Here is a 72,089-nt window from a genome sequence, read left to right on the forward strand (position 1 = left end):
AAGTTGAGGACGGGCGACGACGGTGGGGCGGTCCGGCAACGGGGAGGGGCTCCGCGCGACGGCGACGTCGAGGCAGAGGAGCTCCGGTGGGGTTGCCCCGACGAACGGCGACGGTGTTGCTGGAGATCCGACGAAGGTGCGACAACGGCCGTAGGGGAGGGGACGACGTGGGCGTCTTGGCGGTGGCGGAGTCCGGCGACGGGGTCGGGGCGCTGACGATGTGGGGTGATGGGGTCGGGGCGCTTGCTCGATCCAGATGGGGAGGAAAGGGGGATCGTGGGGGTGGGGTGCGAGTGGGGAGGTGTAGCAGTTAGGGTTTGCTGGGAGGGGGTCTAGTAGGCCAGGGGCGCGCGGGGGTGGGCCGTCAGGCCGCTCGGCCACACGGCCAACTGGGCCAAGGCCCAGTCGGGGGGGGGGGGGTTGTTTTTCTATCTTAGTTTCTGTTTTTATTTAATTTCTTTTTCCTGTTTTCTTTTACATACCAGTTTGCTTTTGTTTTATATAAAATACAAAGGTTCTACCTAATTTAGTATTAGTAGTTAATGCCACTGCCACAAATATTTTGGCACATTAAATAAAGTACTTGTATTTGTTTATTATTTTAAGAGCATTAAAAAAATAGTTTTGTCGTTGTTTTACATACTATAGTGCACTTAAATACTTTACAGAAGTGTGGTTTCATCACCAATATTTAGTATGGATTATTTGCCACAAATCAAACATTTTAGTTTTAATATTTGAAAACTTTTATTGTTTGCTTGATTTTGAATTTTGAATTCGAACCGGGTTCGAACTAACGCGGGTTTATCAACAGTAACCGAGGTGATGTGGCATCATTAGCAGGGAATTACTGTAGTCTAATTATCCGGGCGTCACAATTCTCCTCCACTACAAGAAATCTCGTCCCGAGATTTAGGAGGTAGAGAGGGGGGAGGTCTAGTTACGAAATTCTAACGGATCTTCTCGGCCTTGGTTGCCATTCTCGAAGAGATCGATCCATTACATTGACGTCTTCATTTCTTTGCTTCAGGTCATCATGATGATGTCGGCATCCTTTCTTCGGGAACTCCATCGTACTTACGAATAGGAAAGGGGCAGCCTGACAATGTTAGAACGCTACCAGGGGTAATCATCGAAGGTTATCCCACGAATGAACATTTGAGTATCTCTCGAGTTGAACGAATAAAACATGCCGAGAGCAAAATAATATGGTACAATAAGAAGTTTCAAACGGGTAGAAACGGGTAGACAATTGTTCGATGACTGACACAAGGTGTGAAAGGGGTACAGAGTAACGAGAATAAGTATTACGTCTGATACCATAATAGATCACTAGGAAGGTGGTTCACGAATTACACACGAAGCCTAGCATGAGGAATAACCTTGGAAACAGGGGGTGTACACGAGGGTCAGGTTTCGATCCTGGGAACTGTGGGTTATGGGCCCACCATGTGGTAAAAAGTAGGAAGGTCGGTGACATCTTGTACGATCATGTAAGCCAGGCATGTCAGAGGATAGTCTGTCGGTTATGTCGGCAACAACATCGGTACCAAGGGCGAGGGACGAAGAGAACCATTTTCCTGCTCGTTAAACGAGGCGGACCAATAGGCAAAGTTCTCGTCCATCGGTGGTTACCGAAATGCCATCAACAAATGCAACAGGGTCTTATTGACACGGTTGTACACCAAGGTGTTTACATAAGCAGGAGAAAATTGCTGCTTAGATCATATAGATCACCAGAAAGGTTAAACAAGACAACGAAAAGGAAAATGTGGTTATCAGATTAAACAGGACAATGGAAAGGAAAATGTGTATAAACACATATTTCAAGGATATATCCTTCCCAAGGACAAGCAGAGAATGATATCCTTGGCAGGATATAACGTATAAAACTCTTTAGGTAAGGTGAGAGAAATTTCATGACTTTACCCATACAACGGTGTTTGGATAGTTGAGCAGGAAACATTTAGCATTGGGCTTCAAATGTTCCGGTTGAAAATCGGATTACCATAGACATGTTTCGAGATAGCGTTGACATGGTCAACAGGTGAAGATCATACCTTGGGAACAAAAAGGATCCATCAAGAACAACTTATAACATAAGTCTTACAATTTCGTCACGAAGGAATGGATAACCTTGCTAAAAGGAAACTATAACAATAGGTCCTCCGGCCAGGTGTGATGGGCATGACATCACCTTACCGGGTCATATAAAGACCAATCTTATAACTCTGAAAATATGATCCAACCATCATATCTGACCGATATTCAGATCTGATTGGTGTCAGGATACCTCAGACTCAGGATGTCTGAGAAGAAAAGGTGCAACAAAAATTGACGGGATGACATTATTGACACAAAAGATGGTAATAATCCAAGGTAAAGAAGAACAATTGTTGGATAGCATGGATCTCAAGGTATAACACAAAACACTAACAAGTTTGTGTTGAACGGAAGGCAATAAAGTGGTCGATGATAACACAATCATCGAGGGGCAAGGATGGTATTTCCCATCATGAATTCGATTCAGACATGGAAGAAGGCATATCATTCTTGGTGATGATCACGACACATTTGTCGAGAGTTTTCCTGAAGATGTAATTGATCGACGATGACATCAAGTCAAATGAATGATGGAGCGAAAGGTTATTGGAACCACGGTTACAACACAAACTCGAAATCAAGCTTGTTGTTTAAGGTGAAAGGGTATGACGAGGAAGATCGACGTAAGCTTAGCTATCGTCCCAAATTGTGCTCCCGGAAGAAGGACCAGATAGTACAGTTAAAATTAGCACTATCATGATATAGCCGACCAGGCTAGGAATGACGTGATCGAGTTCAAACTCGTAAGTAAAGAAGATTACTAATAGTTGTTTAATCACGATGCGGACTCGATTCAGTTACCGATGTCCTTGAGTGTTTAATAACTCAGGGCCTGTGAAAAATTGGAATCAGTGAGAATGTAGCACTTGATGGAGAACTCATAAGAAGTTATGCAGTTCCATGATAATCTCGAGATACCAGGGGGGTAATACTCGACGACAGATCAAAGTAGAGGTTGGACTAGGGTAATGCTCTGCAGAAGACAAGTGCTTAAACTTGCACGAGAAATGGTATTTAAAAGAGAACATGTGCGGAATCCACGATCATAAAGGATCGAACCACGGATACAAGATGTACTTATAATCAAGGGGGTAATTGTTTTTACGAGCAGCTTCCATGATAAGTTATACATCGTGTCCATGGGCATGAACGCAAGGTTCAAGGTCGACTCCCACTTCTTCAATGTATAACCTTCCATTCACTTTTCGCTTTGATAAAGGCATTAGTGCTGAAAGTTTTAGCTGGTGAAATACCAGATGAGTATGACTCGTGAAAACTTCCGAGTTCACACATATAAAGGAAGGCATAGGTTCAACCTGTCAGGGTATTGTGGAAACATATACCACAAGCTTCAATAGTAAATACCACCAGCACAAAAGCAGAGCATGGTTGGCCAAGCAGATGATACAATTTACCAAAGGCATTATGTATCAGGTAAATAACTCACAAGAATTTTGGTTGTGAAGGACATTGTCGGATAATAACCCGGCAATGGGTATGGCGGTCCACAACGGGGCTGATGTGAATATCGGTACTCAATCAAAGGAAGAAGGAATGCCAAGGCATCGGATTATAGAAACAACTGACTAATTCAAAGCTTAATGCAAAGAAATTTTATGATTTCCAAATCAAGGGATCAGAAGCAATCGTTCTGATCGAAATTGAATAAGTTCAATAGACTTAGAAGCACAACTGACCAAGGCATTGATTGGTCAAGAACCAGCTCATACCCAAATGACGTCTGAGTCGGAAGGATAATCCTAGGATTTGGCTGATGATTGTGAAAATTCGCAACGTATTGAATCAATAGACTCAAAAATGATAGTGACAAAGGATGCCAATAAGATTATTATACTTATAGGATTAACCATAATGCAAGCAAGTAAGAATTTCAAGAACAACAGGCTGTTGAGGATTTCCGCTAGATTAAATAGTATTTCGAAGGCTTTGGTGAAATACATGAATCAACTAGGATGAGCGGATACTCGATAAGTGCGAGGAATTATCCGAAGGGGGGGTATTCATTAGGCAAGAACTTCAGGGCAGTAAGCTCAAAGGATTCTCGGAACAACGGAGAGCAGTTCAGGGCATCTTGTAATAACAAGATCAATGGGATTAATGTAGGCAAGTGTGTTCAGTTATCCATACAGATAATAGTGGTAGGGATTTGCAAAAGCGGTCGGCACAAGCGTCTCGCGAAAACAATAAATAGCATCTACGGAACCTTCTGGTGCAGCAGGCGATCATTGTAATAAGGGGCTCTCCGGGAGGAAGTAGTTACGAGAACCTAGAGTCAGATTTAGTAAAATCATTTAACCCGAATAGAAGAAAGATCAGAGTCCCAGAGTATAGGTTGAGGAATAAAAGATCCTAATACCACCCGATGGCGACGTGGGCCCAGGGGTCGCACAGCCAAGTTAGTAAAACAATTTTCATCGACTAGACTCAACTTCGGCCAAGGAGCGTGGAAGGGGGATTCCTACAGGAAGTCGGCTCTGATACCAACTTGTGACGCCCCGATTCGGTCGTACACTAATCATACATGCAAACGTGTACGATCAAGATCAGGGACTCACGGGAAGATATCACAACACAACTCTACAAATAAAATAAGTCATACAAGCATCATATTACAAGCCAGGGGCCTCGAGGGCTCGAATACAAGAGCTCGATCATAGACGAGTCAGCGGAAGCAACAATATCTGAGTACAGACATAAGTTAAACAAGTCTTTCTTAAGAAGGCTAGCACAAACTAAGATACAGATCGAAAGAGGCGCATGCCTCCTGCCTGGGATCGACCTAAACTACTCCTGGTCGTTGTCAGCGGGCTGCACGTAGTAGTAGGCACCTCCCGAGTAGTAGTAGTCGTCGTCGACGGTGGCGTCTGGCTCCTGGGCTCCAACGTCTGGTCGCAGCAATCGGGTATAGGAAAGGGGAAAAGGGGGAGAAAAGCAATCGTGAGTACACATCCAAAGTACTCGCAAGCAAGGAGCTACACTACAATTGTATGCATTGGTATCAAATGGAAAAGGGGGTATCATATGTGGACTGAACTGCAGAATGCCGGATAAGAGGGGAATAGCTAGTCCTGTCGAAGACTACGCTTCTGGTAACCTCCATCTTGCAGCAGGAGAAGAGAATAGACTGAAGTCCTTCAAGTAGCATCACATAGCATAATCCTACCCGGCGATCCTCTCCTCGTCGCCCTGTGAGAGAGTGATCACCGGTTGTATCTGGCACTTGGAAGGGTGTGTTTTATTAAGTATCCGGTTCTAGTTGTCATAAGGTCAAGGTACAACTCCAAGTCGTCTTGTTACCGAAGATCACGACTATTCGAATAGATTAACTTCCCTGCAGGGGTGCACCACATAACCCAACACGCTCGATCCCATTTGGCCGGACACACTTTCCTGGGTCATGCCCGGCCTCGGAAGATCAACACGTTGCAGCCCTACCTAGGCACAACAGAGAGGTCAGCACGCCGGTCTAAATCCTATGGCGCAGGGGTCTGGGCCCATCGCCCATTGCACACCTGCACGTTGCAAACGCGGCCGGAAGCAGACCTAGACTAGCAGGCGTTCCAGTCCAATCCGGCGCGCGCCGCTCAGTCGCTGACGTCACGAAGGCTTCGGCTGATACCACAACGTCGAGTGCCCATAACTGTCCCCGCGTAGATGGTTAGTGCGCATAGGCCAGTAGCCAGACTCAGATCAAATACCAAGATCTCGTTAAACATGTTATCTTGAAATAACCGCGAACGCCGACCAGGGCCAGGCCCACCTCTCTCCTAGGTGATCTCAACCTACCCTGTCGCTTCGCCACAAAGATCCACTCAGAGGGCCGTCGGGACAAACGTCCTTTCGGACCCAATCCGTGAATCACTCGCGGGTACTCCTACGAGCCGACCCGTCTTTAGTCACCACAAGTATCATATATTATGTATAGGTATATACCCGTGATCAACTCCCGAGTGATCACGGCCCGATAGTATAGCATGGCAGACGGACAAGAATTTATGGTCATTGATGATAAACTAGCATCCTATACTAAGAATTAGGATTGCAGGTAAAGGTAACAACAGTAGTAGCAAGGACAGGCTATGCATCAGGATAGGATTAACGGAAAGCAGCAACATGCTACACTACTCTAATGCAAGCAGTATAGAGAGTAGAGTAGGCGATATCTGGTGATCAAGGGGGGGGGGCTTGCCTGGTTGCTCTGGCAAGAGAGAGGGGTCGTCAACACCGTAGTCATACTGGGTAGCAGCGGCGTCGGTCTCGATGTCTAGCGAGAGAAGAGGGGGGAGAAACAATAAATATAATGCAAACAAATGCATGACGATGCATGACATGACAAAGCGTGATGCTAGGCGTGCCCTAACGTGGTACGAGGTGGTACCAGTGAAGGGGGAAAACATCCGGGGAGTATCCCCGGTGTTTCGCGTTTTCGGGCAGAGGAGCCGAAGGGGGAAAGTTTTGTGTTCGCTATGCTAGGGATGCGTGGCGGACGAATGGGCTGCGTATCCGAGTTCGTCTCGTCGTTCTGAGCAACTTTCATGTACAAAGTTTTTCCATCTGAGTTACGGTTTATTTTATATTAAGTTTAAAAGATTTAAATCATTTTTAGGATTTATTTAATTATTTAAATCAACATTATCCATAATAGTAAATGATGACGTCGGCATGACATCATGCTGACGTCAGCAGTCAACTGTGCAGTTGACTGGGTCAACTACGTGTGGGTCCCGCATGTCATACACTGATTAGTTTAATTATGGTTTAGCTAATCTAATTACTGTTTAATTAAACTAACTAATTAATTAGATTAATTAAACATGATTAATTAGCTTAATTAACTAAATTAATTAATTAATTTCATTATTTATTTATTTATTTATATTTATTATTATTATTCTTTTTTTCATTTTCGTTCACAGGGGGGCCCATTCGTCTGTGGCCCAGAGGCCTATCGGGCGCAGGCTATCGGGCGCGGGCTATCGGGCGCGGGCACTGGCGAAGCCGCAACCCGATGTGGCGCAGCGGCCGCCCGCACGCTGCTTCAGGCGCGGCCAGCGGGGGGGAGGGGAGCCACGGCAAGCCGGGGCGCACGCTCACCGGCGGGCGGTGGTGGCCAGAGGAGCAGCGGTGCGCGGGGCAGAGCGGGCCGACGCGAGCGGCGGCTATGCCTAGAACAGGTGAAGCGGGACGCGGGGGTGGGGAGGCGGCGAGCAGGAGCAGCAGGGCGCGCGAGCGGCAAAGGGACGCATCGGCGCGACGCGACGCAGGCGGGACAAGCACTACAAGCGCGGGGCAACGGGGGCGTGGGCGCGGCCTCAAGTGGGTGAGCGTGTGCGGGCGCGAGTCCAACGGCGCGAGGGGCAGGGCCGTCGCAGGTGCGACGAGCTACGGCGCGGACCGAGCGGCGAGAGCGGGGTCGACGTGTGGTGACTGGACGGGAGGAAAGAAGGGTCAGAGGAGGGCCTCACATGCGGCGTCGATGCACGGGCGGAGAGGCTCGTAGGAGCCGAGTCGAGGGGGAAGTTGAGGACGGGCGACGACGGTGGGGCGGTCCGGCAACGGGGAGGGGCTCCGCGCGATGGCGGCGTCGAGGCAGAGGAGCTCCGGTGGGGTTGCCCCGACGAACGGCGACGGTGTTGCTGGAGATCCGACGAAGGTGCGACAGCGGCCGCAGGGGAGGGGACGACGCGGGCGTCTTGGCGGTGGCGGAGTCCGACGACGGGGTCGAGGCGCTAGTGATGTGGGGCGATGGGGTCAAGGCGCTTGCTCGATCCAGATGGGGAGGAAAGGGGAGATCGTGGGGGTGGGGTGCGAGTGGGGAGGTGTAGCAGTTAGGGTTTGCTGGGAGGGGGGTCTAGTAGGTAAGGCGCGCGGGGGTGGGCCATCAGGCCGCTCGGCCACACGGCCAACTGGGCCAAGGCCCAGTCGGGGTGGGGGGAGTTGTTTTTCTATCTTAGCTTGTGTTTTTATTTAATTTCTTTTTCTTGTTTTCTTTTACATACCAGTTTACTTTTGTTTTATATAAAATACAAAGGTTCTACCTAATTTAGTATTAGTAGTTAATGCCACTGCCACAAATATTTTGGCACATTAAATAAATTAGTTTATATTTGTTTATTATTTTAAGAGCATTAAAAAAATAGTTTTGTCGTTATTTTACATACTATAGTGCACTTAAATACTTTACAGAAGTGTGGTTTCATCACCAATATTTAGTATGGATTATTTGCCACAAATCAAACATTTTAGTTTTAATATTTTTGCTTGATTTTGAATTTTGAATTCGAACCGGGTTCGAACTAACGCGGGTTTATCAACAGTAACCGAGGTGACATGGCATCATTAGCAGGGAATTATTGTAGTCTAATTATCCGGGCGTCACACTCGGCCCTGGATCGGGGCGCCCCTCTGATCTGGCGGCCGGTGGGTCGGAGTTTGCCGGATCCGCCCGGATCTGGCCGGCTGGCCCTGCCTTGTCCTGACTGGCTTGGGACGCGGTGTGGCGATCCCTGGTGGTGGCGGTGTGGGTCTTTCTCCATGCTTCGACAGGATGTGTGCGGTGGGTGGATGCCGGGGCAGCGGCCTCGGGTGGTGTGGACGGCGTTGCCTCTGCGGGCGACGGCCGTGGGTGCTGGTGAAGGAAATATGCCCTAGAGGCAATAATAAAGTTATTATTTATTTCTTTATATCATGATAAATGTTTATTATCCATGCTAGAATTGTATTATCCAGAAACATAATACTTGTGTGAATACATAGACAAACTAAACGTCACTAGTGTGCCTCTACTTGACTAGCTCGTTAATCAAAGATGGTTATGTTTCCTAACCATATACATGTGTTGTCATTTGATTAACGGGATCACATAATTAGGAGAATGATGTGATTGACATGACCCATTCCATTAGCTTAGCACCCGATCGTTTAGTATGTTGCTATTGCTTTCTTCATGACTTATACATGTTCCTATGACTATGACATTATGCAACTCCCGTTTGCCGGAGGAACACTTTGTGTGCTACCAAACGTCACAACGTAAGTGGGTGATTATAAAGGAGCTCTATAGGTGTATCCAAAGGTACATGTTGGGTTGGCGTATTTCGAGATTAGGATTTGTCACTCCGATTGTCGGAGCGGTATCTCTGGGCCCTCTTGGTAATGCACATCACATAAGCCTTGCAAGCATTGAAACTAATGAGTTAGTTGCGAGATGATGTATTACGAAACGAGTAAAGAGACTTGCCGGTAACGAGATTGAACTAGGTATTGAGATACCGATGATCGAATCTCGCACAAGTAACATACCGATGACAAAGGGAACAAAGTATGTTGTTATGCGGTCTGACCGATAAAAGATCTTCGTAGAATATGTGGGAGCCAATATGAGCATCCAGGTTCCGCTATTGGTTATTGACCGGAGACATGTCTCGGTCATGTCTACATTGTTCTCGAACCCGTAGGGTCCACACGCTTAACGTTACGATGACAGTTTCATTATGAGTTTATATATTTTGATGTACCGAAGTTTGTTCGGAGTCCCGGATGTGATCACAGACATGACGAGGAGTCTCGAAATGGTCGAGACATAAAGATTGATATATTGGACGGCTATATTCGGACACCGGAAGTGTTCCGGGTGATTTCGGAGAAAACTAGAGTCCCGGAGGGTTACCGGAACCCCCCCCCCCCGGGAGAAGTAATGGGCTTTATGGGCCCTAGTGGAGAGAGAGAGGGGCGGCCAGGGTGGGCCGCGCGCCCCCTCCCCCTCTGGTCCGAATTGGACTAGGAGAGGGGGGGCGGCGCCCCCTTTCCTTCTCCCTCTCCCCCTTCCTTTCCCCCTCCTAGTAGGAGTAGGAAAGAGGGGAGTCCTACTCCTACTAGGAGGAGGACTCCTCCTCCTTGGCGCGCCCCAAGGGCCGGCCGGCCTCCCCCTTGCTCCTTTATATACGGGGGCAAGGGGGCACCTCTAGACACACAAGTTGATCTTCAAGATTGTTTTCTTAGCCGTGTGCGGTGCCCCCCTCCACCATAGTCCTCGATAATATTGTAGTGGTGCTTAGGCGAAGCCCTGCGATAGTAGAACATCAAGATCGTCACCACGCCGTCGTGCTGACGGAACTCTTCCCCGACACTTTGCTGGATCGGAGTCCGGGGATCGTCATCGAGCTGAACGTGTGCTAGAACTCGGAGGTGTCGTAGTTTCGGTGCTTGATCGGTTGGGCCGTGAAGACGTACGACTACATCAACCGCGTTGTCATAACACTTCCGCTGTCGGTCTATGAGGGTACGTAGACTACACTCTCCGCTCTCGTTGCTATGCATCACCATGATCTTGTGTGTGCGTAGGAAAATTTTGAAATTACTACGTTCCCCATCAGTGGCATCCGAGCCTGGTTTTATGCGTTGATGTTGTGCACGAGTAGAACACAAGTGAGTTGTGGGCGATATAAGTCATACTGCTTACCAGCATGTCATACTTTGGTTCGGCGGTATTGTTGGATGAAGCGGCCCGGACCGACATTATGCGTACGCTTACGCGAGACTGGTTCTACCGACATGCTTTGCACACAGGTGGCTGGCGGGTGTCAGTTTCTCCAACTTTAGTTGAACCGAGTGTGGCTACGCCCGATCCTTGCGAAGGTTAAAACAACACCAACTTGACAAACTATCGTTGTGGTTTCTGATGCGTAGGTAAGATTGGTTCTTGCTTAAGCCCGTAGCAGCCACGTAAAACTTACAACAAACAAAGTAGAGGACGTCTAACTTGTTTTTGCAGGGCATGTTGTGATGTGATATGGTCAAGACATGATGCTAAATTTTATTGTATGAGATGATCATATTTTGTAACCGAGTTATCGGCAACTGGCAGGAGCCATATGGTTGTCGCATTATTGTATGCAATGCAATCGCCCTACAATGCTTTACTTTATCACTAAGCGGTATCAATAGTCATAGAAGCATAAGATTGGCGAGACGACAATGATGCTACGATGGAGATCAAGGTGTCGTGCCGGTAACGATGGTGATCATGACGGTGCTTCGAAGATGGAGATCGCAAGCACAAGATGACGATGGCCATATCATATCACTTATATTGATTGCATGTGATGTTTATCTTTTATGAATCTTATCTTGCTTTGATTGACGATAGCATTTTAAGATGATCTCTCACTAATTATCAAGAAGTGTTCTCCCTGAGTATGCACCGTTGCGAAAGTTCTTCGTGCTGAGACACCACATGATGATCGGGTGTGATAGGCTCTACGTTCAAATACAACGGGTGCAAAACAGTTGCACACGTGGAATACTCAGGTTATACTTGACGAGCCAAGCATATACAGACCTCGGAACACGGAGACCGAAAGGTCGAGCGTGAATCATATAGTAGATATGATCAACATAGTGATGTTCACCAATGAAACTACTCCATCTCACGTGATGATCGGACATGGTTTAGTTGATTTGGATCACGTGATCACTTAGAGGATTAGAGGGATGTCTATCTAAGTGGGAGTTCTTTAGTAATATGATTAATTGAACTTAAATTTATCATGAACTTAGTACCTGATAGTATCTTGCTTGTTTATGTTTGATTGTAGATAGATGGCCCGTGCTGTTGTTCCGTTGAATTTTAATGTGTTCCTTGAGAAAGCAAAGTTGAAATATGATGGTAGCAATTACACGGATTGGGTCCGTAACGTGAGGATTATCCTCATTGCTGCACAGAAGAATTACGTCCTGGAAGCACCGCTGGGTGCCAGGCCTGCTGCTGGAGCAACACCAGATGTTATGAACGTCTGGCAGAGCAAAGCTGATGACTACTCAATAGTTCAGTGTGCCATGCTTTACGACTTAGAATCGGGACTTCAACGACGTTTTGAACGTCATAGAGCATATGAGATGTTCCAGGAGTTGAAGTTAATATTTCAAGCAAATGCCGGAATTGAGAGATATGAAGTCTCCAATAAGTTCTATAGCTGCAAGATGGAGGAGAATAGTTCTGTCAGTGAGCATATACTCAAAATGTATAATAATCACTTGATTCAATTGGGAGTTAATCTTCGAGATGATTGCGTCATTGACAGAATTCTCCAATCACTTCCACCTAGCTACAAGAGCTTCGTGATGAACTATAATATGCAAGGGATGGTTAAGACAATTCCCGAGCTCTTCGCAATGCTGAAAGCTGCGGAGGTAGAAATCAAGAAGGAGCATCAAGTGTTGATGGTCAACAAGACCACTAGTTTCAAGAAAAAGGGCAAAGGGAAGAAGAGGGGAACTTCAAAAGGAACAGCAAGCAAGTTGTTGCGCAGGAGAAGAAACCCAAATCTGGACCTAAGCCTGAAACTGAGTGCTTCTACTGCAAGCAGACTGGTCACTGGAAGCGGAACTGCCCCAAGTATTTGGCGGATAAGAAGGATGGCAAGGTGAACAAAGGTATATATGATATACATGTTATTGATGTGTGCCTTACTAATGCTCGCAGTAGCACCTGGGTATTTGATACTGGTTTTGTTGCTAATATTTGCAACTCGAAACAGGGACTACGGATTAAGCGAAGATTGGCTAAGGACGAGGTGACGATGCGCGTGGGAAATGGTTCCAAAGTCGATGTGATCGCGGTCGGCACGCTACGTCTACATCTACCTTCGGGATTAGTATTAGACCTAAATAATTGTTATTTGGTGTCAGCGTTGAGCATGAACATTATATCTGGATCTTGTTTAATGCGAGACGGTTATTCATTTAAATCAGAGAATAATGGTTGTTCTATTTATATGAGTAATATCTTTTATGGTCATGCACCCTTGTAGAGTGGTCTATTCTTATTAAATCTCGATAGTAGTGACACACATATTCATAATGTTGAAGCCAAAAGATGCAGAGATGATAATGATAGTGCAACTTATTTGTGGCACTGCCGTTTAGGTCATATCGGTGTAAAGCGCATGAAGTAACTCCATACTGATGGACTTTTGGAACCACTTGATTATGAATCACTTGGTACTTGCGAACCGTGCCTTATGGGCAATATGACCAAAACACCGTTCTCCGGTACTATGGAGAGAGCAACAGATTTGTTGGAAATCATACATACAGATGTATGTGGTCCGATGAATGTTGAGGCTCGTGGCGGATATCGTTATTTTCTCACCTTCACAGATGACTTAAGCAGATATGGGTATATCTACTTAATGAAACATAAGTCTGAAACATTTGAAAAGTTCAAAGAATTTCAGAGTGAAGTTGAAAATCATCGTAACAAGAAAATAAAATTCCTACGATCTGATCATGGAGGAGAATATTTGAGTTACGAGTTTGGTGTACATTTGAAACAATGCGGAATAGTTTCGCAACTCATGCCACCCGGAACACCACAGCATAATGGTGTGTCTGAACGTCGTAATCGTACTTTACTAGATATGGTGCGATCTATGATGTCTCTTACTGATTTACCGCTATCGTTTTGGGGTTATGCTTTAGAGACGGCCGCATTCACATTAAATAGGGCACCATCAAAATCCGTTGAGACGACGCCTTATGAACTGTGGTTTGGCAAGAAACCAAAGTTGTCATTTCTGAAAGTTTGGGGCTGCGATGCTTATGTGAAAAAGCTTCAACCTGATAAGCTCGAACCCAAATCAGAGAAATGTGTCTTCATAGGATATCCAAAAGAAACTATTGGATACACCTTCTATCACAGATCCGAAGGCAAGACTTTTGTTGCTAAATTCAGAAACTTTCTAGAGAAGGAGTTTCTCTCGAAAGAAATGAGTGGGAGGAAAGTAGAACTTGATGAGGTAACTGTACCTGCTCCCTTATTGGAAAGTAGTACATCACAGAAACCGATTTCTGTGACACCTACACCAATTAGTGAGGAAGCTAATGATGATGATCATGAAACTTCAGAACAAGTTACTACTGAACCTCGTAGATCAACCAGAGTAAGATCCGCACCAGAGTGGTACGGTAATCCTGTTCTGGAAGTCATGCTACTAGATCATGATGAACCTACGAACTATGAAGAAGCGATGGTGAGCCCAGATTCCGCAAAATGGCTTGAAGACATGAAATCTGAGATGGGATCCATGTATGAGAACAAAGTATGGACTTTGGTTGACTTGCCCAAAGATCGGCAAGCAATTGAGAATAAATGGATCTTCAAGAAGAAGACTGACGCTGACGGTAATGTTACTGTCTACAAAGCTCGACTTGTCGCAAAAGGTTTTCGACAAGTTCAAGGGATTGACTACGATGAGACCTTCTCACTCGTAGCGATGCTTAAGTCTGTCTGAATCATGTTAGCAATTGCCGCATTTTATGATTATGAAATTGGGCAGATGGATGTCAAAACTGCATTCCTGAATGGATTTCTAGAAGAAGAGTTGTATATGATGTAGCCGGAAGGTTTTGTCGATCCAAAGGGAGCTAACAAAGTGTGCAAGCTCCAGCGATCCATTTATGGACTGGTGCAAGCCTCTCGGAGTTGGAATAAACGCTTTGATAATGTGATCAAAGCATTTGGTTTTGTACAGACTTTTGGATAAGCCTGTATTTACAAAAAGGCGAGTGGGAGCTCTGTAGCATTTCTGATATTATATGTAGATGACATATTACTAATCGGAAATGATATAGAATTTCTGGATAGCATAAAGAGATATTTGAATAAGAGTTTTTCAATGAAAGACCTCGGTGAAGCTGCTTACATATTGGGCATTAAGATCTATAGAGATAGATCAAGACGCTTAATTGGACTTTCACAAAGCACATACCTTGACAAAATTTTGAAGAAGTTCAAAATGGATCAAGCAAAGAAAGGATTCTTGCCTGTGTTACAAGGTGTGAAATTGAGTAAGACTCAATGCCCGACCACTGCAGAAGATAGAGAGAAAATGAAAGATGTTCCCTATGCTTCAGCCATAGGCTCTATCATGTATGCAATGTTGTGTACCAGACCTGATGTATGTCTTGCTATAAGTCTAGCAGGGAGGTACCAAAGTAATCCAGGAGTGGATCACTGGACAGCGGTCAAGAACATCCTGAAATACCTGAAAAGGACTAAGGATATGTTTCTCGTATATGGAGGTGACAAAGAGCTCATCGTAAATGGTTACGTTGATGCAAGCTTTGACACTGATCCAGACGATTCTAAATCGCAAACCGGATACGTGTTTACATTAAACGGTGGAGCTGTCAGTTGGTGCAGTTCTAAACAAAGCGTTGTGGCGGGATCTACATGTGAAGCGGAGTACATAGCTGCTTCGGAAGCAGCAAACGAAGGAGTCTGGATGAAGGAGTTCATATCCGATCTAGGTGTCATACCTAGTGCATCGGGTCCAATGAAAATCTTTTGTGACAATACTGGTGCAATTGCCTTGGCAAAGGAATCCAGATTTCACAAGAGAACCAAACACATCAAGAGACGCTTCAATTCCATCCAGGATCTAGTCCAGGTGGGAGACATAGAGATTTGCAAGATACATACGGATCTGAATGTAGCAGACCCGTTGACTAAGCCTCTTCCACAAGCAAAACAGGATCAACACCAAAGCTCCATGGGTGTTAGAATCATTACTGTGTAAATCTAGATTATTGACTCTAGTGCAAGTGGGAGACTGAAGGAAATATGCCCTAGAGGCAATAATAAAGTTATTATTTATTTCCTTATATCATGATAAATGTTTATTATTCATGCTAGAATTGTATTATCCGAAACATAATACTTGTGTGAATACATAGACAAACTAAACGTCACTAGTGTGCCTCTAGTTGACTAGCTCGTTAATCAAAGATGGTTATGTTTCCTAACCATAGACATGTGTTGTCATTTGATTAACGGGATCACATCATTAGGAGAATGATGTGATTGACATGACCCATTCCATTAGCTTAGCACCCGATCGTTTAGTATGTTGCTATTGCTTTCTTCATGACTTATACATGTTCCTATGACTATGAGATTATGCAACTCCCGTTTGCCGAAGGAACACTTTGTGTGCTACCAAACGTCACAACGTAACTGGGTGATTATAAAGGAGCTCTACAGGTGTCTCCAAAGGTACATGTTGGGTTGGCGTATTTCGAGATTAGGATTTGTCACTCCGATTGTCGGAGAGGTATCTCTGGGCCCTCTCAGTAATGGACATCACATAAGACTTGCAAGAATTGCAACTAATGAGTTAGTTGCGAGATGATGTATTACGAAACGAGTAAAGAGACTTGCCGGTAACGAGATTGAACTAGGTATTGAGATACCGACGATCGAATCTCGGGCAAGTAACATACTGACAAAGAGAACAAAGTATGTTGTTATGCGGTCTGACTGATAAAAGATCTTCGTAGAATATGTGGGAGCCAATATGAGCATCCAGGTTCCGCTATTGGTTATTGACCGGAGACATGTCTCGGTCATGTCTACATTGTTCTCGAACCCGTAGGGTCCGCACGCTTAACGTTACGATGACAGTTTCATTATGAGTTTATATATTTTGATGTACCGAAGTTTGTTCAGAGTCCCGGATGTGATCACGGACATGACGAGGAGTCTCCAAATGGTCGAGACATAAAGATTGATATATTGGACGGCTATATTCGGACACCGGAAGTGTTCCGGGTGATTTCGGAGAAAACCGGAGTGCCGGAGGGTTACCGAAACCCCCCCGGGAGAAGTAATGGGCTTTATGGGCCCTAGTGGAGAGAGAGAGGGGTGGCCAGGGTGGTCCGCACGCCCCCTCCCCCTCTGGTCCGAATTGGACTAGGAGAGGGGAGGCGGCGCCCCCTTTCCTTCTCCCTCTCCCCCTTCCTTTCCCCCTCCTAGTAGGAGTAGGAAAGAGGGGAGTCCTACTCCTACTAGGAGGAGGACTCCTCCTCCTTGGCGCGCCCCAAGGGCCGGCCGGCCTGCCCCCTTGCTCCTCTATATACGGGGGCAGGGGGGCACCTCTAGACACACAAGTTGATCTTCAAGATCGTTTTCTTAGCCGTGTGCGGTGCCCCCCTCCACCATTGTCCTCGATAATATTGTAGTGGTGCTTAGGCGAAGCCCTGCGACAGTAGAACATCAAGATCGTCACCACGCCGTCGTGCTGACGGAACTCTTCCCCGACACTTTGCTGGATCGGAGTTCGGGGATCGTCATCGAGCTGAACGTGTGCTAGAACTCGGAGGTGCTGTAGTTTCGGTGCTTGATCGGTCGGGCCGTGAAGACGTACGACTACATCAACCGCGTTGTCATAACGCTTCCGCTGTCGGTCTACGAGGGTACATAGACTACACTCTCCCCTCTCGTTGCTATGCATCACCATGATCTTGTGTGTGCGTAGGAAAATTTTGAAATTACTACGTTCCCCAACAATCATTAGCAGGGAATTACTGTAGTCTAATTATTCAGTCGTCACACTCGGCCCTGGATTGGGGCGCCCCTCCGATCTGGCGGCCGGTGGGTAGGAGTTCGCTGGGTTCGCCCGGATCTGGTCGGCGTGGCCCTGCCTCGTCCTGACCGGCTTGGGACGTGGTGTGGCGATCCCTGGTGGTGGCGGTGTGGGTCTTTCTCCATGCTTCGACGGGATGTGTGCGGTGGGTGGATGCCGGGGTAGCGGCCTCGGGTGGTGTGGACGGTGTTGCCTCTGCGGGCAATGACCGTGGGTGCTGGTGGTCCGCGACTTCGGCCGCGCGGGCGGCGAGGTCTCGGTGGACGTCTACTACAGTGGGTCGGGGTGCCCCTGTTGGGTTCCGTAGTAATTTCAAAAAATTTCCTACGCACACACAAGATCATGGTGATGCATAGCAACGAGAGGGGAGAGTGCTATCTACGTACCCACGCAGACCGACTACGAAAGCGTTGACACAACGTAGAGGAAGTAGTCGTACGTCTTCACGATCCAACCGATCAAGCACCGAAACTACGGCACCTCCGAGTTCGAGCACACGTTCAGCTCGATGACGATCCCTGGACTCCGATCCAGCAAAGTGTCGGGGAAGAGTTCCGTCAGCACGACGGTGTGGTGATGATCTTGATGTACTACAGCAGCAGGGCTTCGCCTAAACTCCGCTACAGTATTATCGAGGAATATGGTGGCTGGGGGCACCGCACACGGCTAAGGAATAGATCACGTGGATCAACTTGTGTGTTCTAGGGTGCCTCTGCCTCAGTATCTAAAGGACTAGAGGGGGGAGGCTGGCCGGCCAAGGTGTGGCGCGCCAGGAGAGTCCTACTCCCTCTGGGAGTAGGATTCCCCCCCCCCAATCCTAGTTGGAATAGGATTCGCGGAGGGGGAAAAGAGAGAGAGGGGGCCGGCCACCTCTCCTAGTCCTAATAGGACTAGGGGAAGGGGGAGGCGCGCAGCCCACGTAGGGCTGCCTCTTCTCTTTTCCACTAAGGCCCATCATGGCCCATTTAGCTCCCGGGGGGTTCCGGTAACCTTCCCGGTACTCCGGTAAAATCCCGATTTCACCCGGAACACTTCCGATATCCAAACATAGGCTTCCAATATATCAATATTTATGTCTCGACCATTTCGAGACTCCTCGTCATGTCCGTGATCACATCCGGGACTCCAAACAACATTCGGTACATCAAAATGCATAAACTCATAATATAACTGTCATTGTAACCTTAAGCGTGCGGACCCTACGGGTTCGAGAACAATGTAGACATGACCGAGACACGTCTCCGGTCAATAACCAATAGCGGGACCTGGATGCCCATATTGGCTCCTACATATTCTACGAAGATCTTTATCGGTCAGACCGCATAACAACATACGTTGTTCCCTTTGTCATCGGTATGTTACTTGCCCGAGATTCGATCGTCGGTATCCAATACCTAGTTCAATCTCGTTACCGGCAAGTCTCTTTACTCGTTCTGTAATACATCATCTCGCAACTAACTCATTAGTTGCAATGCTTGCAAGGCTTATGTGATGTGCATTACCGAGAGGGCCCAGAGATACCTCTCCGACAATCGGAGTGACAAAACCTAATCTCGAAATACGCCAACCCAACATGTACCTTTGGAGACACATGTAGTACTCCTTTATAATCACCCAGTTACGTTGTGACGTTTGGTAGTACCCAAAGTGTTCCTCCGGTAAACGGGAGTTGCATAATCTCATAGTTATAGGAACATGTATAAGTCATGAAGAAAGCAATAGCAACATACTAAACGATCGGGTGCTAAGCTAATGGAATGGGTCATGTCAATCAGATCATTCTCTTAATGATGTGATCCCGTTAATCAAATGACAACTCATTGTTCATGGTTAGGAAACATAACCATCTTTGATTAACGAGCTAGTCAAGTAGAGGCATACTAGTGACACTTTGTTTGTCTATGTATTCACACATGTATTATGTTTCCGGTTAATACTATTCTAGCATGAATAATAAACATTTATCATGATTATAAGGAAATAAATAATAACTTTATTATTGCCTCTAGGGCATATTTCCTTCAGCCCCGTCACCCGGCATGCCTGCTTCGATGAAGTCGAACGCCTTCTCCGGCTGCGTGCGCTCCTCTGGCCAGGTCTTTGGCCGAGTGGACGGGATGGGGCAGGTCCGGGGGAAACCCTTGGCCGTCGGCGAAGGCCACGACAATGGCGGCGCCTTTGCTGGGCGTCGGTTCCCTTCTTGGAGGCCTTGTCGAGGTCCTCTCCCATCTTTCACTATGCTCTTCTTTTGGGCGAAAGCTCTAGTTCCCCTTGTGGGCGACGGCGTCGTACCCTCGTCGCGCTCCTTTTTGAAGGCGTGGCCTTGGGTTCCCGGAAGCACGGTGGGCGCTTTGCGGTGTGTGTGAGGTGTTTGGCAGCGGCAATGTGTGCAACGTTTCATCTATTCTACCGCCGGTCTTCATCTTGTGGTAGCGCTCCTTCGGCTTGGAGATGGAAAGGCATAGGTGGTGGTCGTCGTTTGGCGTCATGGTGCCATCGATGGCGGAGGAACCTGTCAAGGTTGGTACCTCAATCTGCTCTGAAATTGGACCAGTGGAAGATGGTGGCGATGACACATGTGAGTGCGTCGGACTGGATTGTGCCCCGAACCCGTTATGTGGCTCGGTCGGAGATTCCGGCTTTAGATATTAGGTTTAGGTGAGAGGTCTGGGTATATGGCCCAGTTTGCACCCCTTCATCATATGGATAGGAGTGGGGGCATATGTTGCCAAGATGGCGGTTTCAGGCATATTGTTGTACTACTTTGTAAGGTCCTCGAGAATAATCAATAAAATGGCTGCATGCATCTCCCAGATGCAGAGGCCGGGGGTCATCCTCCTTTTCTAAAAAAAAGTTGACGATGATCCGGGAGAACAGAAAGAAGCCACTCTAAAATTTGTCTAAACCATAAATCATCACATGACCACCTTAGTACAATACGAATATATGTATATGCACATATACTCATCTATGATGGTTGAAATGAAAAATGTACAACATGAAAGTCGTGTGAAACATTGAGATGAAGTTATTGGCACAACCATTTTCTTTCCGGGTCTGACTAGGATCGACACGGCCTACCGAACGCATCATGCCGACTCCAATGTTGTCAACAACAAAAAAAATCCAAGCCGACTCCAAAAGCACTTGCATGCTCGGCTACTGACTCGGATGTGGCTGCCGCGGCGTACGCTTGTATCTTCCTGCTTCTTCAGTCCCTGATCCGTCTGTATCATGCAGCAACACATGCAATTTTCCTTCAACCTAGCTGGCCACTGAAATCGTACGACAATGAAACTATGCAATACAAATGAAACATGAACTAGACCTATGCAACAAAGTTAACACTAACAGCCTCTCGGTCTCAACATCCGAAGATGCACACAACTGGTAATCAATGCGTGGTCAAGAAACACCTATTCGTAGGTTGATGTGGGCTCAAACTGTTTGCCGAAAAGGAACGCTGTCGACTTGGATCCACACCCGCGTGGGCTCGATGGGGACTTGGACAGTCTTCCGCTCGGCGGAGCTGGACTTATCACGTGATAGCCAAACCAAGTGCACTGACCACGTGCTACGTCACAATTCTACTAGTAGTATTATACCGTATATATTGCATCTAAGTACTAAGCTGCAGAGGATGTCCCCACCGATCTGTCGGAACTTGGAAAGTAGGAACAAGTAGCTACCTGAGCACAGCGCCAATAGAACAGCTGATGTTGCATAGATTCTGACACTAGGCACTAATAAAATTTACAAACAATCCCCTCCTGTTTAGAGGGATACGGAACAAACGCACCCCGTTTTCTATTCCTCAGTCCTTCGAGATGCTTCCGTATGCATGTGGCGCTTGCAGCTGCATGCAGGCGTGCCCACGTGTACACCCGTACAGAAACACTTCACGAAATAACACCAACCAAGCTTACACCAGGAGCCACAGGACAAGCAACAACACAACAACAGAAAATAATTTTCAGAAAAAAATGGCTTCAGTTCACATTATTTTTTGTGCTGGTGTGCTTTGGTGCGTGCGTCCAGCACCGCACTCCGTCCGATCGTTCGCAGAGGACAAGCTATAGGACGAAACGGATACAGTTGCCACGGTAGCTTTCGAGGCGCGTACGACAGCTCGGAGAAAAGCGACGTGGAAATTCGCGTGTTATTTTGCTCGGTCCTCGCGTGGGCTAGCTAGGCGCAGGCACTGATCGGGTCTTGTTTAATCCCGCCGTGGATTCATGCGATGCGTCATGGCCTCGTGGGTGGCGATGCCGAAACGAGCGAAGGGGAACAAACACCGGCGCCGGTCGAGGTAGTAGGAATAGAATCTCGTTCGAGTTCCGAGAATGCTTTTGGCATTGGCTCTCCATGCACGGGGCACACGGAGATGCGGTGGTACGAAGCAGCTAGCACCTACCGCAACATACTTATTCTGATGCTGCGCGCTCGAGTAGATCTCATTCTGATGCTGCCTCCGCTACGAACGGGAGCCTCGTTTTCAGTCCTCTAGTACGAAGAATATGGGTGAGCATGTACGAACGAGCAATTTAAGTTAGAGCTACAGTTTGATGCTTGTGACACTTGTGGATGGTGGATTGCATTGCACGCCCTACTGCGTATGAGAGATGACGTCGACACCCAAAACAGACAAGCACCCCAACAACTTGTACTCCTACACAAGAGCTCATGCTTGCGATTCATTGCTCACGAGAATAACATGAGAATTTTAGTTGTACAACTTTGCGATCGAATTGAGGCATCGAGGAAACTGGGTGACAAATGTGGAAATATACGCTGGGAGTCGCTAGGACTAGTTTTCCTACATCATCAGCGCTTCGCTTGATAAATTCTTCTGTTAGCTGTTTCTCTCTTGTATGCTGATTTCAGCTCCAGAACCGTTGGACAGCGACGTCTATCTGCCGTGCAAATTTCCAGATCTAAGAGTAAATTTCTCACAGCTTTGGGTTTCCGCGACAGAGTATGCATGTAGGTACCGAGCACAACCCCTTAGTGAAGATGAAGATGGTCGCGTGATGAAGATGAAGATGATTGAGTGGCAATGTATCAGGACTGCAAAAACAAGGGGCAGTCCAGCACAATCGCTATCGGTAGTACGTAGCCAATATGCAAAGCAGAACGGATGAAGCTGTGGTCACAATCAACTCCTGCAATGAGATGTCCACCGATTAGTTTTGCTGTTATTACTCTATAAAAAAAATAGTTTGCTGTTGCAAGATACTCCATCCGTCCCATAATATAGGAGCGTTTTTTGACACTAATGTACATAAAAGAGAATATTCGTTTTTTTAGAGTACATAAAAGAGAATATTCATTTTTTTATTCATGTTTTCCACCAGAAAAGCATCATGCACTTGCTCCAGTGACCTTTCTAGTTAAAATACTTTGAGGAGTACTAACTTGCTAGCTTTCTAGTTCATGCTAAATATCCTTTTTGGCAAAAAAAGAAGGAAGAAAAAAGTTGCCTCAGATGTTAAGTAAACCAAGCACATTGACTCATCCGTATTATAAACCTAAATGTAGTTTTAAACTCCAAGAACAAATATCCACAAGTTTGGCATAATAAAAATTGATACTTCTAATCCATCGTAAAAAAATGAAACCATACCAAGCAACAATACACACATATCGCCATGCATACTGTACCTGGAAGTTATAAACAACAGAAGGAATATAGTGACCAAGAAACTGGGAGAAATTGGCCAGTCCGGTATAACCCTGAAAGCAAAAGGATACAAAGAAGTCATACTGAGAAGCGATTAAGAAAGCTGGAGAAACAACACGGGAAGAGAAACTAATACAACTAATCTGGATTGCGCTGTATTTGAACAGTTCACTAACCAGGGATGCAGCAAATATCGATCCAAGTACCAAACCCAAACTACGAAGCACTCGCTTTGCCATATGTATACCTCGGCCTTCAACCTCACCGTACTCCTGCCATAAACATTGTATTTGGATATTATGTTCAATCACTCATCGAGTAAATAATATGTCTAGTGAATAGGGTAATAACTAATTAGAAGAAGTACAAGTGATCCAATATTCCATCTGTTGACAGCACCACCTTGTTCAGAACCCCAAAACTGCATTTAGCTAAATTTGGTGCACAACCATTATCCTCTTTAAAAACATGTGCATGTCTTCCTACTAAAATATATGAAAACAAACTTAAAACAAGCATGTACTAACATAATAAAGCATTTTCAACTCAAGGAGATGCCATTCACTCTATAAGATGTCTTCTTTCATGAAGTGTGAAGCTACAAACTATTGGCCTAGTAAAAAACACACATTGGACTATTGCACAGAAGAAATAAATGAATTTTAATGACAAGTGTGTTCTTCCAAGCATTATAATAAAAAGGGGGGAGGAAAAACATCTCACTTTAACTCCCATGATTCCAAAGGTATATTTTTGTTATTATATTTGTACTACCTAAACAAACCCTGGACCAATAGATCGTTCATGTTAATGCCAACATTGTGTAGAAACTACTCCGTACTTAGGAAGATCCTTACATTGTATACAGGAGTTATTACTGGCTCCGTAGACTTCAGTTTCTCAAGTACTCGATAGAAATAAGCAAAACACAAAAATTGCAAGCGTTTCCAGTCTGCATGGCCCATGGTCAATATGCACGTGATCCGCAAGAAAATATACAAACGAACATAATAGAACAAACTACATATGTTTGCTGATTCCATCAATATAATTAAGTGCGACGAGATAAATGTGCATACTGACCAGGGACCCCTCCCAGCCCCCGCGTCGCTCCCAGGGGCGACTCGGGAGGCGAAACCCTAGCCGCCGCCCAGGCTCCCCTCCTTCCCCTCCCTCTCCTCGCCGTCGCCGGAGGATGCCGGCGGGCAAAGCCCTCACCGGTGGACGGCGGCGGCGGGGCCCTCGTTCGTGTGCTCGCGCGCTGCTGCTGGGCGCGCTGGAGCGGCGGGAGCGCGCGGTGGCGCGGCGGGCGGCCGTTTGCTCGCGGGGAGGTCGAGATGGGGTGGACTGCGTGCGCGGTGGCGCTGCCATGGCGGCCGCCGGCCGCTGATGCGTGCGGCAGAGTTGAGGGCGCCCAGATCTGGGCCGCACGAGCCCGCCCAGGCTCTGCCCCCACCAACCCTTCTCCCTCCTCCCACCCCTCCCGGCCGCCGCCGGCGGTTGCCGCTGGGTTAGTAAGCACGTGTGCGGCGACCCTGACGGTTGCTGCTCCGCTGTGCCCCGGCGGATCCTGGCGGCGGAGGCTGCGGGCCAGCGCGGCGGCGGCGTGGTGCAGGTGGCTGCTGCCGCCTGCTGGACGCGCTCCCGATGGTGGCCGGCCTGCTGGAGCTGCGCTGGTCGATGCCCACTCCTGCGACGACAACGTTTCTAGGCTTCCCCCATGTGTGTTGGTCTTTTCCGACGATTCTGCGCCATGCCTGGTCTGCCACTGCATCTGAGGTATTCGTTCTTGGGTCGGGGCGAAATCCCCGCGTGGCGACGACCTGCGCTGTCTACGGCGACGCCCGAGGGTGCCGTCACCTCCTTGGAGGCGTTGGCATGACCCTGACCGGACCTCCTCCTCGAGCACCGGGAGAAATCCTAGGTCCGGCCTCCCGGACCGGGCAGCGGCGGCGTCTCAACGCCGTTCCCCTCTTGATGGCGCTGCTTTGGCTGCAAGTGGAGTTCTTGATGCGACAGATGGTGGTTGGCGATGCATCGCTCTGGCGTAGACTGCTACACAAGGAGCAGGTCGCAACGTTTGCCTGCGCTGGCGCTCCCCAATGAATGCTACACCAGTTCCAATCAGGCCCTGCCTTCACCCGCCGACTCTCTAGGCACATGGGTGCGAGGTACGTCGGCCTGGGCAGTCCTGAAGCTGCATTCGTCCCTGGAAGTGTCTTGCAATGGCAGTGATGCTGCCCTGTTGCTCCGAGTCTCGGTGCTTCGCCATTTTGGCTGGAGGCAAGGCTGGGCGAGGCCTAATGTCGTTGAGTGTCTGTAGTTGAGGGCACCTCCTCACCTAGCTGTAGTCATTTGGTGAGGATGGTCGTGTGTGTGTGTGTGTCCCTCCTTTCTGAAGGTTGTACCCCCGATGTCTTCCTGTTCAATGCAATGAAACGCAACTCTTTTGCGTTTTCTCGAAAAAAAAATGTGCATACTTTCATAGAACAATTTGAAAAGGTACAAATGCATAGAACATTTAAGCTAAAGCTAAATTATTCCGAAGTAATGCTAAAATATGAAAAAAGAAAAGAGAAACATCATTCAGTCGTTTCCAAGTTAAACTTCTGTGTTTGAGACAACATGGAGTGGAGCTGACCAAAGCAGTACTGCAGTTTTTTACTAAAACACAAAAAATATTAATAATTGCATATGGAATCATTTAGATTTTTTATGGATATTTCAGAAAAGAATTTCTTACAAATGTTGCTGATATTGCCATATTTATCTGGAGGTCCTTTGCAGTCGCTCTAGAGTATCTGGAAGATGACCAGTATCAACATATTATAAACAGCATTATCCAATGCCCAGCGTGAATATATTTTGCATAGAACTAGCATAAAGACTTCACATTTATCAGTAACATGTGAACAGATCAACATTCATCTAAGAGAAGTCAAAATAAGGGTCTATCTATAAGCAAAATAAATAAATAAATAAATAAGGACCAAACAAACCGATTAACCTACTCGCTCACTGGTTTGGTGTTCCAACCGTCAGCTCAGCCAGTCAACCCGTGGTTCAAAATTTCGAACATAATATATTAAATTGATTTCAAATTAAATATAAGCTGATAGCACTTCATATGCTCTAAAAATAGTCTACAACTTACTTGCCACATTTCTCACAAAGGCTATGTAGCCCATGTTTGTATTGGACCCCAGCTTGATGGGTTTGAGGCCTCAGCTTCACGCCAGGGTCACATGCTTTATTTTGGTACTATTTTCTCAGTTTTCAAGTCAAACAACCTTTTAGGCAAAAAGGACCGGATCAGGCACCAGTTCTGGTTTATTCTGGTTGGACCACAAGTCTGGTTTTGTAAACAATGTTTGTAAGGGCATATTTGACACGTGCAGCTTTCACAGAATTAGTTCCATTCCCACAGGAAACGAGACAACTCCCGCAAATCAAAGAGGCCCTAAGCGTTGAGTAAGTCAAGAGAAGGATGTTCAGTTGTTCATGTTCACGCATGCATAAACAAGGCAAGCTGAAGGTTCATATGAGTGCTGGGTGCATCCATGTAAATCAAAATGTACACAATATGATGAACAAACATATATGCAAGAAAAGTTTGGTTCTGATATCAAATTACTATACCTAGGTCCCCAGGGAACTATTGGTTGATTATCAGCATATTTGATGTCCTTTGACACCTAACATCCAAAAGAGTGAAAATATCAGAATAAAGAATTCAGATGATACTCCTCTCAAGGCTAGTGGAACAAACTCTAATTACTTCTAGGCCTAATAGATAGTAATACTCTGAATTCTGATGATTTATGGGTGTGTCTAGGGCACATCTAGATGTGCTCTAGTTATTGCACATCTAAGTGAGTGAATCATGCATAAAGAGGAAAAGGAAAAAGAAAAAGAAAATATCCACACGAATCTCAATGTAAGATCAATGACATAGGACTTAGATGTGCAATATTTATGGCACATCTAGATGTGCTTTAGCAAAACTGATGATTTATTGATCATGGGAGAAGCCCAATATATAGGAGGAATAGCTTGGCTGACAAGCCGACGCAAAAGGAAATACAATCTGGACTCTGAAACAGGTTCTAATCTGGACTCTGAATCTAATACGAATCTGAACCTAATAACTAATCTAGACTCTGAATCTAATACGGATCTGAACCTAATAACTAATCTAGACTCTGAATCTAATAACTTGTAGCAGTACAGGAATCCTAGCCTGTTATGGCGCTGCTAGAAGGAGGGCGCGAGAGGGCCGGCCGGGGACCTTTTGCCCACGGCCGGGCAAGATGGAAGGGATTTCCTTCTTAATTCTTGCTTGATTAGATTGATACATCTCTCTTTATATAGAGAGATTTACTTGACTCCCAAGCAAGGCTTACTTGACCCCTAAGCAAGCGACCCTTATCTCTAATTAACCCTAAGACTAACGGGCTATACCGCCAGCCCAAGCCATTAGGCCCATTACGTACTATAACACTACACCCCACCTGGACATGCAGCTTGTCCTCGAGCTGCAGCCTAACCAACTTATAACCATGACTCGACGCAACACAGACCTAACACCTAAAAACAAGCCTTTTACATCTCGGCTTGTTTTATTACTCTCAACCTGAAATGGACTGGGATGATTTATTTTGAACCTCTTAACAAAAAGTGGATACCATCCGCACGTCGGACATGCACGTGTACAGCCACCTGGATCCCATGGACACCATCTGGACAAAAGGAGTGCATGTGTATGGCCACCTGGAAGTGGTCGCAAGAGCGACCAGCAGAGGCGCCCTCGCGGCGGCCAGCGGCGGAATGCAGTGGTGCTACGCGGTGCGCTTCTGTCGGTGACACCATGCCTTCTCCCCGCCGGACGGCTGTTGGTCGGCACCGCACATAGAAGAGTGGAGGGCTTTCGATGGAGAATGGCGAGAGGGGTGCACCTCCCCAACCGCTGATGTCGCAGACTTTGAGGGCGTTGTCCGTGGGGAAAACAGCATGCCCAAGATCCCCGACGCAGCGGACGAGATCGAGGTCCTTTGCGCGGCGAAGCGCAACTGGGAGGAGCGCTAGCTGTAGACCACGCAACTCCCGCACACGCCGACGCGCTAGGAGGCCGCGTGCAGCAGCCTGCAGCCTCACCTCCGCCGACACGTGGCGGCTGGCGGGTAGTGATCCAAGCTGGAAGAGGTGACGGCGACGTCGGGAACTTGATCTGCTGGATGGGGACGCCCCGGGGAAGCGGTGATGGCGACGGCGGTAACTTGATCTGGTGGATCAGGACTCCCGTCGGTGCAGTCGATGCGGGGCCGGAGCTGACCGGCGATGGCTGCTGTAGTTGCAGCGGCTGCTGCGGCGGAGCGCCGGGCGCGGCGGAGGTCGCCAGGAGCGGTGGCTGCCACTGCAGCCAGGGCGTGGCGGTGGTGGCGGTGGGTGGCAGCTGCTGCAGCGGCCCGGTGAGCGCGGCGGTTGCCACGGCAGCCAGGACGGGGCGGTGGTGGCGGTGGATGGCAGCTGCAGCGGCTCAGCGAGCGCGACAGAGGCCGCCTGGTGCGGCGGCTGCCACGGCAGCCAAGACGGGGCGGTGGATGGCAGCTGCAGCGACTACTGCAGCAGCCCGGCGAGCGCGGCGAGGGCCGCCTGGTGCGGCGGCTACCACGGCAGCCACGGCGGCGCAGCCGGGTGCGGCCCGTAGGACCCGGCCAAGAACAGACGGATCTCCTGGACCGCCTGTGTTAGGTCCCGCAGTGCCCCAGACACCTCCTCCGGGGTGAGGACAACGGGGGCGGGCTCAATGGAGGATCCCGATGCGGGTAGGAGCGGGGCGACGATCGTGGTGGTCGCCGGAGGCGACGAGGTGACCTGCAGCGGAAGAGACGGGTTGGACGGCGGTGAAGACATGATCGAACCGAAGCTAGCTGATACCAAATTGTTATGGTGCTGCTAGAAGGAGGGCGCGAGAGGGCCGGCCGGGGACCTTTTGCCCACGGCCGGGCAAGATGGAAGGGATTTCCTTCTTAATTCTTGCTTGATTAGATTGATACATCTCCTCTCTTTATATAGAGAGGTTTACTTGACTCCCAAGCAAGGCTTACTTGACCCCTAAGCAAGCGACCCTTATCTCTAATTAACCTTAAGACTAACGGGCTATACCGCCAGCCCAGGCCATTAGGCCCATTACGTACTATAACATAGCCACTTTGGGCTGGACCAGGGGGTGGTGCGGCCAGGGCTGAGGCCCTCCGACCATATGTGGTTCCCCACATAACAGCTAGCCAAAGATTTTGATGGATTCCAAGAAGTACAAACTCCTTGCATCCAGCAATATATCCATGAAGCCAAATGAAGTTGAATTCAGTGCAACATAATTGACAGTGCTCGACAAAGCAACCATTCTAAAGTGACCAACTAATCATAGACCCATAGATGGTTACATATATATCTCTATACAAAAATTTAAAACATTTGTTAAACAAAACTATGTGGCTCATCAGCAAATAATTTGCAACATAGCAATTATGTGCTTATTTCAGCATTAAGAAACTTATCAAGGAGCGACAATGAATTGGACAATTGGTTGCAAGCATCCACTGATCCACTGATTGAGAGACTCCGGGCAAGCATCTAAAGCAAGGTAGTCAGAATGGCAATTTTATTGTACGGTTATACGACTTTACGATTCAAACTAACCACTCTGGTTCTACGATTTTCGTTAGTAGAATTCACATCTCAATGATTCTGATAGTTAAGATTCTACAATTTGCGATCCTATCATCAGAGCTCCATTAGGATTCAGAATCACGGTTCTCACTACCTTGATCTAAAGGACTTGTTTCGAAAAACAGCATATAGATTGCCGATGGTCCTGCAACTACAATACCTCTTACATCTCATCCTAAGCAAAGTCGTATACCAGCTGATGTGAACATTTGATTGGATGGACAACATGAATTTCCATATTTAACAAGGGCAAGCCCGTCATGAAAGCTAACCTGGACTGATCCATATGCCACACCTTTCTTCCGGTTCTGCACCTGTTCCATCATGATCGTATCATAAGCCGTCTCTAACTGAAATCAGAAGAGCTCTAACTCATTGACACACTAACACCAACACAAGCACCAAATACAGAATGACAAGGACCCAAAACTACCTTCAACAAGTATGCAGCATCACCACTGTTCTCGGCGTTCTTTCGACGCCACTTGTAGGCCATCTTCACCTGGTCGAACCCATCAAGCGGACTGATGGCCCAAATCTGGCAACAGGGACCATAAGTTACAGCAAGGCCGGCAAACATGCTCACAAGAGCGGCTCCCAATTGCTAAACATGAAAATAACCAATTCTACCTCGTACGGGTTATCATTCTCCCCACTGCCGAAGTGAGGGCTTCCTGCCCCTGCCGCCGATGCAGCTGCAAGCACACATCCGCCGCGCCTCAACGGCACCGCCACCGCAGGGAACCTTTTGGTCATCATAAGGTTAAGTTTATAAAGCATTGCGATAATTGAACGGAAAAAATGAAACCCCACCGACAGCGTCAAATTGGGGTAAGGAATTTCGCCACATTGGGATCACCCGGCACGCTACGATTCTACGAACATACATGAATACGTATTCGTTGGTGTGTGGGGAATTGCCTCGTGGGGCGCGCGACGAGAGGAGCGAACCGGGGAGGCAGGATTGTGAGGCGCAGGTGGAGAGAGGAACAGGAGGAACATGCGATATTCCGGCGGCCGAAGGAGGAGGGGGAGACAAAGGTGGCCGCCGCCGCCCTCGTTGCTGCCATTGAGAGCGTGGACGGTTGCGTGGTTGCCAGTTCCGATGGGCAAAGGGGGCTGGCTACCGGCGGAAGCGGAGGCGAGGAGGTGGTGGCGAAGCCATGGAAGAGGGTGGCGGTGAGCTCTATCTGCGGCGTTCGGTAACTGTAAAAGAAACGAGGATTTAGTGGGCCCAACGGGGCCTTCTCGGCCTTTGTATGGGCCTGTTATCTGGGCGTACCATCCGGCAGATTTCTCTTTAGAGCCTGTTTTTGGTTGGGAGCCCCAGCCTGCGAAATCACTAATTGAGAATTACGCTTGTGTGAATTTTGCGTTCTTTTCCCCTAGGGTTTCTAGGGTTCCCTGTTTTCCTCTGGCGATCTATTCGGCGAAGTCTACGTATATCCTGCCAAACGCTCGGATCCGTCCAGCGGCGGGGAATCCACACCATTATATTGCGAAAAGGAACACGGGTTGTATGGGGGATCCGTCATACTCCCTAGCGGCGGCGGCGGAGCAGGAGGGCTCGATGGGAGATTCGTCAGAACCCAGGTCTGAGGCGGCGGCGGCTGGAGCGGATCCTATGGCAGAGGGAATAGAGGCGCAAGAGGTGGATGAGCTGGACCGGGATGAGGAAGAGAAAGGCTATGACCATTACGGACCAGAGCCATATCTAGTTGATCAGTTTGAGGGGATGAAGTTGCACGGTGAAGAAGAGGAGGATCTGGACTTCTCGGAGGTTGTTGATGACCTGATTCAGGGAGTTCGTTGGCTGGCTCTGTTCAAGGTGCATACCACCCACCCGTTCAACCACGGGGCGCTGCTGACCCAGATGTGTAATGCCTGGGCATCAGCTAAGGGGATTACTTTCAATGTGAAGGGTCCAAATCTCTTTTTGGTGCAATGCCATTGCTTGGGGGCCTGGAAGAAGATAATGGAGGGAGGACCTTGGCTGTTTCGCAAATCACTTGTTGTGCTGCAGGAGTATGATGGTTTCTCAGATGTCACCAAATACAAGCTTAACAAGGTCCCGGTTTGGGCTAGGATCCAGGGTCTCCCGGATGGCTTGACGGCGAAGAAGGAATTAGCGGAGAAAGTTGCTGCAAAGGTGGGTGAACCACCATTCACTGTCATAGTTAATGAAGGTGTTATAAATCCAGGCAAGGCGTTACGGGTGAGAGTTTTTCTGGATGTGGCCACCCCACAAGTACGGTTTGTACCAATTACTCTCAAGGAAAGGAAGAAATACAGTGTCTTTTATGACAAGCTGTCGGACTTTTGCTTTGTGTGTGGCCTAATGGGACATCTAGCTGACGAGTGTAGCGATGGAGTCCCTGATCCGAGAACTTATGAGTGGAGCGAGTGGCTGCTCTAGAACTCTGATACAGGCCCTAGCCGACCGGTTCCAGGCCGTCGTGCAGGATGGGAGGAGGTATGCGTGATAGGATGGGAGGAAGAAGTGAACGCGGTGGGAGACAGGGAAGAGGACCAATGGGGGAAGCAAGAAATTCTGATGACGCTCGAGGGCAAGTCGGGATGGACTATACGCATACTATACTGTCCAGTTCTAGGGATAAAAATATATGGACGCGTCTAGTATCTCCTGACGGGACAGTCAACGTAAGAGGGCAGCCAGTTCCAAATTTAGCTGGCAAAGTGGTAGGTACGGTGATGCTAATTGAAGGAGCATCTTCAACAGTGGCTGATGATGGAACTGCTGGAACACCGGGCAAGGATTCGATAGTGAAAAGAACGAAACAGGGTGGAGATGGTAAAGAGACTGAGTTAGATCTCATGAATTTGGTGGCCTCCGAGGAGGAGGACCGCCGGTCCCAATGAATGCCTTATGTTGGAACTGTCGAGGTTTGAGTAACCCCTCGACAGTTCGCGAAGTCCGTGAATTCATGGCTAAATTTACCCCGGCAGTGTTGTGCCTAGTCAAAATGCATATCTCTCGTGCATGTGCCGATATTTTAGCTCAGCCGTTTGGTTTACAAATGCTTTTGCCGTAGGTAGCTCGGGTAGGAGTGGAGGTCTTGTAATTTTCTGGAACAATGAAATAAAGCTTGAAGTTTTTGGTTACACTAGATATCATATAGATTCTACAATCCATGATCTTGGCCCAAGTCAGTGAGAGATACACAACTTGGGATACATAATTTTCCCTTCCTGGAGCTTCCAATATGCCATGGTTAGCATTTGGTGACTTCAATGAGGTTTTAACACAGGTGGAACATGAAGGAGTAAATCTTCGACCTCAGGGACAGATACAAGGCTTCAAAGATGCACTAGATATATGTGGTCTGATGGATCTGGGTTTCAAAGGAAGAATGTGGACTTTTGAAAAAAGAGTAGCGGGGGGATCTTACACAAGGGTCAGGCTTGACCATGCTGTTGCTGATGCGCAGTGGAATGCTATATTCCCAAGTGCCGAGGTGGAGAATGTTACGGCAGCCTGCTCAGATCATGGTCTGATAGTCTTAAAACACTACGAAAAATACACTTCCGTGATGATACGTGTTTGTCACAGTAGGTCACATTTTCTATCATGCATGTACATCCATGACGATTTTATGATAGAATCAAGATAGTCATACCTATGTTGTCGTAGAAGTGTTCCATGACATTACCAAAATTATCATCACGAAAGTGTCCACACTTCCATGACGATAAATCGCGCGTCACAGAAGTGCTTTCGTCAAGGGTGACCGACACATGGCATCCACCATAATGGGTCGTTGTTAATCTATCGGGTTCCGGTTTGGATCCGATAACCCATTAACAACCCGGGCCAATGGGGATTTTCCACATGTAAAGTTCTCATTTGGCGGGGGAAACACGTGTTGGCTCACTGTTGGGACAGATGTCATCCACTCAATGGACAGGAGGTGCCTATGATAGGTTGACATGTGGCACTGCTACCTCTTGAGCACTGCGTTGGTTTTTCCCGAAGAGGAAGGGATGATGCGGCAAAGTAGCGTAAGTATTTCCCTCAGTTTTTGAGAATCAAGGTATCAATCCAGTAGGAGGCTACGTGCGAGTCCCTCGTACCGCACAAAACAAATAAATCCTCGCAACCAACGTGAATAGGGGTTGTCAATCCTTACGAGAGTGAGATCTGATAGATATGATAAGATAATATTTTTGGTATTTTTGTGATAAAGTGTCACAACCCCAGATCAGCCCTTGCTTGATTTTTCTTGCATCCATGCATCATGTCTAATTTCTTTTAAATTTGAATTGGGGAATTGGAGAGCCTCAGAAATCAACATTAAAAATTGCTTCAAATGTTTCCAAGGAAATGTTCCTTTTCAGCTTTGAAAAATATTGGCAAGAATAAAATTCAAACCAATATTTTTGGAGGTTCAAAAGTATTTATCTTGGGCCTTTGAGTTAAATCCTATAGTATTTGAATTGGATTATATTCATAATAATTATTTTACTAATCCAATAATTCTGAAAATTGGTGGGTGGCTCTGAATATATTATACATAGCCACATGATTATTTTCAGAAGCAAAAAAATAGTTTAGTGCCTGAACTAAATCAGAACACAAAAAAATAGAAAACAGAACAGAAATTCTGAAAGACAGAAACCTCACCCAGGCCTTACCTGGCAGAAGAGGCCCAGCCCACCAGGGGCTGAGTGGTCTTCTTCCTCCGGCCAGGAGGACAGGCAGGTGCGTGGCGAGCGCGCCGACGACGCCTTGCCACCTCCTGCTTCAGCCGCACGACCCCGGCCCTCCAGATGTGCCACGGAGATGCCCAGCGCTCCCTCTCGCTTCCCCTCCTCTCCCTGGACCTCACTCCCCTCTCTGCTCTCTCTCTCTTTCTTGCGACCGAGCGGAGCTTGTCGCCGTCGTTCGCCGTTACCGCGGCCACCGGCCACCAGACTCCTCACCGACGAGTCCCCGGGCTCCGCTTCCTCGCGCTGAAGCTCTCCGCCAAGCCAAGCATCTCCATACAACCTACATCGCCGTCACCATCACCGTCTTCAACCTCGGCCGCCCGAGATCGCCGGCGACATTCCATCGTCACTAGCCCCTCCCCGAGCTCGCCATCTCCTTCGTACGAACCGCTGTGAGCCCCTCTTGCTCCTCCCCTTATCTCCACACCCACGCGCGTGCTCTGGCTCCGACCCCACCGTACCCGCAAACTCCACGCCGCCGGCAATGTCACCGTCGTCGCTACAGCCACCGGGGCTCAAAACCGAGTGAGGCATCGTACTCCACACCCTCCCAGGAGCCGAAAAGCCCCACCTGCTCGATCTATGGCGCACCACATCGCCGTTCCCGAGCACGCCGAACCACGACCGCCACAAAGCTCGTCGCCGGTGCCCCAGCAGGCCACCCCAGCTCCAGCCGCCACCACCACTGGATGCGCCCCTCCGCCAGCTCCCTGTAGATGCTCCCCGCGCGCCAAATCGGGCCCTGCAGCGAAATCCCGACTCCCTCCGCCGCAGATTTGGTCGCCGGCGGTTAAACGCCGGCAGCTGACGTGGCAACGTCATTAGCTTGAGCTAATTACTGCATTAATCTCACCCTGTGCCACTAACAGATGGGCCCCACACCCTAATTAACCACGGGGTAAACCCCTGTTTAGATTTAACCTAACCACAGTGGCCCACGCGTCAGCTGACGTGGCCGTTGACTGGGCCCACAAGTCAGCGACCCTAGCCAGTACCGTGACACTGACCTGTGGGACCCACAGGTCAGGTTTGACCCGGACCAACCCCTGTTGACTTGCTGACATCACACAGACGTCATGCTAACGCAGTTAACCATTTTCTGGTTTTAAAAATAATCAGGAAATTCCAGAAAATGTTTAAAACTTCAAAAATTCATAGAAAATCAACCATAGCTCAGAATGAAATAAATTATATATGAAAAATGATCAGAAAAATCCAAAGAATCTGTTTATGCCATGATCATGCATGTTTGAACAAGTTAACCTCACTGAATAGGACAAATGATGATTAGGGCAAATTATGAAATAACATTTGGAGTTGGAATTTGATCTTGTTTGAGTTCCACTTCAATTAAATTGGCTAGATATTGCATTAGGTCAATTCAGTACCTTAATATGTCATATCATTCATTCGCTTGTGCATTGCATTAATTGAATGTTGTTTATGTTCCCTTGCCGGTAATTGTCCCCCCTCAGTAGATGTGTTTCGATGGTGAATTCGATGACACCGATGAAGAGCTATAATATCTTCAGAAGTGCCAGGAAAGCAAAACCCCTTGTTCATTCCGATACAATCCCACTCTCTCGCTCCTGCTCTCTTTTACTACATTAGGACAACAACAATTCAATTGTTACATGTTGCGGTAGTTGAACCCCTTTCCCCTGCATGACCTGTCATTGCCACAGTAAATAGATGAAACCCACTAGCATGAGTAGGAGTTGTTTGAGCCCTGATGTGCCTACTCATTCATGTTTGTTTGTCATGCCTGCTATTGCTTAGAGCCGTGTCAGGTCTGATTCATCGGGGATGAATTGGAAAGTTGTGAACATGTCCTACTGTGTGTGAGCTAAGTGTGTTGAACATGATTTGGTAAAGGTATCGATGAGAGGCCATGTAGGAGTACATGGTGGGTTGTTTCATTGGAACCGTCCTTAAGCACCGAGATCTGTATGTGTGATTTAAGAACCAGCTACTACCATGCATTGGGCCCGAAACCAATGGACCCTCTCGGCTTCTTAACCACTCTAGTCCTCTGTCCAGGAGTTGCAACTAGTTTCTGGTGTTTATAGGATATGTGTTGGCGGCCGTGCGTAGCGCTGACCCTAGGGGTGGGCTATGATGCGGTAGATACACCGTGGCCGGGCATGCCGGGCGCCCGTTTGTTGTCTCGGAACCCTGTACACATCGTTCGGGGCCGTATGTGGAAACCTCGGCCGGACTCCCTGCGGATGGAACCTGGATAGGTGATAAACCTGGAGTAGAGACTTGAGTGTTTAGGTAGGCCGTGGCCGACACCCTCGTTGGGCTTCCGCTTGAAGGTTGCCGAGTACATGTCGTGTAAATGGCGGTAAGTGGTGAGAGCGTGTGTGAAGAAGTACACCCTTGCAGGGTTAACATCATCTATTCGAATAGCCGCGTCCGCGGTAAAGGACTACTTGGTTGCCTATACAGTTCATAGACAAGTGAAAGTGGATACTCTAAAATGCGCAAGATAAGCGTGAGTGCTATGGATGGCGTTCTCGTAGGGAGACGGGAGCGGATCCATAGTGGTGTATTGATATGGTGAATATGTGGACTCGTGTGCGCCACCTCAAAAGAGTTGCTTGTAGTTGTAGTTCAGGTTAGCCACTGAGTCAAAGCTGGCTTGCTGCAGTTAAACTCCACTACCCCTTTGTTGATACCGATGCATATGTAGTTAGTTCTGATGTAAGTCTTGCTGGGTACATTTGTACTCACGTTTGCTTAATTTATGTTTTGCAGAGAGACTTCAGTCTCGCTAGTAGTTCCGCGTGGACTTCGACGCTTAGCTTAATACCTCAGCTACGATCTTGTGCCCTCGGCAGGATCTGGTAGATAGTCAGGCTTCTTAGCCTTTTTCATTTGTAGATGTCTGTACTCAGACAAGTTAAGCTTCCGCAAGTGCTTTGATTTGTATGCTATGATTGTTGGGTCATGAGACCCATGTTTGTATATCTCGCTCCTCGGAGCCTAATGAATAATACTTGAGTCGTAGAGTTATGTTGTGATGCCATGTTGTATTTACACATATCGAGCATATTGTGTGTATGATTGAAATGCTTGGTATGTGTGGGATCCGACAACCTAGTTGTTTATCCTTGGCAGCCTCTCTTATGGGGAAATGTAGTCTAGTGCTTCCATGAGCCATAGTAGTCTGCTACAGCCTGGTTCACCGGAGTCCTGCTAGCCCAGCACTACTGCTCAGGAAACTTGACTGGCCGGCATGTGTTTCACTTTGTTCCTTTGTCTGTCCCTTCGGGGAAATATCACGCGGTGACATCCGGAGTCCTGCCTAGCCTGCTACAGCCCGGGTTCCCGGAGTCCTGTTAGCCCAGTGCTACAACCTGGATTCACACGCTGTTGACCGACATGCTCGATGTGATTCATGTATGCTTGTCCCCATAGGTTGGTGCCGCTTTGGGTTCACGACTAGCCATGTCGGCCCGGGTTCTCTGTCATATGGATGCTAGCGACACTATCATATACGTGAGCCAAAAGGCGCAAATGGTCCCGGGCCATGGTAAGGCGACATCCATGGAATACCGTGCGTGAGGCCGCAAAGTGATATGAGGTGTTACCGGCTAGATCGATGTGACTTGGAATCGGGGTCCTGACATAAAGATGCAAAGTAAAATAAAGGCAAAGTAAAAAAGCAAAGGAAATAACTAAGTAGTAGGAGATTAATATGATGAAGATAGACCCGGGAGCCATAGGTTTCACTAGTGGCTTCTCTCGAGAGCATAAGTATTCTATGGTGGGTGAACAAATTACTGTTGAGCAATTGACAAAATTGAGCATAGTTATGAGAATATCTAGGTATGATCATGTATATAGGCATCATGTTCGAGACAAGTAGACCGACTCCTGACTGCATCTACTACTATTACTCCACTCATCGACTGCTATCTAGCATGCATCTAGAGTATTAAGATAAAAACAAAGTAACGCCTTAAGCAAGATGACATGATGTAGAGGGATAGACTCATGCAATATGATGAAAACCCCATCTTGTTATCCTCAATGGCAACAATACAATACGTGCCTTGCTGCCCCTACTGTCACTGGGAAAGGACACCGCAAGATTGAACCCAAAGCTAAGCACTTCTCCCATTGCAAGAAAAATCAATCTAGTAGGCCAAACCAAACTGATAATTCGAAGAGACTTGCAAAGATAACCAATCATACATAAAAGAATTCAGAGGAGATTCAAATATTGTTCATAGATAAACTTGATCATAAACCCACAATTCATCGGTCTCAACAAACACACCGCAAAAAGAAGATTACATCGAATAGTTCTCCACAAAAGAGGGGGAGAACATTGTATTGAGGTGAACTACTCACACTTCATCGGAGGGGCTATGGTGTTGATGTAGAAGCCCTCCGTGATCGATACCCCCTCCGGCGGAGCTCCGGAACAGGCCCCAAGATGGGATCTCGTGGATACAGAAAGTTGCGGCGGTGGAATTAGGTTTTTAGCTCCGTATCTGATCGTTTGGGGGTACGTAGGTATATATAGGAGGAAGGAGTACGTCGGTGGAGTAACAGGGGGCCCACGAGGGTGGAGGGCGCGCCTAGGGGGGTAGGCGCGCCCCCCTACCTCATGGCCTCCTCTTTTGTGTCTTGACGTAGGGTCCAAGTCTCCCGGGTCTTGTTCGTTGAGAAAATCACGTTTGCGAAGGTTTCATTCAAGTTTGGACTCCGTTTGATATTCCTTTTCTTCAAAACCCTAAAACATGCAAAAAACAACAATTCTGGGCTGGGCCTCCAATTAATAGGTTAGTCCCAATAATAATATAAAAGTGGATAATAAAACCCAATAATGTCCAAAACAGTAGATAATATAGCATGGAGCAATAAAAAATTATAGATACGTTGGAGACGTATCAAGCATCCCCAAGCTTAATTCCTGCTCGTCCTCGAAATGATAAAAGCAGAATTTTTGATGCGGAGTGCTACTTGGCATAATTTTAATATAATTCTTCTTAATTGTGGAATGAATATTCAGATCCGAAAGATTCAAGACAAAATTTCAAATTGACATAAAAATAATAATACTTCAAGCATACTAACTAAGTAATTATGTCTTCTTAAAATAACATGGCCAAAGAAAGTTCATCCCTAAAAAATCATATAGTTTAGTCATGTTTCATTTTCATCACACAAGAATGTTCTCATCAGGCACAACCCCGATGACGAGACAAGCAATTGTTTCATACTTTAGTAATCTCAAACCTATAAACTTTCACGCAATATGTGAGCGCGAGACATGGAGATAGCACTATGGGTGGAATAGAATATAATGAGGGGGTTATGTGGAGAAGACAAAAAGGAGAAAGTCTCACATCAACGAGGCTAATCAATGGGCTATGGAGATGCCCATCGATTGATGTTAATGCAAGGAGTAGAGATTGCCATGCAACGGATGTACTAGAGCTATAAATGTATGAAAGCTCAACAAAAGAAAACTAAGTGGGTGTGCATCCAACTTGCTTGCTCACGAAGACCCAGGGCACTTCAGGAGGCCCATTGTTGGAATATACAAGCCAAGTTCTATAATGAAAAATTCCCACTAGTATATGAAAGTGACAAAACAAGAGACTCTCTATCATGAAGATTACGGTGCTACTTTCAAGCACAAGTGTGGCAAAGGACAGTAACATTGTCCCTTCTCTCCTTTTCTTTTTTGGGCCTTCTCTTTTTTTATGGCCTTTATCTTTTTTTGGCCTTCTACCCTTTTTTGTGGCCTTTTCTCTCTCTTTTTTTAATTCCTCACTTGGGACAATGCTCTAGAAAATTATGATCATCACACTTCTATTTATTTACAACTCAATGATTACAACTCGATACTAGAACAAAAGATGACTCTATATGAATGCCTCCGGAGGTGTACCGGGATTTGCAATGGACCAAGAGTGACATGTATGAAATAATTATGAACGGTGGCTTTGCCACAACTACTATGTCAACTACATGATCATGCTAAGCAATATGACAATGATGAATGTGTCATGATGAACGGAATGGTGGAAAGTTGCATGGCAATATATCTCGGAATGGCTATGGAAATGCCATAATAGGTAGGTATGGTGGCTGTTTTGAGGAAGATATAAGGAGGTTTATGTGTGAAAGAGCGTATCATATCACAGGGTTTGGATGCACTGGCGAAGTTTCCGCCAACTCTCAATGTGAGAAAGGGCAATGCACGGTACCGAAGAGGCTAGCAAGGATGGAAGGGTGAGAGTGCGTATAATCCATTGACTCATCATTAGTCATAAAGAACTCACATACTTATTGCAAAAATCTACAAGTCATCAAAAACCTCGGTACTACGCGCATGCTCCTAGGGGGATAGATTGGTAGGAAAAGATCATCGCTCGTCCCCGACCGCCACTCATAAGGAAGACAATCAAATAACACCTCATGTTTCAAATTTGTTACATAACGTTTACCATACGTGCATACTACGGGACTTTGCAAACTTCAACTCAAGTATTTCCCAATTTCACAACTACTCAATTAGCACGACTTTGATATTATTACCTCCATATCTCAAAACAATCATCAAGCATCAAACTTCTCTTAGTATTCAAAACACTTCTTAAGAAAATTTTACTAATCTTGAATACCTAGCATATTAGGATTTTAAGCAAATTACCATGCTATTAAGACTCTAAAAATAATCTAATTGAAGCATGAGAGATCAATAGTTTCTATAAAACAAATCCACCACCCTGCTCTAAAAGATATAAGTGAAGTACTAGAGAAAAACTATATAACTCAAAAGATATAGGCGAAGCACATAGAGTATTCTAACAAATTCCAAATCATGCATGGCTCTCTCAAAAGGTGTGTACGGCAAGGATGATTGTGGTAAACTAAAAAGCAAAGACTCAAATAATACAAGACGCTCCAAGCAAAACACATATCATGTGGTGAATAAAAATATAGCTCCAAGTAAAGTTACCGATAGAAGTAGACGAAAGAGGGGATGCCTTCCGGGGCATCCCGAAGCTTTGGCTTTTAGGTGTCCTTATATTATTTTGGGGGTGCCATGGGCATCCCAAAGCTTAGGATCTTGCCACTCCTTGTTCTATAATCCATCAAATATTTACCCAAAACTTGAAAACTTCACAACACAAAACTTAAAGTAGAAAATCTCGTGAGCTCCGTTAGCGAAAGATAAAATAAAAGACCACTTCAAGGTATTGTAATGAACTCATTCTTTCTTTATATTGGTGTTATACCTACTGTATTCCAACTTCTCTATGGTTTATAAACTATTTCACTAGCCATAGATTCATCAAAATAAGCAAACAACACACAAAAACAGAATCTGTCAAAAACAGAACAGCCTGTGGTAATCTGTAGCTAGCGCAAGATCTGGACCCAAAAAATTCTAAAATAAATTGCTGGACCTGAGGAATTTATCTATTAATCATCTGCAAAACGAATTAACTAAATAGCACTTTCCAAATAAAAATGGCAGCAGTTCTCGTGAGCGCTAAAGTTTCTGTTTTTTACAGCAAGCGTAACAAGACTTTCCCCAAGTCTTCCCAACGGTTCTACTTGGCACAAACACTAATTAAACACAAAAAACACAACCAAAACAGAGGCTAGATAAATTATTTATTACTAAACAGGAGCAAAAAGCAAGGAATAAAAATAAAATTGGGTTGCCTCCCAACAAGTGCTATCATTTAACGCCCCTAGCTAGGCATGGCAAGCAAGGATAGATCAAGGTATTGCCATCTTTGGTAGGCAATCCATAAGTGGCTCTCATAATAGATTCATAAGGTAATTTAATTTTCTTTCTAGGAAAGTGTTCCATGCCTTTCCTTAATGGAAATTGCAATCTAATATTTCCTTCCTTAATATCAATAATTGCACAAATCGTTCTAAGGAAAGGTCTACCAAGAATAATAGGACATGAAGGATTGCAATCTATGTCAAGAACAATAAAATCTACGGGCACATAATTCCTATTTGCAACAATAAGAACATCATTAATTCTTCCCATAGGTTTCTTAATAGTGGAATCTGCAAGGTGCAAGTTAAGAGAGCAATCATCAAAATCACGGAAACCTAACAAATCACACAAAGTTTTTGGAATCGTGGAAACACTAGCACCCAAATCACATAAAGCATAGCATTCATGATCTTTAATTTTAATTTTAATAGTTGGTTCCCACTCATCATAAAGTTTTCTAGGTATAGAAACTTCCAATTCAAGTTTTTCTTCATAAGATTGCATCAAGGCATCAACGATATGTTTAGTAAACGCTTTATTTTGACTATAAGCGTGAGGAGAATTTAGCACGGATTGCAACAAGAAAATACAATCAATCAAAGAGCAATTTTCATAGTTAAATTACTTGAAATCTATTATAGTGGGTTTAGCAACATCTAGGGTTTTAATTTCTTCAATCCCACTTTTATCAATTTTAGCATCAAGATCAAAAAATTCTGAATTCTTGGAATGCCTTCTAGGTAAAGGTGGATCATATTCAGTCCCATCATTATTAAGATTCATATTGCAAAACAAAGATTTAATAGGGAACACATCAATAACTTTTAGATCTTCATCTTTATTTTCATAGGAACTAGAAGAACACGCTCTTATAAAGGCATCTTTCTTAGCACACATCCTATCGGTTCTTTCTTTGCACTCATCAATGGAAATTCTCATGGCTTTGAGCGACTCATTGATATCATGCTTAGGTGGAATAGATCTAAGTTTCAAAGAATCAACATCAAGAGAAATTCTATCAACGTTCCTAGCCAACTCATCAATCTTAAGCATTTTTTATTCAATCAAAGCATTAAAATTCTTTTGCGAAGTAATAAATTCTTTAATATTAGATTAAAAATCAGAGGGCATCTTATTATAATTTCCATAAGAATTGTTGTAGGAATTACCATAATTATTAGAGGGATTACTAGGATAAGGCCTAGGGTTGAAATTTCCTCTATACGTGTTGTTACCAAAATTGTTCCTACCAACAAAATTCACATCCATAGATTCATTATTATTCTCAATCAAAGTAGACAAGGGAATATCATTAGGATCAGAAGAAACACTCTTATTAGCAAATAATTTCATAAGTTCATCCATCTTTCCACTTGTCGGATTTCGGGTTCCGGCAGACCCTTGAGGTTCGAACACTGGGATGCGCGTGGAGATTTCGCCTTCTACCTACCTGCGCCCCACCGCCGCGCTAAGATCTAAGCTATGGAAAGAACAGCACAAGAGACACGGAGTTTATACTGGTTCGGGCCACCGTTGTGGTGTAATACCCTACTCCAGTGTGTGTGTGGTGGATTGCCTCTTGGGCTGATGATGATGAGCAATACAAGGAAGAACAGCCTCGCGAGGGTCTGTTCTTGGCTGGGGCTATGAACTGCTGGGAGCAGTTCAATCACCCTTCTCTCTCTCTCTCTCTCTCTCTCTCTCTCTCTCTCTTCTCGATTCTCTCTCCGATTTCGATCCGATCTCCTCTACCCTGTGGGTGGCTAGTCCTATTTATAGGCAAAGGCCCTGGGCCTCTTCCCAAATATTGAGCGGGAGGGCGCCAACAATTGGCCATTTTGAAGGGGAACATCTGGTACACTTATCCTGACTAAAGTTGGTCCTCGCCTGCCAAAGGCTCTGGCGATGACGCTGGCTTGGGCTCCACAATGACTTCCTTCCCGCTGTTGGGCCGGTCTTGGTCTTGTTGCACCGAAATGGGTGCCTTTGCTTGATGCTCTCGCCTGCGCTTGCTCCCTTTGCACCAAAGCGGAAAGGAGGACAATGCGCGGGCTGGCACCCACCTGGCACCCTTGGTCGTCATGGCTTGCGTCACGGGCACCTCGTGAGGTACCCCGCCTTGATCTCTCCGCCTCCCCGCGAGCCAGCCTGATGAGGCCATGCCTGAGGAAGCTCCGTGTCGTCCGCCCCGCGAGGCTTGACCCCTCGCGAGGGTCTTGGGTCTGTGTTGATGAAGATGGGCCATGCTGGGCCCCTCCTCGAGCCACGCCGCAGGCCGCAGGCAGGCAAGTCTGGGGACCCCCGTTCCCAGAACGCCGACAGTAGCCCCCGGGCCCAAGGCGCGCCCGGACTTGGCCGTGCAGGGAGGCGAAAGGGCAAGAGCGAAGCGCCGCGGGCCCTAACAGCTTGCGGCCTTGGGTGCCGCGTGGCGGTTGATTGGACGTGGGCGTATCCACTTCCCCACGGCGCCTCGGCAACTGCACGGATTGGACAAGTCCCTGCATGCAAAGCGGGTCATGATTACCTGCGATCGTGGGGGCCGATGGTTGGCCCTCGCCGGCTATAAGTATGGATCGGCGCGCGCCCTTCCAGTTCATCCCCCCTCGCTTCTCCTTCTTCTTCATGGCCCCGTCGAGGAGGTTCTCGGCCGCAGAGAAGGGGAAGGCTCGCCAGGTTGAGCCTGCCTCTCCCCCGCCCAAGCGCGGCCGAGGGCGCCCTCGCAAACATCCTGTGGCCACCACGGCAGCTCCCCGCGGCCGTGGAGACAATTTCCAGCATGGTGACGGGCGGACTGCTGCGGCCGGGGGCGTGCTTCGGTCGCGCGTTCCCCTAGGCCACGCTTTCGCGCTGCAGAGGTGCTGTCGGAGTTTGTTGTGTGGTCGGCGAAGCCGACTAGCACCCGGCTTCAACTTCCTCGCTTCCTCCTCGGCGAGCTCCCGGCCGACGCCCCGGGCGGCCTCTGGCTTCAGGCAGACGGCTGCTGCAGCCGGGCCTCTTGGGCTTCACTGGAGGTCTCCACAGCGGGGAGCCCGGCCTTGACCCACGGTTGGCAGACGTTTGCCCGCGCGCATGGCCTGAGCCGTCGGTGGACCCTGCACTTCAAGTTTGACGGCGATGCCACCCTCTATGTGAGGGTGTTTGGGGAAGATGGTCGCCGCGCAGGGTGCTGCCCTGAGGACGACGACCGCGGCCAGGAACCCAGCCCCGGCGATGATGGAGAGGACAACGCTCGCGTGATTGGCAGTGCTCAGGGTTCCCCAAGCTTCACCGGTTCTTCTTCAGGCGGCGACTCTTCTAGCGGTGGCCGCAGTCAGCCTCCACACCGTCGTACCTGCTTGGGAGGTGGTAGCGTGTCTGCCACCGTCGCGCCTTGGTGAAGCACGAGAGGGAGTCTGCCTGAGCCCCAGAGGCAGCTCGAGTCTTCCCTGCAGCCGGTGTGAGGCGAGCTGCGCCTGATTTGCTCTTTCTTTTCCTTTTTCCTGCGTAAAAAGACAATAGCGTGGAGCCCTGCGGGGGCGTGTTTGGGTTATTGCTGTTAATCATCGCTTTGCTTCCGTTATCGTGCCTTCCGGCTACGTGCCCGTGCGTGGATAGTTGCCGGCCCCAGCCGTGGGGGGGCGACCGACCCAGGCCCTGTGTTTGTGTCGCGGTGCCCGTGGGGCACGGACTGGAGGGGTGCTCCTGTAATGGACCCAGGTCGCGAAACCTTTGAACGACTAGGACAGGAACACTCGCGAGGGCGCTCAGCTGCCCCCCTCGCGAGGCCTTGCGTAAGAGAAATCGAGGCAGGAGAGTGAAAAGTCGAAGAACCACAAGCCAAAGACGGCAACAGCTTCAATAAAACTTCGAATGAGAATGAACAAGCCAACTGCGGAAAGCAAATGAAAAAGCCACGTCCGGCACCTAATCTAGTCTTCGATGTCTTCTCACCAGCGCGGAGCTAAGTGCTGCCACTGGGCATGGGAGGGAGCCCCAGGGCCTGAGGCCGGCGCTCCTGAGACTCCGGGGCGTGTACAGCCCCAACTCATTATTACGTGAGAGTGTCACGGGCGGCGAGCTTCACAGGCGTTGTCCTTCTTCACAGGCTCCGGGCCTTTCTTGGGGGAAGCAAGCTTCACGGGCATTTGCCCTCTTCACAGGCTCCGGGCCTTTTCCAAAACGCGACAGCTTCACAGGCATTCGCCTTCTTCACAGGCTCTGGGCCTTTTCCAAAACGCGACAGCTTCATAGGCATTCGCCTTCTTCACAGGCTCTGGGCCTTTTCCAAAACGTGACAGCTTCACAGGCATTCGCCTTCTTCGCAGGCTCTGGGCCTTTTCCAAAATGCGACAGCTTCACAGGCATTCACCTTCTTCACAGGCTCTGGGCCTTTTCCAAAACGCGACAGCTTCACAGGCATTCGCCTTCTTCACAGGCTCTGGGCCTTTTTAGGGGTAGAACCTCCGGAGGTGCTGGATGTTCCATGCGTTCTGGACCGGCACCCCCTCCTGAGTCTCCAAGCGCGCGGAGCCGGGCCTGGAAACATGAACAACCTTGAACGGGCCCTCCCACATGGGAGGGAGCTTGTGCAGTCCCTCCCTGGAGAGAACCCGCCTGAGCACGAGGTCTCCTACCTCGAGAGTTCTGGGGCGGATGTTGCGGCAGTGATATCGTCGCAGCGCTTGTTGGTACCTCGCCACTCGCAGCGCGGCTTCTCGGCGACGTTCCTCCCCCAGCACGAGGTCCATCCCCCGCATGGCGTCCTGCTGCGCCTCATCGAACGCCAGGACCCGCGCGGAGCGACATCTGACCTCGTGAGGGAGGACCGCTTCGGCTCCGTAGACCAGGAAGAACGGGGTCTCTCTAGTCGGCTTGGTCACGGTTGTGCGGATGGACCACAACACAGACTGAAGCTTGTCGTACCAACCTCTGCCGCAGGCCTCCAGCTTCTTCTTGAATGTCCTGGTCTTGAGGCCCCTTAGGACCTCTGCATTGGCTCGCTCGGCCTGGCCGTTGCTTCGGGGGTGCGCCACCGAAGCGTAGCATATCTGCGTTCCAAGGTTAGCACAGTATGTTTTGAAGAGGTTACTGGTGAACTGCGAACCGTTGTGTGTGATGATGCGGTTCGGCACCCCGAACCGGCTCACGATGCCCCTGATGAACTTGACCGCGGAACCCGCGGGGATGGTGCGGATGGCCTCTACTTCAGCCCACTTGGTGAGCTTGTCCACGGCGACGTAGAGGTAGTGGTAGCCCCCTGGCGCCCGAGGAAACGGGCCCAGGATGTCCAGCCCCCAGACTGCGAATGGCCATGAAAGGGGTATAGTCTGCAGGCCTCCTGCCGGCTGATGGATCTGCTTGGCGTGGAACTGGCAGGCCTCACAAGATTTCACCAGTTTGACGGCGTCATTGAGTGCGGTGGGCCAATAAAACCCACTGCGGAACGCCTTGCCGACGAGGGTCCGTGATGATGAATGATGTCCACAGTCTCCGTCATGTATATCTTCTAGCAGTTCCTTTCCTTGCTCCCTGGAGATGCAGCGCAGGGATACATCATTTGGTTGCTTCCGGTAGAGCTCTCCATCCTTGATGCAGTATGCCGTGGCCTGCCGCGCCACATGCTCCGCTTCCTCCTCCTTCTCCGGCAGGGTCCCTTGTGTTAAGTAACTCCGGAGCTCTGTGATCCAGCACCCCTCCTGAGGTTCCATCATCAGGAGCAGGCGTGCTCCTGAGGCCGGGCCACAGACCGGGGCTCCTGAGGCAGGTGGCTGGGGGAGCTCCTCCCGAGGCTGAGCCGTGTTTGACAATGAAGACAGGGCTGAGGGCTTGAAGAGCCGCTCCTCGAAGATGCCAGGCTCCTGAGGTAACCGCCTGGACGCCCGTTTGGCGATGTCGTCGGCCTCCTGATTGGTGCCATGGGGCACATGCTGCAACTCCAACCCCCAGAACTGCTTCTCCATCCTGCGGACCTCCGCAAGGTAGGCTTCCATGTGCTCATCTTTCGGCTCGTACACCTTGTTGGAGAAATTGACAAGGAGCTGCGAATCGCCCTTGATGGTGAGGCGTTTCACCCCCAGGGCAGCTGCGGCCTTCAAGCCCGCTATTAAACCTTCATACTCCGCTATGTTGTTGGAGACCTTTTCACCTTGCTGGAAACAGAGCTGTACAGCATAGTAGAGCTTGTCCTGAGTGGGCGATATAAGCACCGCCCCAGCCCCAGCGCCATGCCTGGAGAACGCCCCATCGAAGTACATGACCCAGCCTTCTGGCGCCTCGCTTCCCGGGAAGAGGGACCGATCCTCGTCGGCCTTGAGGCCTGGTGCCTCCGTCCATTCTGCCACAAAATCCGCTTATGCTGCTCCCTTGATGACTCTGGTCGTGCTGAATTCGAGCTGAAACGCTTGCAGTTCTATGTTCCACTCAGCGACCCTTCCAGCTGAGTTAGGGCTCCTGAGCACTCTCCAGGGGGTATGACGAGACGACCTTGATGGGGTGACCCTGAAAATAGTGCCGCAGCTTGCGCGAGGCCACCGGTAGCGCGAGGAGGAGCTTCTGAGGCATGGGGTACCGTGCCCTCGCGCCCCGCAACACCGTGCTAACGAAGTACACTGGGTGCTCAACGAGGTTGGGTGCGTCAGTGCTGGTGACGCCCTCCGGAGACCATGGCGCCTCCTGAGGTGATGAGGCCTCCTGAGGCTGGCCATCTAGGAGAGGGGCCTCTTCCGCCTCCGGTGCACTCCTCTGCGGCGGCTGATCCTCCTCAGCCGCGGTGGCGGTTTTTGTGGGCCTTCCTTGTTCCTATTTTGCCTTGTCCTGGGCTGCTGCTGTGGTTTTGATTCGACGCTCCTCCCTAACCGCCACCAGGGCTGCACTGGCGGAGTAGGGAGTGGTGGCGAGGTAAAGCACCAGGGGCTCTTGAGGGCGCGGAGTCACCATGACCGGAGGGCTGGTCAGGTATCTCTTCAGATCCCGGAACGCCTTGTCGGCCTCTTCAGTCCATTCAAAGGGCCCCTTTTTCTTCATTAGCTGGAAGAAGGGCAGCGCTCGCTCCCCCAACTTGGAGATGAAGCACCCTAGCACGGTCACGCGTCCAGTGAGCTTCTGCATTTCTCTGAGGGTCTTTGGCGGGCTCATGTCCTCAACCGCCTTGACCTTTTCCGGGTTAGCCTCGATGCCTCGGTGGGACACGAGGAAACCCAAGAGCTTGCTCGAGGGGACTCCGAACACACACTTCTCTGGGTTGAGCCGCAGGTTCACTGCATTGAGGCTCGCAAAGGTTTCCTCCAGGTCTTGTATCAGGGTCCTGGCCTCCCGAGACTTCACCACAATGTCATCGACGTAAGCCTCAACATTCTTCCCGAGCTGCGGGCCCAAGGTGATGTGCATCAGCCGCTGAAAGTTCGCCCCTGCGTTACGCAGCCCGAATGGCATGCATGTGTAGTAGTACACCCCACATGGGGTTAGGAAGGCTGTCTTTTCGACGTCTTCTACCGCTATCTTGATCTGGTGATACCCAGAGAAGGCATCCAAGAAGCATAGCAGGTCACATTCTGCGGTGGAATCGATGATCTGGTCGATGCGGGGGAGCGGGAACGGATCTTGCGGGCATGCCTTGTTGAGGTTGGTGAAGTCGACACACATGCGCTCCTTCCCTCCCTTCTTTGGCACAATGACAGGGTTGGCCAACCAATCCGGGTATCGGACCTCGCGAATGACCCCAGCGGCTTCTAGTTTGCGGGTCTGTTGGACGATGAAGGCCTGCTTTTCTGTGGACTGCCGCCTTGCCTTCTGCTTCACAGGGCGCATGTTGGGGCACACGTTGAGGTGATGCTCGATTACGCTCCTAGGGATCCCCGCCAACTGGTCAGGCTCCCAAGCGAATACCTTCTTGTTTGCGCGCAGGAACCTGACCAGGGCCTCCTCCTGCTCGGGCTCGAGGTTGGAGCCTATGGTGAAAGTGGCGTTGGTGGACCCGTCCTCATCGACGGGTATCTGCTTGGTTTCTGCCTTGTCTTGGGTGAACAACTGTTTCTTCTTGGCGGGTGCAGCCCCCTTGGGCTCGGGGGTCTCCGAGTCGGTGGGCTGTGCCGACGCCGCCGTCTTGAAGGCGAGGTTGAGCACTCGCAGCGCGTCTCCGGTGTCCCCGTGCACGGTGAGGACACCGCTGCTCCCGGGCATCTTCATGAGGTTGTACGCCGGGTGTGTCGCGGCCATGAACTGGGCCAGCGCTGGGTAGCCAAGGATGGCATTGTAGGGGAGGCCGATGGGGGCGATGTCGAAGTCGACCAGCTCCGTGCGGAAGTTGTTGTAGGTGCCGAAGGTTACTGGGAGCCGGATCTGTCCCAAGGAGCTGGATGATCCGCCCCCAACGCCTGAGAAGGGCCAGCTGGGTTGCAGCCGTTCCAGGGGTATGTAGAGGAGGTTGAAGGCCTCAACCGAGAGCACGCTGAGGCCCGCACCGCCATCGATGAGAGTTCTGGTGACGGCCACCTGGCAGATGGTGGGGGTGCACAACATGGGGAGCACACCCGAGCAGGCCGAGTTGGAGGGGTGGTCCTCCAAGCTGAAGGTCAGGCCGGCCTTGGGCACCGCCCGGTCCGGGAGAGCCCCCTGCCGCGTGGAAGCGGCGCTGACCCGGCGGATGAACGGCTTGACGTGGTGACTTGTAGGCGGCACCTGCGAGCCGCCCAGGCGGGCCGCGATGACCGGGGGTGTTGGTGTAGCGTGGTGCGCGGGGAAGAGGATGCGGAGCTCTTCCCAAGAGGCCACGGAGGCTGCCGGCAGGTGGAGCAGCCATGCGCGCGTAGCGCCGGTGAGGGCCATGGGGAGCCAGTTGGCCATGACCCTATTGTCACCTCCAGCTTCGAGGATGGCCTCCTCATACGCCAGCAAGAAGGCCAGCGGATCAGTCGCGCCGCCGTAGCGCGGTGGCGTCGTTGGCTTGAACTTGTCCGGCCACCGTACCCGTTGCAGGGCTGGGGCCAGGGCTCGGAGCCCCTGGCCCCCGTGCTGGCGCCGGCGGCCGGAGCGGGCGACGCGCTACTCATCGCGAGGCAGGTCGTGGCGGCGGCGGAAGGGAAAACTCCGCTGCTCCCCTACCTGGCGCGCCAAATGTCGGATTTCGGGTTCCGGCAGACCCTTGAGGTTCGAACACTGGGGTGCGCGCGGAGATTTTGCCTTCTACCTACCTGCGCCCCACCGCCGCGCTAAGATCTAAGCTATGGAAAGAACAGCACAAGAGACACGGAGTTTATACTGGTTCGGGCCACCGTTGTGGTGTAATACCCTACTCCAGTGTGTGGTGTGGTGGATTGCCTCTTGGGCTGATGATGATGAGCAATACAAGGAAGAACAGCCTCGCGAGGGTCTATTCTTGGCTGGGGCTATGAACTGCTGGGAGGAGTTCAATCACCCTTCTCTCTCTCTCTCTTCTCGATTCTCTCTCCGATTTCGATCCGATCTCCTCTACCCTGTGGGTGGCTAGTCCTATTTATAGGCAAAGGCCCTGGTCCTCTTCCCAAATATTGAGCGAGAAGAGCACCAACAATTGGCCATTTTGAAGGGGAACATCTGGTACACTTATCCTGACTAAAGTTGGTCCTCGCCTGCCAAAGGCTCTGGCGGTGACGCTGGCTTGGGCTCCACAATGACTTCCTTCCTGTCGTTGGGCCGGTCTTGGTCTTGTTGCACCGAAACGGGTGCCTTTGCTTGATGCTCTCGCCTGCGCTTGCTCCCTTTGCACCAAAGAGTAAAGGAGGACACTGCGCGGGCTGGCGCCCACCTGGCACCCTTGGTCGTCATGGCTTGCGTCGTGGGCACCTCATGAGGTACCCCGCCTTGATCTCTCCGCCTCCCCGCGAGCCAGCCTGATGAGGCCGTGCCTGAGGAAGCTCCGTGTCGTCCGCCCCGCGAGGCTTGACCCCTCGCGAGGGTCTTGGGTCTGTGTTGATGAAGATGGGCCGTGCTGGGCCCCTCCTCGAGCCACGCCGCAGGCCGCAGGCAGGCAAGTCTGGGGACCCCCGTTCCCAGAACGCCGACACCACTGAAAACATTAATTTCTTCTATCGCATGCACCTTTTTATTAGTAGATCTTTCAGTATGCCATTGAGAATAATTAACCATAATATTATCTAGGAGTTTAGTAGCTTCTCCTAAAGTGATTTCCATAAAAGTGCCCCCCGCAGCCGAATCTAAAAGATTTCTAGAAGCAAAATTCAATCCGGCATAAAATTTTTGTATAATCATCCACAAATTTAAACCATGAGTAGGGCAATTACGTATCATTAGTTTCATTCTCTCACAAGCTTGTGCAACATGTTCATGATCAAGTTACTTAAAATTCATAATATCGTTTCTAAGAGAGATGATCTTAGCGGGAGGAAAATACTTAGAGATAAAAGCATCTTTGCACTTGTTCCATGAATCAATACTATTTTTAGGCAAAGACGAAAACCAAGCTTTAGCACGATCTCTAAGCGAAAAAGGAAATAGCTTCAATTTAACAATATCATTATCCACATATTTTTTCTTTTGCATGTCACACAAATCAGCGAAGCTATTTAGATGGGTAGCGGCATCTTCACTAGGAAGGCCGGAAAACGGATCTTTCATGACAAGATTCAGCAAAGCAGTATTAATTTCACAAGATTCAGCATCGGTAAGAGGAGCAATCGGAGTGCTAATGAAATCATTGTTGTTGGTATTGGTGAAGTCACACAATTTAGTATTATCTTGAGCCATCGTGACAAGCAAGGAAACTAACACACAAGCAAACAAAAAGCAAGCGGGCAAAAAGAGGCGAATAGAGAAAGAGAGGGAGGATAGAGAGAGAGAGAGGGCGAATAAAACAACAAGGGTGAAGTGGGGGAGAGGAAAACGAGAGGCAAATGGCAAATAATGTAATGCGGGAGATAAGGGTATGTGATGGGTACTTGGTATATTGACTTTTGCATAGACCTCCCCGGCAACGGCGCCAGAAATCCTTCTTGCTACCTCTTGAGCACTGCGTTGGTTTTCCCTGAAGAGGAAGGGATGATGCAGCAAAGTAGCATAAGTATTTCCCTCAGTTTTTGAGAACCAAGGTATCAATCCAGTAGGAGGCTACGCGCGAGTCCCTCGTACCTGCACAAAACAAATAAATCCTCGCAACCAACGTGAATAGGGGTTGTCAATCCCTACACGGCCACTTACGAGAGTGAGATCTGATAGATATGACAAGATAATATATTTGGTATTTTTGTGATAAAGATGCAAAGTAAAATAAAGGCAAAGTAAAAAGCAAAGGAAATAACTAAGTAGTAGGAGATTAATATGATGAAGATAGACCCCGGGGCCATAGGTTTCACTAGTGGCTTCTCTCGAGAGTATAAGTATTCTACGGTGGGTGAACAAATTACTGTTGAGCAATTGACAAAATTGAGCATAGTTATGAGAATATCTAGGTATGATCATGTATATAGGCATCACGTCCGAGACAAGTAGGCCGACTCCTGCCTGCATCTACTACTATTACTCCACTCATCGACCGCTATCCAACATGCATCTAGAGTATTAAGTTAAAAACAGAGTAACGCCTTAAGCAAGATGACATGATGTAGAGGGATAGACTCATGCAATATGATGAAAACCCCATCTTGTTATCCTCAATGGCAACAATACAATACGTGCCTTGCTGCCCCTACTGTCTCTGGGAAAGGACACCACAAGATTGAACCCCAAGCTAAGCACTTATCCCATTGCAAGAAAGATCAATCTAGTAGGCCAAACCAAACTGATAATTCGAAGAGACTTGCAAAGATAACTGAGGGAGTCCTGGATTGGGGGGTCTCCGGACAGCCGGACTGTTAGACTATGAAGATACAAGATTGAAGATTTCGTCTCGTGTCCGGATGGGACTCTACTTGGCGTGGAAGGCAAGCTAGGCAATTCGGATATGTATATTTCCTCCTTTGTAACCGACCTTGTGTAACCCTAGCCCTCTTCGGTGTCTATATAAACCGGAGGGTTTTAGTCTGTAGGACAACATACAATCATACCATAGGCTAGCTTCTAGGGTTTAGCCTCTCTGATCTCGTGGTAGATCTGCTCTTGTACTACCCATATCATCAATATTAATCAAGCAGGACGTAGGGTTTTACCTCCATCAAGAGGGCCTGAACCTAGGTAAAACTTCGTGTCCCCTGCCTCCTGTTACCATCCGCTTAGACGCATAGTTCGGGACCCCCTACCCAAGATCCGCCGGTTTTGACACCGACATTGGTGCTTTCATTGAGAGTTCCTCTGTGTCGTCGCCGTTAGGCTTGATGGCTCCTACTATCATCGATAGGGATGCAGTCCAGGGTGAGACTTTCCTCCCCGGACAGATCTTTGTGTTCGGCGGCTTTGCACTGCGGGCCAATTCGCTTGGCCATCTGGAGTAGATTTAAAGCTATGCCCCTGGCCACCAGGTCAGGTTTGGAAGCTTAAACTACACGGCCGATGTCCGTGGAGACTTGATCTTCGACGGATTCGAGCCTCTGCCTTGTACGTCACGCGGTCACGATGAGTACGATTTAGCTCTACCATCAGACAGTGTTCAGGAGATCGCACCGGCAGCCGCTCCGACCCTCAATTCGGAGCCAGTTGCGTCGTCCATGGACGGGTGGATGGACCCCGCCACGGAGGCCTTACCCTCAGCGGCGATCGAGCCGAACATCAACCTTACCTTGCACGAGAGCCATATTGTTAAACTGCCAGATCTTTCTCCGGCCACGGACTCCGAACCGCCTGCGCCCGTTCCTATCGAATCCGATTGTGCGCCGATCATGGAGTTTACCTCCGTGGATATCTTTCAACACTCACCCTTCGGTGATATACTGAACTCATTAAGGTCTCTCTCCTTGTCAGGAGGATCCTGGCCGAACTATGTCTGGTAGGATTGGGATGCGGATGACGAAGAAATTCGCCGCCCACCCACCACCCACTTAGTAGCCACTGTCGATGACTTAACCGACATGCTCAACCTCGACTCCGAAGACATCAACGGTATGTGCGACGATGCAGGAGACGAACAGGAACAACTGCCCATAGGGCACTGGACGCCCACTTCATCACATGATGTATACATGGTGAACACACCAAAAGAAAACGACGACGAGGAACGGAAGGACACAACAAAGGGCTGTCCCCTCGAGAAGCAGTCAAAGCAGCGGCGTAAGCGCCGCTCCAAATCCCGCCTCGACAGAAACAACGATCATATAGACCCAGCGTTAGAGCAGGGTGAACCATCGCCGGACCACGGCAACATGGAGAGTCAAACCGAACAACCTGACTCTGTCAAAGATAATAATCCGGACGACCTCACACCGGACAGACACCCGGAGCAACAGAATGTCCGTCAAAGGCTTGTTACCACCGCGAGGAGTCTAAAAAAGTAGAAGCAAAGACTCAAGGGTGCACAAGACACACTCGGAATCAAATGGAGCAAAGTACTCAACACAGGAGCGAAGTACGGCGGTAATCGCCCCACCAAGAGCTACCCGAAGCGGAAGTTGCTACCTAAATTCGATGAGGAGGCCTTAGATCCCCCACAACCAAAAATCAAAACGGCCACCTGGCCGGATAGACGTCCTCACGACCAACATAGAGCGGCAAACAATGCCACACATAAGCCAATACGCGATCCACGCGAGGGCTCGCATCAAAAGGACGGCGCAACCAGATCCATCTATGGACCACGCAAGCGCGATCTAGCATACGATGCAACACAACAAACATCCGAACAACGCGGTACACCCAGATACAGGGGTGCCGCACACCCCCTATGTTTCACCGATGAGGTGCTGGACCATGAATTTCCAGAGGGATTCAAACCCGTAAACATAGAGGCATACGACGGAACAACAGACCCTGGGGGTCTGGATTGAGGACTATATCCTCCATATCCATATGGCTCGAGGAGATGATCTCCACGCCATCAAGTACTTACCCTCAAGCTCAAAGGGCCAGCTCAGCACTGGCTTAAAAGTCTCCCCGAAAACTCCATTGGAAGCTGGGAAGAGCTCGAAGACGCTTTTCGGGCAAATTTTCAAGGGACTTATGTCCGACCTCCGGATGTGGACGATTTGAGTCATATAACTCAACAGCCCAGAGAGTCAGCCCAAAAGCTTTGGAACAGGTTTCTTACTAACAAGAACCAAATAGTTGACTGTCCGGACGCTGAAGCCTTGGCAGCTTTTAAGCATAGCGTCCGCGACGAATGGCTTGCCAGACGCCTCGGCCAAGAAAAGCCGAGAACAATGGCAGCATTAACAAGCCTCATGACCCGCTTTTGCGCGGGTGAGGACAGCTGGCTAGCCAGATGCAGCACCAACGACCCAAGTACATCCAAAGTTAGAGATGAAAACGGGAAATCATGACGCAACAAAAATAATAAGCGCCGGAATAAAGAAGACAACCCGAAGAGCACGGCGGTAAACGCCGGATTCAGAAGCTCTCGGCCAGGTCAGCAAAATCCGCCCTCTAAAGGCGCCAGAGATGAACTGTCCAGCCTCAACAAAATTCTGGACCAAATATGTCAGATCCATAGCACCCCTGGTAAACCCGCTAATCATATCCACAGAGAATGTTGGGTCTTCAAGCAGTCCGGCAAGCTCAACGCCGTACACAAGAGGGAGGATACACCAAGCGAAGACGAGGATGAGCCTCTCAAGCAAGGCACTGGGGAACAAAAGAAATTTCCATCAGAAGTCAAAACAGTAAACATGTTACACGTGATCAAGGGGAGAAACAAAGCGGCACTCCCAGATAAATATGCCCAAGGGCCTATCACCGCGGAGTCCTGCCACTGGTCGTCTCAACCGATCACTTTTGACCATCGGGATTACTCAGCAAGTATCTGGCATGCAGGATGGGCTGCCTTGGTATTAGACCCAATAATTGACGGATACCACTTCACACGAGTCCTGATGGACGGTGGCAGCAGTCTAAACCTGATATATCAGTACACAATCCGCAAAATGGGGATAGACCCAACGAAAATTTGCCTCAGCAATACTACCGTTAAAGGAGTAACGCCAGGCCCAGGGGCTCATTGCACGGGCTCCTTGCTACTAGAAGTTATATTCGGCTTCCCCGATAACTTCCGTAGCGAAATTTTAACCTTCCACATTGCTCGGTTCCAAAGTGGCTATCAAGCACTACTTAGACGCGAAGCCTTCACTCGCTTTAATGCAATACCGCATTATGCTTCCCTCACGCTTAAGATGCCCGGTCCACGTGGCATCATTACAGTAAATGGAAATATTGGGCGATCCCTGAGCGCCGAGGAGGGTGCGGTTGCCTCGGCAGCCGCACACTAAAACGGCCTCACCAACTAAAGTATTCGATAGGTCGTCAAGACCACGGACACGGTTAGACGAGTCCGACGCAGCTATATGAAATTCGTATAGGTTTGATGGCCACACCCCTATCAAAAACACAAGGGGCTCAACGCGCGCAGACAAGTGGCAATTTTTACTCATCTTGAAATTTACATGGTTTCTTTAAAACCTACCTTTTTGCACGACAACTTTTCACCTAAGTTCCTCTCTTTTATAGATGACCACCGTGCTACACCCGTCCAGGATACGGCACAACGGAGACACAGGCGTAGACGTGCAACAGGGACCCGTCCCAAGGATTCTTTTTAGATTAAGACCCTGCGTCAACCTTTTTTACTGTCTCTTATTGATACACATCCCTCGGATTCTCAATATAATTGATAAGGATGCTGGCGTCTTGGCATGTGGCCACGTCAGAATAATGCACGTACCTGGACACCAGGGGCTTCTTACAAAGGGCACTGTTTAGGCCTGGTTTATACCATAAAGACCGAATACCTTAGGGAGTGTTCGGCGTCGCGAGTTTGGCCTTATATGCATCAGCTCCGAATCATGTCTTTGGTCAAATGTTGGGTTTTCCCGGCTCCTATGTTTTGGTACCTTACGTTCCGCTCTATCGGCTAAGGTAGCACTAGGAGAACTACTACGATTGTGCCCCGGGTCATCCGGACGAGCACCTCAGTAGAGAAAGCCGAAAACTGACTGTCATGATATAGCGTGAGATTGGTCAACCACTCGATGACCTATCGGAATGTTAGAATTCCTCCGCCTTAACGAAGGGCCATTTCCTGGCCAGGCATGTACGCGCCCCGAATTCTGGAGAGTGCGGAGCCACCAAGGGCTATATAGTAGCCCCAACGTCAAACTCCTATGGCTAAGTGAAAGTGTTAAAGCATTATAGTCCGGTTGCCTCGTTTGCTGCGCTATCACCTCCTTAATAGGGCCAAGACGTAGGGTTAAGTGTGAACACGCGTCTTCTGCGAACACCTCCGCATTATATGCGTGGGGGCTGAAGCCGACGACTGCAATCTTTCAGGTTATACACATGTATACATAAATGGCCGCACAGGAGGCATCATATTATTTTCAGGCAAAAGTATAAACACAGCCTTAATAAATTTCATAAAAACATTGTGTTTACAGTGGGAATACATGTCACTCAAACATAATATTCTTCGAGCACTGGGCCTCTATCAAACGAGCACCCTCGAGAACCTCTTCGAAATAGTGCTCGCCAGCCACTCGGCCTATGGCCGAACCCTGCGCCGCAACAGTGGTAGCATCCATCTCCGCCCAATATGCTTTAACACGGGCAAGGGCCATTCACGAGCCTTCTATGCACGCCGAACTCTTCATCGCATTGATGCGCGACACCGCACCAAGGAACCGCTGCACTAAGCTGAAATAGCTATTCGGCTTCGGCTTTTCCGGCCACAGCTGATCCACGACAGACCTCATGGCGAGTCCGGACAACCTATTGAGTTCGGCCCATTTGGCTAGCTGATCAGTCAATGGAAGCGGACACTCTGGAACGTTAAATTGCGACCAGAACAGCTTGTCCACTTCACGATCTGTTTGATCTTGGAAGTATTTGGCCGCATTGACAGCGCTCGCCGCCAAGTCCGTATATGCGTCTTCCGAACTCCACAGCCGATCCAGAGGGGCATACCATGGATCTCCGAACTTCCTCCGCAGCATGAAGGGCTTCCCAGCCGCAATATCCCCGGCTTCACGCAGCTCCTCCTTCTTCACTCTCATAGCAGAGCGGGTGTCTTTGGTCGTCATCATGGCCTTTTCAAGGTCCGTCGCCTTCACTCAGTTTTCTTCTTCAAGGAACTGGCAACGGTCGGCAATGTCTTTTAACTTTACAGCCATCTTGGCCATTTTCTCTTTGCTCTCGCAATGCGCGGCCTTCTCGGCCCTCAACTCTTCGGCCGCCTTCAAAGCAGCCGCATTACTACTCCTTGCTTGTTCTTTGGCTCGGGAAAGTTCCGCCTGAAGGGTCTCCACGGTGGCAGCTCCATCTGCTGTCACAACATATTAAAGATACTAGCATCATGCTGCTCTTACTATGTGACATTCACCAGAAAGCATTACTTACCCTGTGTCTCGTCAAGCCGCTTGTTAACAAGCTCGATGTCGGCATCTGCCGCATCCAGTTGCCGCTTTAGTTCGGCAAACTCATTAGTCCGGCTAGCCACCGGAGCTTCCACCACCTGCACATAAAGGCGGTTTGGTTACTACCTGGGACTATGATCCTCTGTTTGCCGCCGTTCTCGACGACAACCAGAGTCTCAGGGGCTACTATCTACACAGGGCACACCTAAAAATGTGCGGTACTATCAAAAAGTATCACGTACCTCAAAGCCTGTCAGTAGACTCATAAAGGCTTCATGCAATCCGCTTTCGGCGGACGAAATTCTTTCCATCACCGTAACCATTAATGTATGGTGTTCTTCTGAGATGGCCGCTCGCTCCAACAGCTCCCTCAGTACGTCCGACCGCATACCAGACGGTGCCGAACTCTTTTGTTTGCTCTCTTCAAGAGCCGGACGCTGAGGACTTTGGGTGACTATAGGATTATCTTCTGGCCTCACCGGATCCGGAGAGGCCCTCCGTGATGACACTTCAAGGTCGCCCGCTTCTTGAGCGGGGGAGTCCGGGGGAGGCGTTTCGCTCTCCATCATCTCCGGAAGAAGATCCCCCGAAGACGAGCTCTGCTGAGAAGGGCTAAGATCTGAACTGCAAGATAAATGCTTCGGTTATTTTCCTCAGAAGTGAAGTAGTATATCTTCACTATTAAAGTACTTTTTGATTACTTATAGCTCGTTAGAGAGCAGATCCCCGCGCGGACTTTGTGCGGCAAGAGCACTCTCCAAGGCAGGACCCTCTGGTGGAGACTTCTTCTCCCGTTTGGAAACCGTGGTTTCCAGATCTTCAGGGGTAGTCCTCTTCCTTCCCCGGGGTGAGAGAATACCAGATTCCTCCCAGGGTTATCCTCCCTCACGGAGGCGCCCGTTCCCTCGGTCGGGATGGGTAGCGGTGGAGGCCCGCTTTCGCCCCCTTTATTCCCCCCTTTATCTTCCTGTGAGGGCTCCGGGCAAGGTGCTAGCTCAAGCATCTTTTCCAGCACCGGATTCTCCAAGCCTTCCGGAAGGGGGGCCGAACACCGGATCATCTTCGCCTTTGTTATCCAGTCCTGGTCAAAGAGCGATTTCTCAGAATGACGTCATGATAAATGAAAGACGGTGTGTTCGGCTAGAGGATAACTTACTTGGTCGGCGGTGCGGTTGCTGCTCAGGCCCACGTCCTCGGTAGTGTCCGGGCACTCTATCTGGGGTCTGAAGAATGATTTATACATCTCCTCGTGCGTCAGGCCGAGGAAATTTTGAATAGCGTGCGGTCCTTCTAGGTTGAACTCCCACATGCGGAGGGGCCGGCGTTTGCATGGTTGGATTCGTCGAACCAGCATGACTTGCATTACCATAATCAAACTAAAATCTCCTTCGAAGAGATCTCGAATGCGGCTCTACAGTACATGCACGTCCTTGGCTGGACCCCAGCTCAGCCCTCTGCTAATCCATGACATCAGTTGTGGTGGAGGGCCTGAGCGGAAAGCAGGGGCAGCCGCCCACTTGGCACTTCTGGGAGCTGTGATGTAAAACCACTCCCGTTGCCATAATCCGAACACCTCTGGAATGGAACCCTTTGGCCATGGAGCTCCAGCGATCTTGCTTATTAATGCGCCTCCACAGGCTACATGCTACCCCTCGACCATCTTCGGCTTCACATCAAAGGTCTTGAGCCACAGGCCGAAGTGAGGGGTAATGCGGAGGAAGGCCTCACATACGACAATAAATGCCAAGATATGGAGAAAGGAGTCCACGGCTAGATCGTGGAAATCTAGCCCGTAATAAAACATCAACCCCCTAACGAAGGGATCCAGAGTGAGGCCTAGACCTCGGAGGAAGTGGGAGATGAACACGACGTCTTCGTTGGGTTCAGGAGTAGGGACAACCTGCCCTTGGGCAGGTAGCCGATGCGGAACCTCGGCGGTCAGGTATCTGGCCTCCCTCAACTTCTTGATGTCTTCTTTCGTAACGGAGGAGGGCATCCACCGGCCTTGAAGGCTAGATCCCCGGACATGATTGAAGGTTCGGAGCACCTGACCTGGTGACGGTGTCCTGGACTAGGGGGTACTCAACACGTCATCTCCCGATCTGATAGATTGGGCCGAGGACCCCTATGACGGTATACTCATGGGCCAGTTCGGACAACTGCCGCATACAAGGAAGATTCCACAAGACTTGGCGATCAAGGAAAGGACTTCTCCCCACCCGCGTATTCGGCTAGGACTCTTGTTAACCTAGGCCTCTCGTGCATTATATAAACCAGGGCCAGGCTAGTCGATAGATCATATATACACATCAACAATCATACCATAGGCTAGCTTCTAGGGTTTAGCCTCTCTGATCTCGTGGTAGATCAACTCTTGTACTACCCATATCATCAATATTAATCAAGCAGGACGTAGGGTTTTACCTCCATCAAGAGGGCCCGAACCTGGGTAAAACTTCGTGTCCCCTGCCTCCTGTTACCACTGATCCTAGACGCATAGTTCGGGACCCCCTACCCGAGATCCGCCGGTTTTGACACCGACATTGGTACTTTCATTGAGAGTTCCGCTGTGTGATTGACAAAAGGATCGATGGCTCGCCTGCAGATCAACTGCGACTTCGGCATCTTCATTACCAGCTCGACTGGTCACCTTGGTTTGACCAAGAACTACGCCCCGTGTTCGGATCACCATGTTCGGACGAGGGCCTTCATCAACACCAACTCCGATCTCTGTCAAGATCATGGAGGAATCGTCCATGGAGCTCGGGAGCTCAACGTCAACATTGCCCTCGGGCGACCGTGCTGTTTTTTCGACAGTGAACGCGTATCCGCCGCCACCGCCTCCTCGAGCGTCACTTTAACGATCTCTTCGGTGGAATTGTGCGGAATCGAGTCTACAACAACCCTGGAAAATTTCGTCGAGTTCCGATGGAGGAATCTCTGGCAATCTATGATATACGGGAGCCCTGTTAAATCTGGACGGGAATCTGGACGAGTTTAGGGCATGGTGTCCAGCTTCTAGCTCGGACGTCCTTTGAAAGATCCAACCGTTGATCGGCTGCAGAATTCCTATATCTACCACCTCTCAAAATTTTAGCTCGATCCGACCGTCCAAACTCCGGGAACCTTCCGATTAGTGCATCACTTTTTGGATCTGTTTTCTGCGCGAAAACGAATCCGACCCGAGTTCGTCTTTTTTATGAACAGGATTTCGGACATCCCTTTTGAAGGAAGTTTTGTATGGGGTATTGTGTTTTGTTTCCGAACACATCCCACTAACTTTAAGATCTTTTGAACATGATCTTCAACATCATGCTGGTGTCAAACCAGTCCGGCAATATTGCTCCACGGCTGCCGACCTGCGCTAGACACGTCGTCACTTTGTTGAGCCGAGCTCAACTTCTTCGGATCATCATCTCGGCAAGCCGAACAAGAGTCCGGCATCGTGAAGGATAAATCATCACTAACATCGCCGCCCCACGGATTACACGGAGCGGGCATACCGGCATCACCGCACGGTCGCTTCATCAAGCCGGCATCGACCACGTCACGACCTACATCGGCAGGGCTGCACTATTGCTTCTTCAAGCTGGTGTCCATCACGCCGACCTACTTCGACTCATCGGCTGACATCGAGGCTTCGACATCTCGGCTGGACCGGGGGCTTCGCCATCTCTTCATCAACCTACTCCGGACACTTCGGCGTCACTAGCCGACCAGCTCCGTCACGTTAGCTGGGCCGAGGGCTTTGCCTCAGCGAGCCAACCTTTGCCAGCATTGCCATGCCATCGTTTTATCGCCCATCAGGCAATGGGTGTGCATATCGAGTCCCAATTTTAGGAATCACCTTCCTTCAGATTGCTACAACAAATAAACCAGGTGCTATTAATCACAGTATTTTTGCTTGTTTGGGTTCATTTTTCCCAATGAATTATTACTCTAGTTTGTCCATCATATGTACATAGGTCTATCAAATGGTGGCCACATTGACGACAGTCGCATGGTGGTTCGGTCAGTTTCCGTACATAGTCCGGTGAACGCCGCATCCAGAGCTCGGACCGACCTACGAATTCAGGCTTTGCCACGCCTTTACCGCATCACGCCGATGCCCTGCATCGACATTGACTTCGGCGCCAGGCCATATTTCTTTTATTACTCACTTTGCATAAATTATTTATTATGAAATGATTTTTTTAATTATCATTATTACTATTATCTCCGGTTTGCACTATTTTTTGTGCACAGGAAAATGATCCGGGGACTTCGGCGTCACTCTGCCGGTCTGCATTGACCGTGCTATGTCACCACTTCGTCGTGTCGAGCTCTCCGCTCCGCCACCTCGGGACCGGCTTGGGGGATGGAACCTTGCCCCGCATCAAGCTCGGACCGCGTCATCAATACCGAACACATTAGCCAGCTAAGTCGCTTTCATGCTCAAAGCTTTAATTTCTAATTTGTGTTCGGTTCGACCAAGCATTATACTTTTTTGGAAAAAAGTTGCTTGTAAAATTTTTTCCTTGTCCAAACTTTGTTTGTGACACACAAATTCAAGGACCCAATTCACTTGGGGGCTTCCTTTATGAAGCTTTTTCCTCTTGCATATGATTATACTTGTACGGCTTCGTTCCTTGTTCGTGTATTATGCCACAATATGCACCATATTGACTTAAGCGATTTGCAAGCTGGGTTGCCTCGCTCCTGTGTTTACCCCTACGTTCCCGATTGTTCGGCTAGGGAGTAAAGGGAGCACCTCTGCGATTGTCACTATCGGGTCACCCGAGCCGGACCTCAGACTGGGTGAAGCCGAAAGCTAGCGCTCTTATAGTTTTCAATGATGGTCGGCACACAACGGAACTCATGAGTACAAAAAATCTATTGCACAAGTCTCATAATAACAATGAGCACCAAAGAAAGGTATCGGTGGGGGTACTATTTTCTTCGAAGATGCTTCTTACACTTCACGGTAATATAGCATAAGTTCCCTGAGCGCGCTTTGTCTGTTACAGCCTTATGGCCTGATTGCCTGGTTATTGGAAACACCGTCGATATTCTTGACCGATGGAGTACATAACAATTTTCGGTCCTTGACCAAAGAGGGAGAAGCTGACGGTCGGTTAAGACGCGTTTAAAGTTCGGTTGAACATAGATATGATATAAGTACTTCGGTACATGCAATCATTCTTCTACCCAAGTCACTTGGGGGCTCTTAAGTTTATTTGAGCCGTTTTATAATAAGTGTTCTTCTTCTTAGTCGTTGCAAAGTTTTATTATTATTTATCACTCCTTTTTTCAACACGAGTGTGCAGTCACTAGCCGGGGAGCCTAATTTCTCTCTCAAAGCCGCTAGAGTTTAGTTTGCTAAACTGGCCTGATGAGAAGTACTCCGCCCTCGGGATAGGAGGTTGAAGCCATAGGCTGACCTGCTCGAAGTCTTGAGATAGGATGTATCATGTTAAAGCACGACAGAAGCACTTTTTTTTCTTCTAAAACCAATTTTTGGATTGGCAACGAACACTTGATCTTGTTCGGACGTCAAGTTTTTACTGACGTTTTTGGCTTTTCGAGCCTATGGCACTTTTAAACTATTTGTGCTTTTCCAGCATTAGTCTCGCAGTGCAACGCCAGACACCTTTAGGGATTCGGCAAAAACATTCTCAGATATTGCTATATATGCATCGGTTTCGAATTGTGTCTTCGGTCAATAGTTGGGTTGCCCGGCTTCTGCACTTGCTTCCTACGTTCCGTTTTGTTCGGCTAGGCGTGCAAAGGGAGAACCACTGTGATTGTGCTTCCAGCTCACATGGTTAAGCACCTCAGTGGAGAAAGCCGAAAACTGACTGTCACAATAAGCGTAAACTGGTCAGCGATCCGATGACTATGTTAAAAGACGGGCCGTTCATAACATTGGCCGAAGTGTTTACGGCTTGACCCCGACTGTCGCCGAACACTACCGGGGGCTATTAACTGCCCTCCCAAACTAAATCCTTGATATTTTGCTCTTACATTAGAGCTGAGGTTTAATGATCATGCTTAGCATGACAACCCAAAGAAAGGAACCAATAGCGGGACTATTTTCCTTGGAAGACATTTCTTCTGTTAAACAGTAATATAACATATCTCTCTGCGTACCTTTGTTTATAAAACCGTATGGCCAGATTGCCTTGTTTGTTGTAAATCTTTGCCCTCATAAAGGCTTTATAAAGTAGGACAAACACTCCTCGGCTACTGGCCGAGGAGGTGGAAGCCGATGGTCGGTCAACAAAGTTTTGTACAATGCGGATCCGAGCATTAATGACGTAAAGTACTTGGATACATAGAGTCATTACACATAATTTGTGATTTTACTATGGATATTGATCCTTAATTCGGCCACCCGTGCCCGCATTAAGGCTCGGGGGCTACTGGGCTTCGGGCTTATTATTTACAAATATTAAAGGGGCACATCGATCCCCTGATCTGGTGTTGCCACCCGACCAGTGTCTCGGGGGCTACTGCATTGCTTGTCCAATGCAGAGAATTGTATGTGCAATATAGTTTCCGAGGAGATTTTGATCCTCAGGTTGGTCGGCCGCACCCAACCTGAGTCTCGAGGACTGAGCACGCCGCTTTTAGTGTCCCGAAGTATTCTGCCGAGCTAGGACTTGATCCTCAGGCCGATTTTGCAAATCAACCCGAGTCTCAGCGGCTACTGGGATCAGCGGTCTTACGTCATCCTTCATGTGCATCTCGGATTTTACACCGATACACACCTTGAGGGCTACTGGCTATATATCTCGGCAGAGAATAAATTGCACCAACAAAAAATATTCACAAAAATCAGCCCACATTCGGGGTGGTGCACCACCTCGGAAGCAGTCCGACATAAAGCTCGGGCGCTAGTGGCTGGCTCCATAGAGGGCATTTCCGGCATTAAGCTCGGCTAAACTCCTTCAACTTTTTTGAACCAAGGTGATATGACACCTCGGATATAGTCCGGCGTTGGAGCTGGGACACTGTCAGGCGTTGGAGCTTGGACATAGTCCGGCGTTGGAGCTCGGATACATTCCGGCGTTGGAGCTCGGAAGCGGTCCGGCATTGGTGCTCGGCCGCAAAAGATACCTCGAATGCAGTCCGGCGTTAGAGCTCGGACGTAAGAGGACACTGCCTCCCGGGAACAACTTCAAACCCGAGGTGTGGCATAAAAATAATAAGGTATTGGTAAAGGCCGGAAACTTAAAGGGGCTCCTCGGATACCCGATGTATAAACTTGTCGAATTCATTTCGGCGATCCTCAAGATCGAAGATGAGAAGATTTGTTGAACCACTTTTCAAGACTGACGACCGAAGATGAAGAACAGTTTGGAAGAATCGAGGAGCGTCCCTAACTTGAAGACTGGTTCAGGGGGCTACTGACGGTGTCCTGGACTAGGGGGTACTCAACACGTCATCTCCCGATCTGATAGATTGGGCCGAGGACCCCTGTGGCTGTATGCTCATGGGCCAGTTCGGACAACTACCGCATACAAGGAAGATTCCACAAGACTTGGCGATCAAGACAAGGACTTCTCCCCACCGGCGTATTCGGCTAGGACTCTTGTTAACCTAGGCCTCTGGTGCATTATATAAACCAGGGCCAGGCTAGTCGATAGATCATATATACACATCAACAATCATACCATAGGCTAGCTTCTAGGGTTTAGCCTCTCTGATCTCGTGGTAGATCAACTCTTGTACTACCCATATCATCAATATTAATCAAGCAGGACGTAGGGTTTTACCTCCATCAAGAGGGCCCGAACCTGGGTAAAACTTTGTGTCCCCTGCCTCCTGTTACCACCGAACCTAGACGCACAGTTCGGGACCCCCTACCCGAGATCCACCGGCTTTGACACCGACACCTGGGCTTTGGGTGTTAGAACTCGAGGAGGGGGAAGGATTCGATTGAGCACGGGAGGGAAAAAGTAAAAGCCTTGTCCCTTTATAAAGAGGGTGAATATCAAGCATCCTCTCCGTAGCTGTTTGGGACTTGCCTATAATCTAGGAGTCCTAGACACGGTTGGGTTACCCACGAACGTATTGATGAGAATCCCGTAATTAGGGGAACACGATCTCTGCTTTGACAAGACGTGTCAAAAAACAGCCTCGCGTTATGTGCGGGGCTAGTTAAAAGAAACGGTTCGAATAATCACCGGGCCATGGCATAAGGTCATGTTGCCAAAACAAGTCAGCAAATTAGATTTGTGGAAATATTATTCTCTCTACGGTGGTATGTGGAACTTATTTTGCAGAGTCGGACACTATCCTTGTATTCAAATTCTTCCGTGGTGTATTCGGAGGAGGAACCCGCCTTGCAATGCCGAAGACAATACTACGCGCCAGACTCATCGTCATTGAAGCCTGGTCCAGGGGCTACTAAGGGAGTCCTGGATTGGGGGGTCTCCGGACAGCCGGACTATATCCTTTGGCCGGACTGTTAGACTATGAAGATACAAGATTTAAGACTTCGTCTCGTGTCCGGATGGGACTCTACTTGGCGTGGAAGGCAAGCTAGGCAATACGGATATGTATATTTTCTCCTTTGTAACCGACCTTGTGTAACCCTAGCCCTCTCCGGTGTCTATATAAACCGGAGGGTTTTAGTCCGTAGGACAACATACAATCATACCATAGGCTAGCTTCTAGGGTTTAGCCTCTCTGATCTCGTGGTAGATCTACTCTTGTACTACCCATATCATCAATATTAATCAAGCAGGACGTAGGGTTTTACCTCCATCAAGAGGGCCCGAACCTGGGTAAAACTTCGTGTCCCCTGCCTCCTGTTACCATCCGCCTAGACGCACAGTTAGGGACCCCCTACCCGAGATCCGCCGGTTTTGACACCGACAATAACCAATCATACATAAAAGAATTCAGAGGAGATTCAAATATTGTTCATAGATAAACTTGATCATAAACCCACAATTCATCATTCTCAACAAACACACCGCAAAAACAAGATTACATCGAATAGTTCTCCACAAGAGAGGGGGAGAACATTGTATTGAGATCCAAAAAGAGAGAAGAAGCCATCTAGCTAATAACTATGGACCTGTAGGTCTGAGGTGAACTACTCACACTTCATCGGAGGGGCTATGGTGTTGATGTAGAAGCCCTCCGTGATCGATGCCCCCTCCGGCGGAGCTCTGGAACAGGCCCCAAGATGGGATCTCGTGGATACAGAAAGTTGCGGCGGTGGAATTAGGTTTTTAGCTCCGTATCTGATCGTTTGGGGGTACGTAGGTATATATAGGAGGAAGGAGTACGTCGGTGGAGTAACAGGGGGCCCACGAGGGTGGAGGGCGCGCCTAGGGGGGTAGGCGCGCCCCCCTACCTCATGGCCTCCTCTTTTGTGTCTTGACGTAGGGTCCAAGTCTCCCGGGTCTTATTCGTTGAGAAAGTCACGTTCCCGAAGGTTTCATTCCGTTTGGACTCCATTTGATATTCCTTTTCTTCGAAACCCTAAAACAGGCAAAAAACAACAATTTTGGGCTGGGCCTCCGGTTAATAGGTTAGTCCGAAAATTAATATAAAAGTGGATAATAAAGCCCAATAATGTCCAAAACAGTAGATAATATAGCATGGATCAATCAAAAATTATAGATACGCTGGAGACGTATCAGGAACGTCCCAACAGTGGCCCATTCTGGTGAAAAGGCTGGCCTGCTTGACTTGGTCAAAAGGTAACGGGCCGGCCCACAGAAAGCCTGTTAATGGTCTGTTCGTATATAGCCCATTTACGGCCCGCTAACTCATGGCCCGTTACGGCCTATCGGAATTAAGCCCAGTAGCTTCATCTGGGCTGTCCAAAATGATTCCAGCCCATTGTAACTTCCGGCCCATGTATGGCCCATGATGTATTTCGGCCCATATGAGGCCCTTTATAACTCTTGGCCCATTAACGGCCCGTGGTGAAACTGGCCCGTAATGAATAGTGCACCGCTTTATACCCATTAACGGCCCATTATTCCGTTCGGCCGTTTCCAACCTGTGTTATCTTTCGGCCTTCTCAGGGCCCATTTATTCTTGGGCTCTTTTCCAGCATTCGGTTACTTACAGTTCTTTATTGGCCTTTTCTGCTTGTGGGGCAAATTTAGCCTGTGGTTACAATCGGCCCGTTTGCGGCCTGTTAATCCGTTGGGCCGTTTTCATAGCGTCATCAAATACGGCCGATTAACGATGGCCCGTTATGGTCGGCCCATGAACGGACGATTCCAACTCTAGCCCGTTTACGTCCCATAACGTGGTCTGTTATTGGCTCATGTTTGGTCGATCGATCATATGGCCCGTAGAAGTCCCATTGATGCTACGACCCGTAGAAGTCCCGTTGTTTCCACGGCCCATAGAAGGCCCATTGTTTCTATGGCCCGTAGTAGGTCCAGGGTCACTACAGTAAATATGTAGCCCATGGTTATTGTGGCCTAGTTTTAAAAAATAGGTTATTGCGGCCACTAGCAAACAGCAGAAAAAGAACTGCACTAACTACAAGCAAACAAATAAATAAGACAACAAGGAAATAAATAAGCAAGCAACTTACGCTAGGCTATCACGACTATTACACATACTACATCCACTGGGCATCAAAGTTCGCCACCAGTGAAAATATAGGGAACAAAGCAGTATATCACATACACCGGTTGTCAAAGTTGGCGACCAGTGCAAATAAATGCCGCAGCAAAACAAGTCCAGAACTGAAACCACTTCAAAAGAGCTCAAGAAACAATATCCTGGGTACCCATAATGCTGGCAAGATGCTTAGCAAGCTTATTAACTTTCTCTTGTTTGGCGCTTAAATCCTCTAGCACTTGCCGTTGCACCAGAAAGTATGCATCTGAATTCTGCAGGGACTTCCTCAGTCCTTCGGCTTCCTGTCGCATAACATCTTATCGATGTCTTTCAACTTGAAGTTGAGACTCAAGAAGCCAAACTGATTCAGGCAGCGAGTTTGAAGAGCTGGTGCCAGCAGTAGTAGCTGCTACCTCTTGAGCACTGCGTTGGTTTTCCCCGAAGAGGAAGGGATGATGCAGCAAAGTAGCATAAGTATTCCCTCAGTTTTTGAGAACCAAGGTATCAATCCAGTAGGAAGCTACGCGCGAGTCCCTCGTACCTGCACAAAACAAATAAATCCTCGCAACCAACGCGTTAAGGGGTTGTCAATCCCTACACGACCACTTACGAGAGTGAGATCTGATAGATATGATAAGATAATATTTTTGGTGTTTTTATGATAAAGATGCAAAGTAAAATAAAAGCAAAGTAAAAGCAAAAGGAAATAACTAAGTATTGGTAGATTAATATGAGGAAGATAGACCCGGGGGCCATAGGTTTCACTAGTGGCTTCTCTCAAGAGCATAAATATTCTACGGTGGGTGAACAAATTACTGTTGAGCAATTGACAGAATTGAGCATAGTTATGATAATATCTAGGTATGATCATGTATATAGGCATCACGTCCGAGACAAGTAGACCGACTCCTGCCTGCATCTACTACTATTACTCCACTCATCGACCGCTATCTAGCATGCATCTAGAGCATTAAGTTAATGAAAACAGAGTAACGCCTTAAGCAAAATGACATGATGTAGAGGGATAAACTCATGCAATATGATGAAAACCCCATCTTGTTATCCTCGATGGCAACAATACAATACGTGCCTTGCTGCCCCTACTGTCACTGGGAAAGGACACCGCAAGATTGAACCCAAAGCTAAGCACTTCTCCCATTGCAAGAAAGATCAATCTAGTAGGCCAAACCAAACTGATAATTCAAAGAGACTTGCAAAGATAACCAATCATACATAAAAGAATTCAGAGAAGATTCAAATATTGTTCATAGATAGACTTGATCATAAACCCACAATTCATCGATCTCAACAAACACACCGCAAAAAGAAGATTACATCAAATAGATCTCCACAAGAGAGGGGGAGAACATTGTATTGAGATCCAAAAAGAGAGAAGAAGCCATCTAGCTACTAACTATGGACCCGTAGGTCTGAGGTAAACTACTCACACTTCATCGGAGGGGCTATGGTGTTGATGTAGAAGCCCTCCGTGATCGATGCCCCCTCCGGCGGAGCTCCGGAATAGGCCCCAAGATGGGATCTCATGGTTACAGAAAGTTGCGGCGGTGGAATTAGGGTTTTGGCTTCGTATGTGA

At 48.6% G+C, this 72,089-nt stretch overlaps 1 protein-coding gene and 1 pseudogene across 1 annotated transcript; one reads left to right on the forward strand and one right to left on the reverse strand.

Moving 5' to 3' along the window:
• Window positions 1-22,266: 22,266 nt before the first annotated feature.
• Window positions 22,267-31,155, reverse strand: LOC125531263. Its single transcript, XM_048695706.1, has 10 exons — window positions 30,883-31,155; window positions 30,592-30,706; window positions 30,395-30,499; window positions 30,234-30,311; window positions 26,869-26,924; window positions 25,973-26,030; window positions 24,087-24,212; window positions 23,406-23,501; window positions 23,211-23,282; window positions 22,267-22,711 (listed from the first exon to the last, which is right to left on the reverse strand). Exons 1-10 carry the CDS (start codon window positions 31,029-31,031, stop codon window positions 22,649-22,651), a joined length of 918 nt encoding a protein of 305 aa, XP_048551663.1. The 5' UTR covers window positions 31,032-31,155; the 3' UTR covers window positions 22,267-22,648.
• LOC125531162 lies at window positions 24,405-25,635 on the forward strand (annotated as a pseudogene).
• Window positions 31,156-72,089: the final 40,934 nt, after the last annotated feature.

Source organism: Triticum urartu, chromosome 1 (genome assembly GCF_003073215.2).
Source record: "Triticum urartu cultivar G1812 chromosome 1, Tu2.1, whole genome shotgun sequence".
In the NCBI taxonomy this organism is placed as follows: Eukaryota; Viridiplantae; Streptophyta; class Magnoliopsida; order Poales; family Poaceae; genus Triticum; species Triticum urartu.

Bases quoted from the DNA above. Each gene is read 5' to 3' on its own strand.
- LOC125531263 (XM_048695706.1), bottom strand. From the start codon at position 31,031: ATGGCAGCAACGAGGGCGGCGGCGGCCACCTTTGTCTCCCCCTCCTCC. The intron at 30,312-30,394 runs GTAGTTTTGGGT...TTCTGATTTCAG, and splicing joins ATGCTGCATACTTGTTGAAG to TTAGAGACGGCTTATGATAC. The intron at 26,031-26,868 runs GTATAGTAATTT...GTCATCTTCCAG, and splicing joins ATAGTTCCCTGGGGACCTAG to ATACTCTAGAGCGACTGCAA.